Raw genomic sequence first — 72089 nt, 5'->3', positions numbered from 1 at the left:
AGATTGCAATGAGATTTGGTGTGCGCAAAGAGCGCTGTCTATTCTGCAGACAAGCCCTTTAAGGCTTATCCGTAGTTATTTTGGGCAATCTGAGGCCGTTTTAGGCCCCGTTTTAGAGCCGCAAGGTTGCGGACAGCAGTTTCAGGATACACTGTGATTTCGGCTATTTTGACCGAAAGTGGGTGCGCAGGTTACAGATTGCGAATCTGTAATTCTTGAGGTGTTTGCAGGAAGAAAACATAAGGTTTATCTGCAAACAGGTTGCAGATTGCATGTATTGTTGAGCAGACAGTGAAAAAGGCTATCTGGTGTATTGCTGTGCACTACAGGTCGAGGGTTGCAGAAGATTTGCTTGTTCTTTGGTATTAGTTTCGTGATAATGGCAGAGAACAGTGGAAGCCCCATCATTGAGAAGCTCGACAAGAACAACTACCCTTCATGGAAGTTCCGTATCACGAACTTCCTTATTGGAAAAGGCCTCTACAAGTTTATTTCAAGTGAAGAAAAGGAGCCGGAGGTGAGTGATCCTCCAACTGCAGAAGAGACAAAGGCAGGGAAGGAATGGAATGCAAAAGACAAGAAGTTCATGTATTGGCTGTCTGCAGTAATTGACAATAATATGCTGGGACATATTAGAAATGCAGAGAATTCATATGCAGCTTGGACCATACTTGAAAGTATGTTTTTCGTAAATACAAAGGCACGAAAGATTCAACTCAAGCAAGAGTTGAATACATTGAAGAAAGAGAAGATGTCTATCAATAAGTATGCACTGAAGGTAAGGAGCATTGCAGATGCATTGGCAGCGATTGATGTAATGCCCGATGATGATGATTTGGTGTCGTCTACCTTGGGTGGACTTAACAACGAAAAGGCTTGGAAGTCTTTTGTAACTTCCGTATATGTCAGAAAGCCATTTTCAGATTTCGATGAGTTGGTCTCCCTTATGATCACTGAAGAGATCAACATGCAGAGTGAGACATATGAAAGAAGTGGTGAACAGGTCCAAGCTTTCTACTCCAGTTCAAGAAGGGGATGTGGCAGGTTCTCTTCAAGAGGCCGTGGTACAGGACGTGGTAGTGACAACCAGCAAAATAGATTGAATCAGTAATTTGGCGATATGCAAGTTTCAAGAGGTCGTGGTAACTTTAGAGGCAGGGGGAGCTTTAGAGGAAGAGGTGAATGGCAGAACAGAGGCTCTAACAACTCTGGTATTGTCTGTCACTACTGTGGCAAAACAGGTCATATTATAGCCCAATGTTATGCTAAGAAAGATGATATTCACAGTGGTAAGTTGTAGCAAAGAAACTATGCATCGTCTTCACGACAGAATGAAGACAAAAATGAACGTATGTTTGTTATGCAGCATATGCTGAATGCTGTTACAGGAAAGGGAACACATGATGATGTTTGGTATGTTGATTCAGGTGCATCTAATCATATGACCAGCCATGCAGAATGGTTTGGAGAGATGCAGGATTTGCAAAATGCAGGTTATGTGCAGACGGATGATGATTCATGCCACCCAATTTCACACTATTTGAAAAGTTATCTTGTCCTTGCATGATGGTAAGACAAAGAGTCTTTCAGATGTATTACATGTGCTATCTATTATAAAGAACTTGGTGTCAGTCGGTCAAATGGTAGAGCAAGGGCTGCAAGTTAGATTTAATGCAAAGGGCTGCTTTGTAGAAGACTTCAATGACAAGTGCAAGTTGGTAGCAAAGGGAAGTAGAGTTGGACGTATGTTTACTCTGGATGTTGGAATTCCTACTATGAATGTTGCTATGTATGCTAAAGGAAAAGGTGTTGTTACAGATATTAAAATTTGGCACAAACGCATTGAACATGCAAATGTACAAAGGCTGAAATTAATGCAGTACAAAGGGTTGGTTACAGGTTTGCCTACATATAGAGTTGCAGAATTTCATAAGGTATGCGAAGCATGTCAGTTTGGTAACAAGCAGGCAAGACAACCCTTTTCACATGACAGAGATGTAAGCAAAAATATCCTTGATGTTGTGCATACAGACATTTGGGGGCCTACACAAAATGTATTTCTTGGAGGCAATTCATACGTTGTCACATTCATTGATGATTGTTCTAGAAAGTTGTGGGTATATTTTATGAAGGAAAAGAGTGAAGCGTTTGAGCACTTTAGAACTTTCAAGGTTGCAGTTGAAAGAGAAATAGGCTTGAAAGTAAAGTGCTTGAGGTTAGATGGAGGGGGAGAGTACCTCTCGAATGAGTTCAATGATTTTCTTATGTCTCATGGGATAAAGAGACAGTTCACATGCAAGTATACCCCACAGCAAAATGGGGTTGCAGAAAGGAAAAACATGCATATTGCAGAAGTTGCACGTGCCTTGATGGCTGAAAAGAATATGCCTAAGCATTTTTGGCCTGAGGCTGTTCATACTGTTGTTTATATTATGAACAGAACTCCCACAGTTGCAGTTCATGGTATGACTCCTGAAGAATGCTTTACTGGCAAGAAGCCTGATGTTTCACACTTGAAGGTATTTGGCTTTGTTGCATACATTCATGTGCCAAATGAGCTACAGAAGAAGCTTGATCCAAAGGCAGAAAAATGTGTTTTTATTGGACACTCTTTAGAGCAGAAAGGGTATCCTTGTTATAACCCTGTCACATGTAAGTTCAGAGTGAGCAGGGATGTCGTCTTTGATGAAATGAGCAGTTGGTATGCATCTAGTGGTGATGCATTGGATGATGATGATGATCATGACACATGTGCAGGCTTAAAAGCAAGAATCGCGGACTCTTAGTGGACTAGAGACATCATCTAGTAGTCCTTGGTCTGGGAGACTAAGGAGTAGCTCTACATCTTCAAGTGCATCTAGTAGCACTACAGGTAAAGACAAAGGAAAGAATAAAGTGTCAAATGGCATTGATGCAGTTCTTGATGGAGACTCCAGTGGCTCAGAGAGCTTGGATGATGAGCTTGGCATTCCTTTAGTGAGGACTCCAGGTGTGCAGAGAGCACGCATCAATGCAAAGACTCCATTGAGTGATCCAGTGGTACGCAAGTCTAGCAGGGTGAGATGCCATGTTAACAGATTTGGTTTTGAAGGTTATACATCTCACCATTATGCTTATATGGTGAAAGTGATTGAGGATGTTGAGCCCACATGTTTTGAGGAGGCTGTTGATCATGCTCATTGGGATGCAGCAATGGATGAGGAGATGGTTGCATTAGAGGCCAATAAGACTTGGGATCTAGTATCATTGCCGAAGGGCAAGAAAGCTATTGGATGTAAGTGGTTTTATAAGATTAAGCACAATGCAGATGGTTCTATTAGTAGGTACAAAGCTAGGTTGGTTGCAAAAGGCTATGCCCAGACATTTGGCATAGATTATGAAGAAACCTTCAGTCCAGTTGCTAGGATGGCAACTATCAAATGTGTGATTGCTTTGGCAGCAGCCAAAGGTTGGAGGTTGCAGCAAATGGATATGAAGAATGCCTTCTTGCATGGTGATTTGCAGGAAGAAGTGTATATGGATCAACCAACAGGTTATGAAGATTTAGAGCATCCCACGTATGTGTGCAGGTTGATGAAGGCGCTCTATGGGCTCAAGCAAGCACCTAGAGCATGGTCTAACAAGATCAGAGAGTATCTTGTCAATATTGGCTTTTATGTTTCTGATGCTGATCACTCACTTTATGTGAGAAAGGGATATGCAAGTTTGGTCATCATAGTCATCTATGTGGATGACTTGATTATTACAGGTGATAGTGATAGTGGGATTGCTGAAGTCGAGGACTTTCTAAAGAAGAAGTTTGAGATGAAGGATTTAGGTGAGCTAAGGTACTTTCTTGGCATTGAGGTGATCAAATGTGGTGATGGTATATGGATGTCCCAAAGACAGTATGGCTTGGATATGTTGTCCAAATATGGTATGACAGCATGCAAACCACTTTTAGTCCCATTGGAGCAGAATGTAAAGTTGAGTGCTGATGTTGGGGATGAGATAGAAGACCCTACTATGTTCAGGAGGATAGTGGGGAGTTTGATCTACATGACCATTACAAGGCCAGACTTGAGCTACGCTATTGGTCTTGTGAGTCAGTTTATGCAAGTACCTAGAAAGCCACATTTGGATGCAGTCAGACGCATATTGAGATATGTGAAGTCCACATTACATTATGGACTTTTCTATGAGGTAGGTACAGATGTACAGGTGTTTGGATACACAAATGTAGATTGGGCTGGTAGTATGTCTGATAGAAGATTTACCCGCGGATACATGTTCTCTCTTGGTAGTGCAGCAGTTGCTTGGAGCAGCAAAAAGCAATCTACAGTTGCTTTGTCAAGTACAGAGGCTGAGTATAGAGGTGCTGATGTTGCAACATGTGAGGTAGTATGTCTGATAGAAGATTTACCAGCGGATACATGTTCTCTCTTGGTAGTGCAGCAGTTGCTTGGAGCAGCAAAAAGCAATCTACAATTGCTTTGTCAAGTACAGAGGCTGAGTATAGAGGTGCTGCTATTGCAGCATGTGAGGTAGTATGGCTGCAAAAGTTATTGGCTGATTTAGATGTGCAGGTAGAAGGTCAAGTTGTCATTTATTGTGACAACATGAGCAGTATACAGTTGGCTAGAAACCATGTGTTCCATGCTAGGACAAAACATATTGAGGTACGCTACCACTTTCTGAGAGAGAAGGTACTAGCAGGTGAGATTGACTTGGTGTATGTCAGCACACAGGATCAAATAGCTGACATCTTCACGAAAGCATTGGGTACTCAACACATGCGGACATTAATGATGGACCGCCTAGTTAGATGGGTCCACACCTCTACACTTAGCATGTCGGTGGTCATTATGAATCTCACATGGCCACTGACTCATTACTTATTATATTCAGGTTGTTACACCTATTTACAGTTGGCATAGTTATAGCACCAGTTGACTAGTGTAGTCGGTTATGCATTGTTTGACTTAGTAGGCCACTTTCCTTTATGTTGTATCTTATCTATACTTTGTGTACATTGTAAACTGTGTGAAAGAAGAAGAAGAAACTAGCAAGAAAACGTTTTGACCTCCATCTCTCTTCTTGTCTCTTGAGTGAGCTTCTCCTTGTGCATTTTGTGTGTGTTAGGTGCAGCATCTTGAGCAAGTCCCCCCCACTACGCAATTCTTGACACCTTGGCGTCATTTTCCAATCTTCTAAGGGATAGAGAATACCCTCTTTCGGACCTCTCTTCTATGTAATAGGAGTGAGCAATTTTGCTGTAGTTTTGGATGATAGCTTCCCTAAGTTACTAATCTTTGGTTCTCAACTTAAGATCCTTGTCTAGGATTTTAATTGATCCATTGGTAACCATTTTTCTATCTTAGAATTCTATCAGGGTTCTAAGTTCACCATAGGGATTCCTTCCCTCAAGATAGCAGAAACTTGTGTTCACTTCTCTTGCAAGTCAAGCGTAAACTAAATCTATTTACCATTCCGAAATAGTTGCGAGTGTCGAATGTAGCTTGGCGAATAGTCATTCTTCATGTGTGTATGACATTTGAAATTTCTTGTGTTAACTTCGAGATGTATCATATTTGAGAATGATATACCCAATAGCTTTTTGGACCCATCACGGTCCGTTATTGGGATAGAGACCAAAGGGCATGTTGACTCTAAGACAAAATATGGTCGTAAAGACAACTTGACCTATTTGCGACTAAAGTCCTAGTTGAGTTGAACTAAGTCTTGGCTTCACTTATTATGCAATGTTTTATTTATGAAACCGGTCCTTGTAATTAAGCTTATCATTTCACATGCACTTCTTAAATCTACCTTTTTAGATGCATCCCTATTATGTGGTGCAAATGAGGCTATCCATGATGTCGTGCAATCTCTCGATGCAAGTCTACGAAGCCAGATCCCCATTCATAGAAATTCCCATAGTGCATTTTTACAATTCATAAGGCATGGCCTAATTATTCAAATGAGAGTGTACATGTGTTCATTGTAAATTCGAGTTAATTCACTATGATGATCTATGGGAGGCAATTGACCTATACAAAATATTTATGTATCCCAAAAATCTATGATGCATCTGCGAAAGTTTGAACCTAATAATTGACTTAATTTTTGCAATAACCCATACATGCTTAATCTATTCTCGTCAACTCATGGTTATTAAACCCTTTTCAACTACCTTTCAAAATATGCAAGTTACTTGATGTGAGGTATGTCTTCTTCCTTATGATGTCCATGTCTAAATATTAGATTTCAATTTTTGGACATGGTAGTGGTACCTGATTTTGGAGTGTCAAGTTAGTGTTCATGCCTTAATGCATTTGTGTTGATGGTGGCGTCTTTGCTCGATCCTTCTCCTGTAGTTGCGGCTTTTCCAGTTACTTGGGAGAGTTTACACTTTGGGGTCATTTTGGAGCTGGAAAGTGACCTTCCTTTGTCTCAAAGGACTCCTTGATGCCGGCATTCCCTACTCATCTTGAGTTTTGCGATCTCTTGTCCACTTACTGCAAGGATCAAGAACAAGAAGAGGTTTGACGAGTGATATAGACTTCGACCACGAGCTATACAAGAAGGGGACTCGGTGTTGGTTTATGACAGTGCCTTCGAAAATCGGCATAGTGCTAGTCGGAAGATGGCAAAGCAATGATTTGGTTCATATATGGTAAAGTTTGTTTTTAAAAATGCTAGATATGCATTGAATGAGATGAATGGGACAACTCTAAGGATTCCAGTAGCTAGAAAACATATCAAGCTCTTTATACGTAGGGAGTCTTCAACATATGAGTTGAAGGAGCTTGATACTGAGCATGAACATGAGAATATGGAAGAAGAAGAGGTAGAAGATGAAGACATTGACATGGCAGAGGATACTTCTTCTAACACTGCAAATCCATAAGACTTTGGCACATGCCAAAGGATGTGTAGGTTAGGAGGGGGTGGATGTCATGCCGCTACGTGGTCATAGTGTGAAAAAATATAGAGTGTGGATTTCTTATTGATCTAGAGAGCCAATCCCATTTTAGACATTAGTGTCACAATCTGTAGTGTGGATGGTCCAAAAATACTAGATTCTTGGACAAGTTTAGCCAATTTTTGATATTTTGGATATTTTCTCTTGTAAAAATCCAAGAACTGTAGACAACTTCAAGCATAGGATGACATGTAAAATAAAGCATGTAGCTTTTAATCATTTTGGGAGGATTTTATGTAAAAAGAAGGATTGGCAAAATCATGCGACGTACAATCATAGTTTTCAGGCAGTGAATAGCACTCCGAACTAGGAGATGAAGAAAGAGTGATCTAGCAAAATTCTTGGCCAGGTCACCTAGTATTTTACCCCCTTTCAGAGCCAATGGAGGCATTAGATTGGCAGTCTGAGCAACATAGAGGAAGGTATTGTTTTATGCAAGTTTTTGTCTACAAGATATTTATCTTCTCATAATGCAGAATTTTTTTTTATAGGCTTCACCTCTGTGAGTATTTTTCTACATATTCTATTTCTTTCAACCCCTTGTCTTTCGTCTACTCCTCTCCTTGAATCTCCCTTCACCCTACTATCGCTTACCCTTGCAATAGACTTTTGACCCCAAACGCTTCGACAACGTATGATGATAAATAAATCTAACAAACCCCTCTTTAGATCATGATGACTAAACTCATGACATGAAACATATGAAAAGGAAAAGGGAATATCTTACCTTGAAGTGACAATGTCTAATGCCATACAATGACTCTAGAAAAGGAGATACCTAAGTAAGAGAGATACAACATTAGGTAGATCATGACATGGTCTTCTTACAAGCTCAAGGACCTAATGTAAGACATAGTTCAAACCTGCTCAAAACTCCAATAGCAAAACTAATATCTGGCCTAGTGTTGCATAAGGAGACATGTACCTCTCAATGTTTGCTAATGATGATGTATCCTCAACGGATACCTTTGCATTGACCTTCATAGGTGTAGCTATCTCCTGCACTCAGTCATACCAAATTATTTCAACATCTCCCATGTATACTTCTTCTTACACATGAAGATCTTTCCTAGCTCTTGCCAAACTTCAATCCCCAAACAATAGTGCAACAAGCCCAAGTCTATCATTTCAAAATTCAGGGCTCAAAGCCTTTCGATTTTGGTTGATCATATCTTCATAGTCACATGTAATAAGAATGTCATTCACATATAGAACAATAACTACAGACTTTTCACCATCCCTCTAAACATACAAGTTAGCATTTGAGGCACATCTTTTGAAATTTAAGCTTGAAAAGAACTTATCTATCTTCTGGTACCATGCTCTAAGGGCTTGTTATAGCCCATACAATGTGTTCTTAAGCTTACACACTTTGTTCTCAGAATGGGGGGCCTCAAATCCTGGTGGCCGAACCACATACACCTCCTTCTTGAGGTCACCATTCAAGAACATTGATTTAACATCCATTCGGTAAACTGGTCACTTATTGTGGGCAGCCACCACAAGTGCTATGCGAATAGTGGTCATTCTATGAGAGCTAGATTTTGGGATCTGTTTTTGAAGCAAAAAAGTGACCCGGAAGGTCTAAAAGACCAATTTTTCATGGAAAATGAAACAGTTATGGATCGATGAGTTGGAGTTTACCTAGATAGAGTTCGATGCCAAGAACGCAATGCAAGTCTCAATTCGTCAATCAGATTTCGTTTGACCCCCCCATTTAATCCCTACAATGTTTCATGTTATAAAGTAGCTATGTGATCCAAGAGTTGAAAAGTGTGTGACAGAGACCAGTTGATAGATTTTGACATTGTGAAGCTAGCCATCCAGTCTGTTCGCAAAAATCGGAGTTCATTTGGCCCTTCATTCAGTAAACCAATTGCATGTAGTGTGAAAACTCAGGTCCTATGGATATGGCCTCCATTGGGAAGGCCAAGTATTTAATACTGATCATTGAAAACTTCAGCCATTATGTGTGGCCTTACTTTTTGGAATATAAGAGCAAGGCATACTCCAACTTTTGTGATTGGAAGGTATTTGCAAAAACGCAAACATCTTTCAAGGTTCGAGGCATTCGAGCAAACCATGGTGATGAGTTTTGTTCTAACTTTTTTTTGTATGTTTTGCAGGGATAATAGCATTCAAGTGGACTACTCCTATCTGGATACACCATTCGAGAATGGTGTCATGGAGCATGCCAATCAAACTATGTTAGAGAAGGCCGCCGACAATGTTGGAGCCCATAGGGATCTTTCTCACTCCCTTTGGGGTGAGGTAGTGGCTACTGCGGTTCACATCCACAATCAGTCTCCTATCTCCACATTACAAGATATGACTCCCTATGAGGCTTTCTTTGGCAAGAAGCCTTCTATTTCCCACTTTCACATCTTTGAGTGTGATACTTTTGTCCATTTGGACAAGAAGAAGAGAGGGAGAAAATTGGACTCCAAGTTGTAGAAGCTTATCTTCATGCGCTATAGCACAACCACGAAGGGCTATCAAATCTATGACTCGAAGAAAAGAAAGATCTATGTGAGGATGACGTGATCTTTGATGAGGCTTTGGCCTCCAATGATCCTATTGATGGCTATTCTACATGTGATCCTTCCTCTTTGACTAACCCCCCCCCCTCCCCCAGCCATCAGCCCCTCCCCTTCCTTCCATGTTACCTATTTGCATTTCTTCCTTGTATACGACTCCTCCCCCTCCTTCTCCATCTCCTCCCCCCAAAGGGAGCCTTCCTTGTACTCCATCTCTTCCCCCTCCACAATCAGTCTTCTCTCCTATTTTGTCTTCACATATTTCTACTCCATGCCCATCCCCTCTACTTTCATCTAAGGATGTTGAGCTATCAAAAGGGGAGCCTTCCTCTTTGGATGAGGGGGATTTATCTTCATCCTAGTGAGGGGGAAGTCCCTATTCTAGACAGGTGCCTTACAAGTAGCAAAGGCTACTAGGTCATCTTCACGACAGGATATGCATATCACCATTCCATGTTAGTATGGCAGCTTATGCAAGACTCTAGTGTTTCCCACTTTCCTGCTTTCCCTACAGGCCCACGTAGATTAGCTTAATTGCACACCTAGCAGGATAGTTCACTCTACATTAACTATGCCCTTATGTTACATATTCTTCAAGATGGTGAGCCTACTACGATTGATGAGGCTCTTACACAAGATATTTAGTGTCATGCTATGTAGGAGGAGCTTGATTCTATTGACCGAAACCAAACTTGGGATTTGGTTCTATATCCAAGGAAGCGGAAGGCAATCAATGTCAATTGGGTCTATAAGACCAAGTATCTTGTTAATGGATCCTTGGACAAGCACGCAACACAACTTGCTACCAAGGGCTTTGCCCAAAGAGAAGGGGTGGATTATTCAAAGGACCTTGGACCTACTACTCGAATATCTACTATTTGACCTATCTTGGCTCTTACTACTCATCACCACTGGCATGTCTTCCAAAAGTATGCCTTTCTCAATGGCATCTTCGAGGAGGAGATTTGTGTCTCACAACCTCTTGGTTTTCTTATGCAAGGGAAGGAGAACCATGTTTACAAGTTGCAAAAGGCCCTCTATGGCTTGAAGTAAGCCCCTCGAGCTTGATACTAGAGGATTGATCAATTCTTCTTACTGAGTGGCTTCCATCAATCAAATCATCACCCCAACTTTTATTACAAAGTTGTGGGTGATGTGTGTGCTTGTCATCTTGTATGTGAATGACTTGATTATCATAGGAAAGAGGTTTATTGGACTCCAAAGATCTTGAGACAGGAGTTCAACATGACGGATCTAGGGACCCTACACTTCTTCCTTGGCTTGGAGATCTATTGAAAGGTGCCTTGTTGGTTCATTGATCTGGCTTATTCACACTCAGCTAGATATTTCCTTTCCGATGGCATCGCTATCTTCTTTTATGAAGACTCCTACTCATGCTCATTGAAGAGCCAGTTTTCATGTTCTGCACTATTTACACAAGACTCGCTCCTATAGGATCGTGTACAAAGAGGGGGCACTCTTTATGGATGGTGTAACTCAAATTGGATAGGTGATATGGATTCGAGATGAGCCACTACAAATTATTCTTCCTCCCTTGGATTGGGAGCTATCTCGTAGCATAGTAAGAAGTAGACTATTGTGGTTCTTTCTTCTATAGAGGCTAAGTACCATGCCCTTTGTTCCACAACTATGGAGACGGTTTGCCTCCATCGAACATTGGCAGAGATTGGCTTTCTGCAAACAAATCCCACTCAACTGCACATGGATAACCAAAGTGCCTTAGCTCCAATCAAGAACCTCATGTTTCATGCTCGTGCAAAGCACATCAAAGTTCAATATCATTATGTACGAGAATAGATCATGGATTCCAAGTTAGCAATTGTCTAATGTCCTACAATTGACAGTGCAAAAGATATCTTCACACGAAGCCTTTGCCTAAGGCTTCTATGCTTTATCACATGAGATTGTTTGGGCTTCGAACTCTCCTAAGATCTAAAAAAGGGTGTTAGCCTACCCTATTTTTCATGTCTATCATTTCCTAGTTGTGAGCCCTAGTCAAAGTTTGACAATGACATTTGGAGCTCTATCTGTGTTTTCTCCTAATTTCATTTGTTTTTCTAGTACATGTGCTACCCATACAACTGCAACCAATCCCATATGGATGCAAATTACCACATCAATATGTTTTGTGTAGCCGCTAATATGTATTTCTACCATGTCAAGAGTCGCCAACATTTATTGATGCCACATCAACATTTGTGCAAGTCAACTAACATTTTAATTTTTGGCACATTTTATTACTCATCGACCAATTTTTATCATATTTGGCTATTTATAGTTGTACCTAGCTAGCTAGTCATTCATTCTTCTCTGTCTTCAATAAGTGTTCTAGCCGTTATGTGGCTACCCATCTCCACTGTGGATAGCAACCTACACACTCTCCATCTCCATCACCATTGAAGGTGTTGTCATCATTATTCAACTTGATCTGATGCCCACATTGACACCTTGGGGTACGTGTAGGGACTAATCAATCCTCATTGTAACCAAATTTCTTCTTTATTCAATGCAAATCATTCTTCTCTTTCTACTTTCTCTCCTCTCTCTCTGTGTTTGTGATTCTCTTCCATTGTACACTCTCATAGCTTATTGGTTTGCAAATACTACAATGGTTATGGCTTCATCATCTACTTCAAAAAATGCATTGTTTGATATTGAGAAATTAGATAACACATACTTCTCATATTAAAAGGAACATATATATGATGTCTTAGTGCAAAGGAAGCAAGGTTAACCTATCAAATGCAAAGGAATAAAGCGTGAGGGCATACAAAGACATGCATGGGATGAGATGGATGAGCTTTGCACACTCCACCATTATATTGACTCTCTCAAAATCTCCTTATTTTAATGTAAAGGACACTAAGGGCAGTGCGTATAGAGTTTAGAAGAAGTTATGCAATTTGTATGAAATGCAAAGTATTGCATCACAAGTTTATTAGTTAAAGAAGCTCACAGACCTTCATATGGAGGGGCATCCATGTCCAACCATTTAAATGAGCTTAGTACTATCTTTAGCTAGTTTTCTTCTCAAAAGATTGCTCTTGACTATTCAACCAAAGCTATGTTTTTTCTTATGACATTGCCTAAAAGTTGGAATACTTTTAGGGCTACAATAAATAATGCAGCACATGTTGGTGGATTGACTAGCTCTACTATTAAGAGTAGTTTGATTATGGAAGAGGTAAATAGAAAGAATACTATAGTTTCTAATATCTCTAGTGTATTTATGAAGAGCCACGTCAAATGCAGGGGGGAAATTCAATTATAGAGAAAATTCAAGAAGCAAGTCTCGCGCTAAGGATAGATCTGCAATGCTTTTTTGCAATAAGAATGTCACATTAACAAGGATTGGTTTAACTAGAAGAGCTAGAACAAAAGCAAGAAAAAGAGCAATAAACATGGCAAGTGAAGATTAAGGAAGTAAACATCATATGCCAAAACAATGATGATGGTGATGAATTGTATATCTCTACTCTTAGTGATGTGTACCTTGTCATGTTACTCCTCGCAAGGAGTGGTTTGTTACTTAAAATACAAATCGAACAGATGTATCTATTTGGACAATAACGTTGCGTGTAGCATTGTTGGAGTGGGAGATGTACATTTATCATTTGCCAATGGTTCCTCTTTTGCACTTAAGAATATTCATTGTGTATCGAGATTATGGGCTTATCCTATTTGCAAAAAGTGTGATACATTTGATACATTTCAATAATACTTGGATTATATGAAAATTTAATTAAGGAAAAGGCTTAAATGCTTAAGGATAGATAATGGTCGAGAGCATACTTCCCATGTGTTCCAAAACTCTTGTGAGATGCATGATTAAACCAAAGGTTTGTCCACAGCCCTTATTCTTATACTAGGACAATAAAGTCTTGTCTAACCTTACCATGTTGCTTATGTAGGTAAACGTTGATAATGATAAATGTATTGATCAAAGTCAAGGGAGAAAGTTAGATTGAGAATATGTTTAAAACTTTAGCAAATGTAGCTAGCACCTTATAATAAAATTCTATCATTCTACAACCTTTACTCCTTACACTTGTCATCTTCACGTATTGAAAAGTTAATCAAATTGATATTAACATATGCCAACAAACACCCCATTCTATGAACTTCAATGAGTATTTCCTTCCCCTACACATCATAGGATTTCTTTAAAATTTTCATAACAAATCATAGAAAACACAACCATATTCTCTTTTTTCTTCGAAGAACTGCAACACTATTGATAATGTTTCCCTTGATTGATACCTCTAGGCAAAGGCTCTAAGAAGTTGGATCTAATGAAATAGTCATCATTTTCAACTATACTCAAGCCAATCAATATAGTATTTCCAAGGATTTCAAATAAAAATAAGGACATAACCTAATAGAATAAGAACAATCATATATTTTAAAGCGTAGAACTTGTGACAATTTCTAGGACTAGCTACCTTTGAGATGTTATGTGTGTGCAAAGTGAAAACATGCAACTTCCGACTTCAATTAAATTAAGCTACCTAACTTTTTGTCTTATGAAAGGAAGTGCAACACAACAAGAAAAGAAAAAGGGAACCATTGTTAGAACAAGAAATTTAGACAAACAAGTACCGACCTAGAAGACAATGCAAATGCTATTAGTAAGCTATATGACTAAATACAAGTATTTTAAATAGGAAAAAGGATGATCATATTCTCACATATTCTCAACCATTCAATTCTACATACAAATCTTGCATTTGATAATCAACTAGTGTAGCATCAAAAAAAGCATTCCTAACACTAATTGCATTAGCAAGAGGACTTTCTTTTCTTTGCTTCCTTCCAGCCATATCCCTTGAACAATTACCTCTATTTTCATATCCCAAAATTCATTTCAATATCACACCCTAATAATGACTTCTTAAACTTGACATGCTATATAAACGAATCATAGAGTTGTAGAGACAATGGACCATTACCATTGTAAGACTCCCTAATGTGACAATAGACCTTCGCCACTCTAAGGCTCCCTTAACCAAGAGAAACCAACCTGAATTGGAAACTATAACAATTCAAAATATTGATGAGTACACCGACTCCAATATTTTGGCAAGCCCACCAAAGTCCATTGTTGAAGGAGATTGAAGCTTGCCTAGTTACTCCCTTGTTGAAGTAGATCTAGGCTATAATCCACTTGTTTTAGTTCAACTATCCAACTTTATACAAGAGAGCTTGAGTGAGAAGTAAAAGGAAACCATCTTGGATAACACTTTTATTAGCTTTGTGTTTCAAACTCCACCCATTAGATGGGTCTTTACCCTTGAAAGATTTCCAAAAAGCACACATGCTTCCATAACTTAGTACCAACACAAAAGAAACTTCTCCAATGTTGTTTGTGTGTTTAGTTATCCACATAAATGAATTAACATCCTCATGTCTATCAAGAGTATCACTTCTGCCACATCATGAGACTATCAAATTTTTCCATGCTTAGGTTATCGTGACAACCTCCACATATGTGAGATTTGTCAACAACTAACCCAATCATATTTCAATCAACAAACATAAACTATGATATTATTTATTTAGATTTAATCCAATCCCTTCTTTCTAAGTTAAAATTGACTAGGTTGACTGAAATGATAAAATGTGATATATAGCCTAAATCTACATTTAATCCCTACAAATTACTATTGATCACAAATGGAAAAACAAAAAGGTAGAGTTTTTGGCACATTCAAACAAAAGCAAGAATGGGTATTGACAAGGATCTCATATTTACTTGACCCCAATAGCACACAACGATTTCAACTACTTCAAAAGCAATAGCAACAAGACATCTTCATAACTTGATGGTACTTTTAAGTACACGCCCTTAACATTTCAAGAAACAACGTTTCAAATTAGTAGGTTACTTTCCATGCAAACGACCTCCCAACAAGCATCCAAAATAATAACTTTGATCCCTCCTCACAACAAAGACCTAATTTGGGGAGCATTCTTCTTTTGCTCACCAAATTGTTATTTGGATCTTATTCTCAAATTCCTTACAATATCTTCACTATTGGAAATATTAATGCCCAATCTATCATTTGTCTCCTACAAGATTTTGCAACAATTCACTTAGCTAAAATGGAAGCTCTTGCTTAAATGTAAGCTCTTTAAATTCCAACTCTTTTCTCTTTTATCCGTCCTTTTTTTTGGGTTCTCACCTATTTTTCTCACAAGCATGAGATGTACCAAGGGAAGTGAAATCCACCTCATAAATTTCAAAAATCAAAATTTAATACTTCTTAAAGGATTCAAATGAAATATTATCACATAAACAACCTTAGAGAAGCTTCAATAGAATTTTATAGCTCTATCTAAGCCAATCAAGTCATAATAGCTCTAGCCTCTAAAACCACCCTACTTTTTAAATAATGCACATAAAACCACCTTATTACAATAAGGAAGAGCTAGATGCACTCTCCTTCCAAAGCAACTCATTTCCAGCCAAACAAATCTTTCAAGAGCTAAAGCTCTCAAGTCCTTGGCCTTCCTCTCAATCATTCAAAGTACATGCATCCCTTAACAACCAAGCCGTAAAAACTCTAACCTCTAAAATCACCTTAACATCACAATCCACAAGAGTAAAGTGCACTCCCCCCATTCCCAAAAAAAACAGACAAAAATTAAACGAAAGAAAAAGAGAAAATTCATCTCTAGCCAAACAAACCTTTCAAAAATCTAAAGCTCAAGTTGCAGACCTTTCTGGCTTTGTAATTCAAATTGCCTTTATCCCCCAAGAATCTCTACTTTCAACTCATAAATGTGCAAGCCAACTTCCTGCCAAACAACACGAGGTCCGCTAGAAATGTCTCAACTAACTGGTCTTACATTGAAGCATCCCAACAAGCATTCTCTTCAAAATTACATTTAACATAAATTATCAACTTCCATGAATATTCTTTCAAATACACAAAGCCTCACAGATAAGCCATGGAATCTTTCTAGTCTTCAAAATTCTTCAAATAACTCTTCTAAGTCATTTCTAGGCCTTTTCCCAATATGCTGGTCTTTTGAGGTCCCCAGTCCATAAGGAAACATAAAGCCACAACCTCTCCTTTTTTCCCTTGGATGACTCCAAGGACAACGTTTCGCACTCTCTTACAATCAAGATATGGGAGCCATATAAAGTCATTCAAGTTGGGCACTCAAAAAAGTATAAATCAAGTGAAAACTCATTAACTCAAAATGTGGGATTAGGGTTTATCCGAGGCATCTTTCAAATTACAAGCCTCTTACAAAAGGACTACAATGAATGCTAACTTCACCTTGAAAACCACTGCAATGAATTTTAACTTCACCTTCCAAGGCCTTTGATAAACACTTCAAAAACACACGAGCATATCTGAAACACTTTTCACAATCTGGCTTGGCCAAAATTTCAAGCTGAGATGTTCAAATTACTTAAAATCCACCATGTTTTGAGAAATGGGGCAACGGCCCCCAACTATAGGAGGTATTAGTTTGGCCGCACATTTACAAAGTTAGTCCAAATTTCCCAAAATTCCATTCACTTCTTTAAACACTATAATGCTTGCATGTAATACACATGCACCCCTGTTTATACAAGCTTTTCAAACGGAGTGACATGTTTGAAAAATAATTTAGTGCATTACCAAATGCAATCAACAGGGAAAGGCTTAACATTTGCAGGGATATAGACTACACAGATTTGCAATTTGAGTTGCAAGACAGCATAAAAACACAAAGTCAAAAGTCCCATGTCTCAGAGAATCACCATGTGCACCATGACATCATAAAGAAAAGCTCATTCATTGGCTATTGTACAATCCCGTGACACAATGGCCTTTTTCTCAATGCTACACTAGCAAATCCCCTGATCATAAGCAACTCCAGGTGGCATAGCTAATTTCTACACTAAGAATCAGTCTAAAGATCTTCATAGGAAGACCTAGAACAGTAGTGCAGAACTACGACATAAAAAAGTAGTCCTTGCACATGATGAATTGAGCAGAGCCCAGTTTTACCAGTTCCAAGTCTCAGCAATGAGGCGCGCTCCAACTTCACACCAGAGCCAAGCTTCAGTCTTCTCACAACTGGGCAGCAACCCCTGTAATAGGGCACATTCAGGAAGAAAGGCATAAGGAACAAAGCTTTTTCTTATCCCCTACAGAGCTGTTTAATCCTGGTTGCAGGCTAAAAATTATACTCAAGTTTTCTACACCTATCCTCTGCTTAATTACCCATTCTATACCTTCACTATGAGCTAAGCTAGACAGAGTCAATCTGATTCCCTGCACAGATTTTCTTTTCTTTCTTTTCTGAGGCTCACCAGCCTAATCTCTCTAGCTTTCTTCACCCCACTACAGTAGAAGAACATTGATGTTAATTATCCAAAACTGCACTACACAGCTTCTGACCCTAGAATTCCAGTCCAACTTTTTGGTATTGAGAAACAAAATGTGCACATATAAAATTTCATGCTACTTACATCTGAATTCATAACTAAACAAGAGCTGAAAGTTATAAAACCCCAAGTTACTCTTTACTGGACCTGACGAACTCCAAAGAGGCAGCAGCTACACATTTATCACAGGAGACTTACTACAGCTAAAATCCAAGCGGAACACACAACTAAATTGCACAGCCCTAATTGAAAAGATCAGGTAGCACGTTCACCAGCTGCAGGGTATGGCCTAAACCGGGTATCAGGACCACGAGTCTGCCTTCCAGCAACACCATAACCTGCAGCATCACTAGAAGCACCTGCACTCATTCCACCAGCTATAGCACCCATTCCAGTCCCACCAGGAGCCACACCATAATTAGAACCAGGCCCTGCTCCAGATGCAGCTGCAGGAGAGCTATGATTGTCACCAGGCCTCCAACTTGAATCACCATAAGATGCCGAGGCAGAAAAAGAATCTCCATAAGTGATGGGTGCACCTGCACTGCTACGAGCGGGATAATTCCCAGTGTTGGAGTTGTAATTTGTATCACTCGTACTATAACCATATCCAGCAGCATTGTAGCCAGTAGCGAGACCAGTTGTCTGCGCACCAGCACCACCAGTTGTCCAGCTTGGTGCACCATAGCCAGTCATTGCAGTTGTTCCACCTACCCCATAAGCAGCAGGACTTGCACTGCCACCAAAACCAGTTCCGGCACTTCCCCAAGGACTTGGAGGCCCCACTGGAGCATTGGCATATCCTGTAGAGGGAGCTGCTGGTGCAGCATAGCCAGCTCCACCTCCATATCCTCCTGGAGGGGCACTGCCATAACCGCCAGCAAATCCACCAGCAGCAGGGTATCCAGGAGCTCCAGCATATGGAGCTGCTGTATATCCTCCATTCATAGCAACTCCATAGCCAGGACCTGCTCCATAACTTGGAGGCCCATAAGCAGAAGGTCCGTATGATGGAAAGCTGCCCCGGCCAGCTGAAGGTGGAGCATACCGAGGACCTCCAAATGCATTGCCAGGACTTGTACTGTTAGTTTGTCCATATGGAGCATTGTATGGTGGTGCCCCACGACCAGTCCCATATCCTTGACTAAAACCCTGATTTGCACGCCCACCACTGCCATTGGAAAGTTCCTTTGGTATAGCCTTCTTCACTTCTACTGTCTTATCATGAAGCTCATGGAAGGGCTCTTGTACAACTTTCTCTACTGCATCTTCTGAATCAAAAGTGATGAATCCAAAGCCCCTTGGCCTTTGTGTGTTATGATCATACATCACGACAACATCAGTGATATTGCCAAACTGAGTAAAGTAGTTTCTAAAATCTTCCTCTGTTACAGTAGATGCCAATCCACCTACAAAAATCTTCTTGGTCCTAGCAAGGCCCCCTGTTGCAGAAGTTGCATTGCTGTTTCTGGGAAAGTTTTGCTGCTCTTCTCTGGGGACAGCCTTCTTACATTCAACCTACATAAGTTGCAGAAAACAAACCAGGTTACAAGATCCACGGGTATGTACGATTTGTGCAAACCAAAGCTGCCAAAAAATGCAAACAATGACTTGAAACAAAGGCCCTGTTTGCGCAGAGCCATTCTCTTAAGCACCAGAGCAACCAATACTCTTGCACTGCTCAACTCCGAGATATAATGCACCAACTGTGATATGCACAGAGGCTCCACTTCTCATTTCGTCCTGAGTCAAAGTTCCATTTGTACTACAAGGCCCCTCCCGATTCATCCGAGAATCAAACCAGTAACATGATCCACGAAAGTGCAGAACACGAAATGCCACATAGGGCATGGCGATCCATCATAAGCATAAGCTGAATTGGAAGACAATCTGCAGTTGGCCGTGATCCAACAAGAGTGAGCACTTACCACGCGTCCATCGATCGTATGCTTCTCTTGAAGAACTCTGTCAACGACAGCCGGATCTGCAAAGGCCACGAATCCAAAGCCTCTAGCCCTGCCTGTAACCCTATCTTTCATGATGACAGCCTCCGCAACCTCGCCATAATTCTTGAAGTGGTCCTTGATCTTCTCCTCTGTGGTTTCCCAGGAGATACCCCCGACAAAGATCTTGCCTTGGTCGGAATCCATAGATAGATACAGAGACCTATGTTTCTGCGAGATCGTGAACCTCAAGGGGAGTGGACAGAGCTACCTTGAACAACTGACTGACACAGACAGAGAGAGAGAGAGAGAGAGAGAGAGAGAGAAGCACAGTAGGAGGGCGGCTTCCCGGAACCCTAATCCAGCAAAAAAGGGAAAAAATGTAAAACCCTAAGATTACATAAGGAGAAGCTGTGGGGGGTAAAAACAACGTCTTGTCATGTTTGCTCTTCCGTTGTTACTTCCTTCATTGTTTGCTTGTTTTTGTCACATTTGCTCACATTAAGCCTACCTTCATCTTATCTTACTACTACATTCTTTTGGTTGGACGTTAAGGAAGCCCCAACTTTCCTTCGGAGGACTTCCCAAACTTACCCTCTTTTCCAAACTTCCCTTTTTTTAAATTAAAACCCCTTCCCCTCTCTCTCACTTGTAATCTCTCCTTGTCTTTTCCCTCTCCCTTCTTTAACCCCCTTTTCCCCCCCTTCTCTCTCTCTCTCTCTCTCTCTCTCTTTTATACTAAAACCCCCTCCTCTCTCTCTCATTTATAATCTCTCCCTTTCTGTTCTCCCTCCCCATTTTAATTAAATCCATCCCCTCTCTCTCTCTCTCTTATGTGTAGGACCTAGGTTCTCTCTCTCTCTCTCTCTCATCAAAGCATTAGAGCAAACTTTTTTAATCAAATATTTTTTAAAATATTTGATTAAAATTTTTATTAAATATTTTTTAAAAATTAATTTAAAGTTTTTGGGCATAGCTTTTCACACACTTTGAGAAGAAGATAGGAGGATAAGAGAGAGAAGGAAAAGAAAGTAGGGGGAAGAGAAGAAAGTGGGGAGAGAAGAAATGGAGATAGAGAGAGAGAAGAAAAAGAAGAAGAGATAATATGACCATAAAGAGAGAGAAGGAAAGATAAAATTAGAGAGAGAGCGAAAAGAAACAAATTTAAAGAGAGAATAAGAAAAAAAAGGGAAAAAAGAAGCGAGAGAAGGAAAAGAGAGTGTTTACCGCAGCACAGAGGAGCGGGAAATGGAAAAAAGGAAATAGCAAAAGGCGCAGGACAAAAGGAAGAAAAAGGTGCCTTAACCGGTAACCAGACCCTGAAAAAATTAAAAGCACGGGCATGACCCTCAGGAAGTCTTAGAGTCGCCCAAGGAAAGTAAAAGAGTAAAAAGTACACCATTAAGTGTGAAAGCGCTCCCGAATCCTTGTAAAAGAGTACCAGGCTCACTCCTGTGTAAATTGTATGCATTAGTTGGGAATAGGATAGATTAGAACGGTGGGAAATGAGAAATAGCCCTAGGCTAATGGCCGGCCATGTAAAAAAGAGGATGACCGCCCATGAAAAGTAGGGCATGTATGTAAAGTTCAAAAAGTGAATGAGAAGATCATTCTTGTGTGTGGCCAAAGCTTCTTCTTCTTCTTCTCTTGTTTCTTGCCTTCTTACTTGTGCTTGAGAGAGGGATTGAGAGAGTGTAAGGGAGTGAGGGAGTGATTGTGTGAGAGTGAGGGATCTTGGAGAAGAAGCTCTCCATCTTCTCTCTTCATCTTCCCCTCCTCTCTTCTCTTCTCTTGTCTCACACGTGGCTATGGAGGATAAAGCTCATGGGAGAGGGATTGAGGTTGCTTGAGCTTGCCTCAAGGATCGTGGAGCTATCGGTATGCAAGAAAGAGGAGGGTACTCAATTGAGCATCAAGGTAAGCTCACTATACTCGTAAGGTAGGCATTGCGCGTCGGCTATGTGATAGGTAGCCATGGCCGCTCAGTTCGAAACACTTAAGCAATAAGTGGTCCGTAGGTCTCGGGGTAGAGCTTGTAGCTCCCCTTCATTTTGGTTCCGTTGCCAGGACCGACGGAATCGAGCCTTGAGCGCCGTGCGCATCAAATCGAGCATAGAAGTAGGGTTTGCAGCCCGAACTGATGCTTGAGATAGCTAGGAGATTTAGGAGGTTTTAATTCGTGAAACAAGTGTTTTGGTTTGTTGGAAGCATTAGTGTAGAACTACCATTCTACATCTCTGTTTTGCATTTTGGTTGTACTAGATTAAGGTTAGATTAGCTTAAGAAAAGAGAAAACAGAAGGTTTTGGCTGTTGCTGGAAATAGGGAAACAAGGGACCAGATTCAAATTTCTGGGTAAAACAGGGAAAAGGGAACTGGCTTTAAGGTTTTGCAGTGCTAGGAAAGGACCTTGAGAGGCTTGGGAGGCCAGGGCAAATCTCATTTCACTGGTTAGCTTTGTGAGAGAGAGAGAGAGAGAGAGAGCTTCTGGTTGCGAGGAAGAGGGAGCACTATCACGATTCTGGGTGCCATCGATTTGTGCTACTCCAAGTGAGTCTGGTGCTTCTTAGTAGTGCCCTAATCATATCTGGAAAGTCTCTTGTGATTGTGTGTAGCAGGCGTCAAGTGGGATCGAAACGCGTCGAAATCGCGCCTGCCGCCAGACACAGTCGGATCAGGTCTCAATGGTCCGATTCCTAGAATCGGACCACCCGAGTCCTGGAGTCGAACCGTCCGATTCCAAGAATCAGACCGTCCAACTGAGGGAGTCAGACTGCGTGCTAGTCACACCATCCGACTACTAGAGTCGGACCAGCCCTATTCGACTGTAAGAATCGGACCAGCCCTGTTCGACTGCAAGAATCGGACCGTCTGACTGCTAGAGTCGGACCAGCCCTATCCGATTCCCAGAATCGGACAGTCCGACTGCTAGAGTTGGACCATCCCTCTCCGATTCCCAGAATCGGACCATCCTACCAAAAGGAAAAATAAGGATCTTTAGTTGATCCTGCCACAGACCTGACCCCCAGGACACAACCCTGAACACCCCCAAGACCCAGTTTGACCATTAGAACCTCAAAAACCAATCGAACTTAGAGTAGAATAGAAAACGCAGCACGGACCTTCAGAAAGACCATAGAATATCCGAGAACCGACCTTAGAATTCAAATCAGGCTAAGAATGTGGAGAGAAACAGAGTGGAGTTCGCATAAAACGCTTTCTGCATGAGCACTTCACTCTTGTGTCCCGCTAAGTTTGCACTGCAAGAAAAGAGAAAAGCCTGTTTTCACACCAAGCACCACGAAAGCACTAAGCATAACGTGTGAATAAGGATTGCAACTGCTTTCAAATAACAAGGAACACATCAGGATATCTAATAACATTAAGGAACCCACTAGTAGGAGAAGACCCCAAGACTTAGACAGGTGCTTGAGTGCCCTACTAGTAGGACCTGGAGAAGACACGAAGACACGGAAAACAACAATATAGAGGATTGGACGCTGCCGGAGCTGCTTGGATTTATTGACAACCTCGTGGAGCTGGAAGCAGAAACAATGTCGGGATCAAGAGGCGAACGAGGAGAGGACCAATTAGACTTAGGAGAATTTCCAACCTCAGTCCAGGAACTGATCCACAACTACGATCTACTCACTAGGACCGTGATCCAGGGCAGACCTGTAGAGGAAGTGGTAGCAAACCTGGAAGAAGAGAGAAGAGTAATCAAGAGAGTACTAGAAGGCATAATTGCCTACAACCATAAGCAAAGAGCTAGAAGGCTACAGCAAGACGTAGATATGTACGAGGCTAGACGAGTGCTAGACCTAGCTGGAGCAACCAAATCTGGACCGAATGTAGAGAGGGAACGGGCAGCAAAGGCTGACATGACATTGAGTGAACTAGTCGCAAAGCGACTCTTGGACAATACATCCGTTGAACAGAGCGCTACTGCCCTAGCCACCGCGCTACTATCGGGATTGGTAGTCACGCAAGGGGCTAAAGGGCAGGCTAGAATCCCCATCGTAGCAAAACAACTAGCTAGATATGAACCTAGGAGTGACCCGTACAGCTTCATGGAGCAGTTCGAGCAAGTATGTGAGGCAAACGGTCTTACTGACCCTGCGCAGCGAGCTCAAGCTTTTGGCCTGTGCTTAGGCGATAAGGGGAGGACCTAGTATTCTAGTCTAGATGACGCAGAACGTACAAACTTTGTTCGCCTTAAGGGCCTCTTCATCAAGAGGTTTTCGGAGGCAGGGTATTTGGATAACCTCATCGTTAGGTTGATGAATATTAGTCAAAGGGAGAAGGAAGACGTTAGGGATTACGTCACTCAGGTGCGTAGCCTCTACAAGAGAATCCTTGCCAATGAGTGACCTACCGAGAGGGCAGTGTCTACAGTGTTCATGAACAGGATTCGGAGTGAGGAGCTCTACAAGGCTTTGGCCAGTAACTCCACCTTGCAATGAGACGTGCTAGCTAGAGTTTTCGAGGAGGCAATACGCGTAGATGATCAACTCAGGGAACACGGCATGAGGACTACCAATCGAGAGAGTGCAAGCCAGAGGGACCCTGAGAGATCAACTACTTCGGGGGAAAAAGCAACTGCTAGTGTGCAGGATAAGGGAAAGAGTGTAGACCATGACCAGGGGATGACAGAAATGAGAATGGAGATTGCACGGTTTCAAGAGCTGGTAAGGAAGCCTGTGAGATCACTGTACAATGTATATACTACGGCAGTAATCACCTTCCAGTTGAGTGCTAAGATCCTAGATCTCACCCATGCTCTAATTGCGGTAGATTCGGGCATGATGCAATGCATTGCAGAATGCTGAGGAGATTCCCATACGTGCAGCAGTACAACCCTCCATACTTAGGTAATAGGCCACCCAATTCCTTTGGGAGCGGAGCCCAGTTAGCTCTCCCAACACCGACTGACTCAAGACCTTCCGTACCTAGGCTGGAGATGAACCCAACTGGTATACCCAGACCATCAGGGCCTTTTGTAACCCACCCATCTAGCGATGCTCCTGTTCACTTTGTGGAGGAGTCTAATGAGGAAGAAACATATGTCAACCCGTACATATCCTATGACGAGGAGGGCAACCCAGTCCTGATGGACTATCGGCCGGTGCCGGTGATGGCTTTAGGAAGAGGAAGAGGCATAGGCTTTGGAGGGCCAAGCCAAGATCCAGTCACATGCTGGACTTGCGGCCACCCAGGCCACATTTCATCACGCTGCCTAGAACGAGAACAAGCTAACAAGGACAAAGTGGATCTCCGATGCACAGAGTGTGGAATCACACATCTGTTTCTTGACTGTCCTAGGCGGAAGCCATCAACCAGCTCTGCCAACATGCCATCGGTGCCTTTGGGGCTTTTTGGAGTGGAAACCTTTGACATTGAGGATACACCCATCCCACTACATGTTATGATGCGAGCTCAAACAAAACAAGCAGGCATCTCTTTGCCAGGGCCAAGTAACCTTGACGCAACCTCAATAGGAAAGAAAAGCTGGAGGAGACGGAAAAAGAGAACCGATGCAAAGACAACTCTTAAAACCGAGGAAGCGACTATGTTAGTAACGGGAAAGAGGGTCACAGACGCAGAGGCGGAGACCTCAGCTCCTAAGACAGTCGAGCTAGGGAGTGCCAAGGTAGGGGAATATCCCCATCCCAAACGGCAACTCGAGGCTATAGCTAAGGTCAATGAGTGGGTCAAGGACGCCCAAAAGCACCTTAAGGATGCTGAACCCATATTAGAAGATCCTATTGACAATTTCTCCAGCGTGAGCACACCAATCTCACCTTCAAAACCACAAGCTGCGAGCATACGTGCACCACTAGGGGCAACTCAGCAGCAAGGCCAAGGGGAAACTTGCCAGGGCAGACAGAACGCATGGCTTAGAAATACTAGCCTCAGGGGAAGACAAGAGCCCAGTAGCCTCCTCACAACCTTGTTGTCTACTCCAGTAACTCTAAGCTTGGAAGACCTGCTTAGGCAGAATCATTCCTCATGGCAGGAGTTAAAAGACTTGATGGAGGGACACACATGACTTGCGGGTGCTAATCCGCAAGATCATGATGCAGTTACACAGATCCCAAGTCTAACTCTACACTCAACTCCTAAGTCTTTGCATATCAATGCTTTTTGGGAAGGCACTGAAATGCATGCAGTTTTACCCCTCCTAGCCTTAGGAGATATGACGGGAAAAGGAATTGTAGACACAGGCGCAGGTGTTAGTGTAGTAAGCCATGCAGTCTTAGAGGTATGGAAAAACCCTCCTGTAGAGATTGTCAGGTTTAATGTCACGTTAGCAAATGGAATGAAGGTAAGACCATTCGGGGTCTTAAAGAATTGGCTAGTAAAGATTGCCGGTGTGCAGTTTTCCGTAAACTTCATTGTCTTGAAGGGAGTGGATTACGACATACTATTAGGCCGACCTTGGATGAGAAATGCGCGTGTCATTGAGGACTGGGGCAATGGTTTGATTTTCCTAGGGAACAGAACTAGTGCAGTAAGGGTAGAGATGGACACTTGGAAGACGACCCCTATTGACCTAGATGCCATCTCAGCTATACTGAAAGGCGATACTCAAACGACCGAACCCTATGGATCACTCACTAAATATATTCCTTGCCCTGAGGATGAGAGGGATTGGATGTACGTTTTGGCAACCATTTACCTACCATTCTCGGATGAGGAAGAACTATATCGGCAGGCTGCTAAAGCCGCAACCATGCCAATTGAGGAGCCAATTATGCCACTCTGCATGATGGCAGGAAGCTCACTCAACCTAGGCAAACCAGCCTCATTCCATATCCCCAACAACAAATTAGACAGGAAATCGTAGAGTATCTGACCAATAAACTGGAAGGCAACTTGGCTGCTAACTTAAAACCTCTACGTGATCTATTAGCTAAGCCAGAATGGAAATGGACCAAGGTCCACGACCTGAATTTGTTATATAACTGGGCTTTAGTTACTGATGACAAGGAGACTGGAGAGGAAAGCTTAGGTGATGATGAGCAGCCAAAAGGATAGGACTCTGATGACGACGAGTATGAGGACTGTCGCTCTACGAGAGAGGAGAGTGAAGAAGAGATAAATACAATAGAGTACGACACGGAAGGAAAAGCGATAGAACAAATCAGGGCAGACTCGAGGCCTAGGAGAGGAAGGACTAGTCAGAATGAAAAAGGAGTCATGCGAATGGAGTGTGACAGATCCTAGCTAGAACACATAGGAGCCGTGGATTACGAGCAAGCCGGAGTGGCACAACCATGGGTAATCCCAGTGCTCAAGTCGGATGCACCTACTGAACTACGACCCCATGGGGAAACACTTTCCTCAAGTGAGGGATGCGAGTTTAACTCAGAGTCGGAAGTCAGCACTGAGAGTGATCCTAAGATACCACAACCTTCTAAAGTCAAACGCACCAAGGGAGACTTGCCAGTCCACCTAAGGTGCAGGAGGCTAAAGGAGGAGGCCAGGAAGCAAGCAAAGGACTCAGAAGCAGAAAGGCAAAAGAAACCACAGGATCTACCCAAACGGTTTACAAAATTTAAAGGGTGACAGAGTGGTGATTCTACTAGGTGCAAAAAGACAAGGCCAAACTAGTGAACCAATCGAGGGACCCGCCAAAGTCAAGGAAGTTAACTTGGCTTGGGAAGGTGAAAAGCCAAGACCTGTATTCATTGCAGATGACTTGACGGAGGATGAGAAGACCAAACTTGTTGCACTCTTGCAAGAGTACATTGACGTATTTGCCTGGACATTGGACTCAAGGGAGTCAACCCTAGGGTTGTGACTCATAATATCCCAATGGTCCCTGATGCAGTGCCAATGAAACAACGACCTTATCCCATGAATCCCAAACACGCCCATGCAGTAAAAGAGGAGATTGATAAACTCATGAGGGCAGGATTCATATATGAGATCGAGCACACGGACTAGGTATCACCTATCGTGATTGTCATGAAGAAAAATGGAAAAATCCGAGTATGCGTGAACTACAAGAAAGTGAATGCCGCTACAAAGAGGGATAACTATCCTTTACCTTACACCGAGCACATGCTTGAGAGGGTACCAGGTAAAGAAGCCTACAGTTTTCTGGATGGTTTCTCAGGCTATAATCAAGTGCAAGTGCACCCCGACGACAGGCACAAGACTGCCTTTGCCACGGAATGGGGTGTATTCGCCTACATTGTCATGCCTTTTGGGCTGATGAACGCACCTGCGACTTTTCAACGCCTAATGTGCACTATCTTTAAGGACATGCTTAGGCGCGAACTGGAAGTGTTTTTAATGACTTATGCATACACTCTAGTTGGGCCGAACACTTAGAGAAATTGAGAGCTGTCTTTGAAAGGTGTAGGCTATACCACCTCTCGTTGAACCCCTTAAAGTGCCAGTTCTGGGTGAAACACGGATGCATCTTAGGGCACGTAGTGTCAAGGAACGGCATTGCCACTAACTTTTCTAAAGTCAGAGTCATTGTTGACTTACTGCCACCCGATAACTACAAGGGAGTTCAGTGCTTCTTAGGACACATTGGATATTATTGACTCTTTGTACTAAATTACGCACTAATTGCTAGACCATTGCACAAGCTGTTGATAGTGTTCGAGTGGACTGAGGAATGCCAGCGCGCATATGAGGAGTTGAAAAAGGCTCTTACTACTGCACCAATCTTACGAGCCCCAAACTAGAACATAACGTTTCATGTACACATAGACGCCTCTAAGTTCACTATTGGAGTCGTGCTATGCCAGCCTGGTGAACATAACTTAGATTACTCGGTGAGTTTTGCCAGCAGGCAGCTCACAGAGACTGAGATGAACTATTCCACGACAGAAAGAGAGGGGTTGGCCATGGTATTTGCGGTAAATAAATTTAGGCATTACCTGTTGGCCACTCTCTTTGTCTTCTTTGTTGACCATCAAGCCTTGCTATATCTTGTGAACAAGCCTTGCGCTACGGGACGCATAGCTAGATGGTTACTCCTTCTACTGGAGTTTGACTTCTCTGTGATTGTACGCAAAGGAAAGCAGCATTACATGGCTGACCACATGTCCCCCATACCCGCAGGAGAAGCCGCTGGACAAGGCATACCTGACGATTTACTGGATGCTCATCTCTTTAACCTGTCTAGTGAGAGAGAATTGTTTAAAGCTGATCTGATGCCGTATTGGGCCGATGACATAGTGCAAGTGCTAGAGAGCGGACTACCTGAGAGACCCATTGAGAAGGCCAGGCTGAGAAGACTTATCCTGAAAATTCAGCCATACCAACTGATAGCCGGCCAACTCTATAGGTTGGGACAAGACGGTTTATTGCGCAGATGCGTATGTGAGCACGAGATGCATGATGCATTGAAAGAAGCACATGGCGGAATCGCTGGAGGACACTTTAGCGGGGACACAACAGTCCGAAAGGTGCTACAATCCCAACTATGGTGGCCCACCCTTTTCTGCGATGCAGCTAAATTCGTAAAGCACTGCAATGAGTGCCAAAGGACCAAAGTGCCTGTGCGGAAAGACAAGATGGAGTTGACCCCTGTCATAGCCCGACAACCCTTTGAAAAATGGGGCATCGATTTTATTGGACCTATTAGTCCTGCGGCACAATATTCCCAAGCTCGCTACATCATAGTGGCAACAACTGATTATCTAACGAAATGGGCAGAGGCACAAGCCACGAAGAAGAATGATGCTAGAACCACTGCAAAGTTCTTGTGGGAGCAGGTCATTTCACGGTTTGGCTGTCCAATCGAACTTGTAAGCGACCAAGGCATGCACTTCATTAATGAGGTGATTTCCCACCTGCTCTCTACCTTCCTAATAATTCATCGGAAGTCCTCTCCCTATTACCCTCAGGCTAATGGCCAAGCCGAATCCACGAATAAAATCTTAGTCAACGTGCTTACAAAGGTAGTGTCTACTTCAAGAAGTGACTGGGACAACAAGCTAATGGCGGCCTTGTGGGCCTATCGCATAGCTTATAAAACGGCTGTAGGACAGACGCCTTTTAGGCTGACGTACGGAACTGAAGCCATTTTACCCTTAGAATTCTTCATCCCTAGCTTAAGGATAGCAGTCCAGGAGCGTTGGGAGGGAAGAGAGGCTTGGACCAATCGCTTAGTGGAGTTAGAGCGCCTAACGAAGACCCGACTCCTCGCCACTCACTCTCTGATTTGTGAGAAATCTCGACAAAAAATGTGGTTTGACAAGCATGTCAAACAGGGAGACCTTGAACAAGGGGACCTTATTCTGCTATACTCTGTAAAAGGACATAAACAGAAGATGAAGTTTCGGGGGCTAGGGCCTTTCAGAGTACGCATGATTGGTAGAACAGGGAATGTTGAGTTAGAGACACTTGAAGGCAAAGGAATGGGCTTTTTTAATGGCATCCGCATAAAGAAGTACTATCCTCCTTTCCATCCATTACATGAGCCACCCATGCTAGAATCCCCAATGAACGTCTGCATGGCTACTATAACCGACCTTATAGATCAGGATGAAGAAGTAGTGGCACCGGCGTATCTACGAATCACAGTCACAGCAGGAGCGACGTATTCTTTCGATGCCTTGATTGATGAAGGTGCCGACTACAACATCTTGATGCATGACCATTGGACATGCATTGGTCAATTGAAACTACAGCCCACTAATGCCAAACTCACCCCGTTTAGGGGTAATGCTTATTCACTCCTAGGGAAGTGCAAGGTAGTCGTTTCTATCGAGTCTGAAAGTTTACCAGCTTTCTTCCATGTGTTGCCTGACACTGAAGGAGCCGGTAATATGTCACTATTAGGTCGTACTTTCAAGAAGCAAACGAACTGTAATGTGGATTACAACCTAAACCGCATTCATCTTGCTATAGGCAATGTGCGTATAGTGATGACTTTCAGCAAGGACTGTCCTGACTCCTCCACCATTACAAAGCCACCGGTAGAAACCCCTACGACCACGCTTCAGCCCAAGTCCAAACAGAAGAAAACTAAGGCCTCATGCTTGCCAGGCTCTCGACCCTAGGCCCAAACCCACCAAAAGTGCTCACAAGGCCAAGGAGTCCAAGCTTATATGGGTGCCAAAATGACAAAGACCACATCCAGGTAGACCACCCAAACGTGATTCTAAACGCCAAAATAATAAACCATCACGGCCTAAGAGGCAGTCTAGACGCTATCGACGTAGACACACAACCACGCCGCGATGGATCCCCAAAGATCTCTTGCGAGTACAAGGATACTACGATGGCAACCCCTAGATTTGGGTGCCTAAAAATGGCAAGTTTAAAGGCTCATCTACAAGCAATCCCACCCCAGTGAGGGAGGCTTGCACACATGGTTCCCAGGGCATAGTCAGCAAACCATTGCCCGCTGTGGCTAGCAAGCCCCAGCTCATATATCGACCAAAGCAAATGCCACAAGCCTTAGACTTACCTAATCCAGAGAACTTAAATACCCCCATGACTGCTCACTCAGAACCCAGCACAACTCCCATGCCCCCAGAGCTTCCTACAGCACCTCAAAGTGCTTCGGAGTGCAAAGCCACACCTGTGACACCAATGATGGAGTCACCACTATCCAGTCCATTTGCACCATTCCCACCAGCAGGTCTTAAACCTTCCTATGCGGTATGACCTTTCCTTTCCTTGGCTAAAGACCTCGCCGCGACTTCTGGGGATGACTTAGTAACTTGCATCAAGATGTTGGACAAAACTTTCACTACATTCGCTAGAAGTTATGAGAGGCTAGACCTAGGTCTTCTTGACAAAACACTTGCTTTGGATATTCGTGTATTACCATGCACTTGGGAAGAATACGAACTTATGACCTGTAAATTCCCCACAATTGCTGCTGAGCTGATAGCAAACGACGAAATCTCAAAGGAGCAAGCTGCCCTCATAAGACTAATCACTTCATATCATAAGCCTCCTCGTTCTGTTCCTGAGCACGAGTTGCAAGAGCTCACGCAGATGGCAAGCTCGCCTTCCACGTTCTTGCAGCAGTGGTTTGCTCTGAGAATCCAATGGGAGAAAAAAGGTTGCCGGATAATGACCAATGCTGAGCAACACAGGGCAGTTAAAACCATCGAATATGACCCTACTTATGTGGCACCTATCTCGTTTAGGGTTTTGGCCATCACCCGCAACCAGCATTTGCCACACTCTAGTACAATCCTGAGTTCTACAATTGGTTTTTATCCTCACGAAGTGACATGGATTTATAAATGTGTATATAAATAAACAATGCTTTTTGTGACTATGTATAGATAATACCAAAAAAAAAAGTAAAGCCAGCACACACACAAGCAATGATAATCAAGCGCAGGTGATATGCATCCAAGTCAACACTATGGGGTTCAAATAAGTGGTGTCTTTTTGAGTTGCACCTGCTCATTATGATTGAAGCATATGACTTGCGTGTACTCTTATGAGTTGCGAAGTGAATGCAAGATGACACATGTCTCTATACAAAAGCATTCAATGTCTAAGTCACCACAAGACTACCAACCCCACAAATAACTATTATGGAGAAAGCAACAAAAGTAGCAAGAACAAAGAGCCATGATGGAAGCCCCGCTTGCTAGAAGAGAAAATCACCCCTGCAGAAAGCACACATTGCATTTGAGCATGGCCCAAAGCATAGTCATTGGCTACTCTCTCTTTCTTGGCCAAACTCTATATCTGGGGCAAGATTAAGGGGCAAGCTCATGTTCACAGTGGAAGAATAAACAAAGTACGGCTTGATGATAGAAACGGGGGGTTTTAGCCAGTTTACTTTCAAGCTTACATTACACCTAAAAGATGTCATCATGGAGGAGCCAGTCGCCATAAAACAACTCTTGGACTAGTGCTTCTACAGAAGTATGTAGAGAAGGTCGGGCAAGCTATCAATTACAGCAAATGCACAAAATTTTCGAGGAGCTTCAATGTTGAAAGAAATTATGGTATGGTGACGGTAAGAAGAGGATAAGAAGCTCATCAAGTAGAGGTGGAGTGGAGCCTTGCGAAGATGGAGAAGGCTCTGGGTTTTAGCCATAGTAGCAGGACTGAGAAATGCCCAAGGAGGGATGTGCGTAACATGCTGGGGGTGAGCCGTTACCAATCCGAGAACAAGAGGGAGACAAAGTCCACAAGGAACAACAGGACAACATGGAGAGAGTTACTAATAAAAAGAAGAATGAGCAACCATCTCAACAACAAGAGAGCAAGAGGACAATTCATGAGCAGCAAGGCTCAAGAAGTTAAGCAAAAAGGGAAGATCACACTCTCAAAATCCCCATAAGAAGAACTTGATCCACCTCCAAAGAAAATAGAGCATTGCAAAGGGTGGCGGAGAAATTGAAGAGATTAGAAGAAGAGCGCAAGCAAATGCCAAATGAGGAGGAAGAACAACTAAGGCAAAAGGGAGGAGAAGATTACTCTAATGAAGATTGAATCAAAGATTTAGCCTACAAGCTGGCACATCACTCTGCAACATGGACTCCATGCCATGACACCTAAGCCTGAGAGTGGCTTAAGAGTGGAGGAGGAATATGCTCCCTTAATCTCAACTGGCTGAACCTCACAGGAACGCTCCTTGCTAGGGGTTTGGGGAGCCAAAACAGCAAATGCAATCGACTCAACATGAGCCACTGGAGGTGGTCCACGAAGAAGGACATAACTCTAAATCAAATCAATGAAAGAATGAATGAGTGCAGGAACCAAGGCCCCTCCATGGGGCTACAACAAGTATAGTCAGAAGAGAAAAGGGCGCTATGCCAAGCCATGCATTCCATGGTAAATCTCTTAGTCCCCCTAGGAATGTAACTATTGTAGAGCATCAGGATGATGTCAATCCTGTGGTGTTATCCCACACTTGAGGACCCAGTTTGAGTATAAGAGAGGTGTTGTGGATGTCACTTAGGGAGACAAATCTAACCATAGGCAAGCACAAACTCCCTAGGTGTGCCTTGCCCTTGATGTGCCCTAAGTGTAAAGTGGGGGGGACAGGAAGGGCTAGGGGGTTACGAAGCCAACTGACCAAGGCCACCGGACATGCCTAACTTGAGGACCCCTAGGTGTAGTGTTTGTGGCACTCTGATATACATCGAAAAGCTCATTGTTCATTTACTTTTTCTTTGTGGGGGTCTTTGTTTGTTTTCTCTCTCTCTCTCTCTCTCTCTCTCTCTCTCTCTCTTTTTGTTTTTTGTTTTGGGAGATGCATTGGGACACGTCCCCAAGTAGTACACTCCCTTTTTTTGTTCTCAGGTATATTCAACAATGGTGATCAACCACCGACATTGAAGGCCCCCACTACCCGATCAAATCTAATCTCGGCCTCCGCAATCTAATCTCGATGTCAATGAGCTCAGTTATACTACATCGTGTTGTCAAAATCCCAAATGATATCTCAAGAAGCCTTCAAGTGTATTCTCCTCAACAACGACAAATTTTTCCACCCCATTAAACCCTTGCTTCATCCACGCACTACTACGAGGAACCAGACCAACAGTTTTCTACCTACGTAACATATAAGTATGCTCGTGCACTCACATAATATCTGCACCACAATCTATACACAATTTGAGTCCTCAAGTGCAGGACAATACTCTCAACTTTCTTATAGTTCGACCTGTCTCCCAAACTAATCAAACTATGTCTTGTGCACGATACTAGCACTACCCCCAGTGAGAGACCACATATGAGAGGTTTTCAATTGTAGGTATTGAAGACTCCAACGAAAGTGTTGTGAGCCTTTCATCAACTCTCAACTCTGAATGCTTATCCTATGCAAGCCCACCAAAGAATCGTCACACGCAGAATCCCTAGAATACCAACACCTGTGCTAGCCATCAGTGCAATTTCCAACAAAGAACGGCCCTATCACCAACTCCAACAACCCTACCACAAGCCAACCATGACAACAACGTGCCCCCAACAACCTTCATCTGCACCACCACCACCAAACCTCCTCCACGGCAAACCACAGATGTCCCTACCACCCATGTCTTTGGTGCATGCCAAAGCCTGCTACCTACGATGGTGAGTGCCATGGAATTGGCACTCGTGTAGGAGGGGGGTAATGTTAACCCTCAGATGAACAAGGTGGAACATCAGGAAACTCTAAAGTGGAGGACAAGGCCAAGGCAAAAGTGAAACGAAAGATGAAGCGCGCTAAGAAAAATATGGAAACACAAGAAGTGCAAAAAAGTCCTAAATCAAGAAGAAATGCGCACAAGAAAAAGTGCAAGTCAATACTTTTGTAAAAAAGTGCGAGGCGCACCATGATTTATTTTAAGAGTGTCGGGTTCCCACCCATGCAAATTTTAAAGGTAGCTCTCTTCTTCTTCTTCTTCTTCTTCTTCTTCTTCTTCTTCTTCTTTCTTGAGCTTGTGCTTGAGAGAGGGAGTGTGAGAGTATGAGGGAGTGAGCATGTGAGGGTGAGGGACAGTGGTGGAGAAGCTCTCCATCTTCTCCTCTATTTTTCTCTTCTCTTCTCTTGCTCACAACAATGGAGCTTGGAGCACGGAGCTTGAGGATGGAGCCCGCTTGAAGCTTGCACTTGGATCATGGAGCTACTAAAGTGCTCAGGAGAGGAGGCAACTTGATCGGGCATGGAGGTAAGCTCACTATACTCGTAGAGATGGATAGTGTGTCGACTATGTGGGAGGTAGCCATTAGTGCTCGGCTTGGAACGCTTGAGCAATGAGCGGTCCATGGATCTTGGCAGTTGATCGCCTCTACAGCAAGATACAAGAAAAGACAAGGAGAAGGTAGTAGAAGCCAAAAGTAAGAAGGACAAGAAGAAGAACAAGAAACACAACCATAGAGAAGAGGAAGATAGTGACAGCTTAGAAGACAACTACGGAAAATTCAAGATGCCCCAACTCACCAAGTACAAAGGAGAGAGAGACGAGTCGGTTTCTAAAGAAGTGGATTGTAGAGGTGGACATATACTTGAAATATGCCATAATCATCGAAGATGGGAAGGCAGAGGTGGCAGCCATCTATTTGGAGGACGATGCTGCTAGTTGGCACCTGCTAGAACAAGATGGGAAGGCAGAGGTGGCAGCCATCTATTTGGAGGAGGATGCTGCTAGTTGGCACCTTCTGGAACAAGAGCATGGACACACCATCTTTTCATGGGAAGAACTCCAAGAGGAACTCAAAGATTACTTCATTCTAAAGATGGAAAAATACAAAGTCAGAGATGAATGGATAAACCTCAAGCTACAGCTAGCCAATATGGACACTAACACCAAATTGCATGGATTCTTATTTGGGATGCAAGAATGGGCCAGAAGAGACGTAGAGAGGGAAGAGCCAACTAATTTAGTCGAGGCCATGAGAATGGCTAAAAGACTAGTGGACTTGGAAGGTGGGAGAATGACCAAGGGGAACCAAAATAGATTCAATACCAACCTCAACAACAATTCATGGACCCCGAGACCCAATGCTCCTAGAGGCCTGTTCATGAAGATGCAAAGCCATACCTCTAGCATAACACCAGCCGCATCACAATTCGCATTAGTACCAAGAGGAGCAATTGACACATGGGAGAACAATCAATACAGGCTATGTCATATGGTCCCACGGGATCAAACACATCATGGTGGAGACCCCCAGGCCCAACCACAGGGATTACAATTTTCAAATGTAGGGACCACACTATCAAAATAGATGCCCCATGGAAGACACAAACTCATCAAGTGGGCCGAGGGTGAATGCCACTAGTGTGTATGGAGGAGAGGAACTGCAACCCCTATGCATCCAAGAAATCCCAATTGGCAGCGATGAAAGCATGGACCACCCAAGAGTAGGGATAGTCGCTGTGTGACCCCAATGCATGGTGGCCCGGGTAGCAGCAGTCCACCACCTATACATCAAAGGTAGAGTGAGCAAAGGGAATCAAGTGATTATGGTGGACATAGGGGATACTCACAACTTTATCACACCGGAGTGTGCAACCAAATGTGGATTGAAATTGTCTAAGGCCCCAGAAGGATTAACAATAACATTCGCGCAAGGAGAGGCCAAAGAAGTGAAATAGGTCTTTGCAATTCAAATAGAAGCCGAGAAATGGAAAGCAAAGCTTAACTTCTTAGTAATCCCCATGGATGATTTTGAAGTTGTCCTAGGCTTGGAATTCTATGATAAATATGTCATTGTAATGTTTGGAAGGGGAGTTAATGAGATGATGGTAGATATGCAAGGAGAAGGCATCAAAGTACCCTATGAAAGAATGCAATTGATAGGCAGGACACCAATCAAAGTGAAAATGAAGGAGAACAAGCATAGAGTTTCTTGCCAAACAATGAAGTCAAGCCCAAACCAACCAAGAGTGCCAACCCAAGCAACGCCGTGTCAAGAGAACCTTATTAAGCCACGCATCATGATGTGTAATGCCAAGCAAGTGGAGAAATCAGTTAAGCAAGGAGACATGGTCTACCTATGTATGATTTGACCCATTGAGCAAGAGGTCACCAAGAAGCCCAAACCCCAAACCAGTAGCACAGAAGTGGAAAAAATACTTGAGGAGTTCAAAGATGTAATGCTAGTAGGTGAGCTACCCAAGGGACTACCACACCCAGAAGGGATGTGGACCACAAAATCAAACTCATCCCAAGATCTGCCCCACCGGCCAAAGCCCTTATGGCATGAATCACACAGAACTCATGGAATTGAAGAAGCAGCTGCAAGAATTAGAAGAACAATGTTTCACCCACCCCAGTAAATCTCCCTTTGGTGCCCCAATGTTGTTTGTTAAGAATAAGGATGGGGGGCTTAGATTATGTGTAGATTATAGGTCCCTTAATAAAATCACCATAAAAAACAAATATCCCATGCCCCTAGTGGAGGACCTCTTAGATAGGCTACACAAAGCCAAGTACTTTAGCCGCATAGACCTTAGGTCAAGATACCACCAGATTTGCATAGCAGAAGAAGATATCCCCAAAACAACTCTCTGTACCCTATATGGTAGTTTTGAATGGTTAGACTTAGGATTCGGACTAAGCAATGGGCCCGGCACATTTTGTGGCCTCATGGATGGAGTCTTTAGACCTGATATAGATGCCTTTGTCATTATCTACATCGATGATCTACTAGTCTATAGAAAAACCCTAGAAGAACACAATCAGTACTTACGCTTAGTTTTTGAGAAGTTGTGGCAACATAAGCTATATGCCAAACTAGAAAAATGTGAGTTTGTAGTAAAAGAGTTAGAATTCCTAGGCTTCATTGTAGGAGCAGCCGGTATCAAAGTGGACCCCAAGAAAGTAGAAGCTATCCAAAAATGGCATGTACTAAAGACTGTAAGAGAAGTGTGGAAGTTCCTCGGCTTCACGGTATTTTGTAAAAGATTCACCAAGGATTACAACCTCATCACCACACCACTATCCCAACTCACCAAAGAAGATAACACCTTTACATGGGGTAGCAAGCAACAGGATGCTTTTGAACAGATGAAGAAATGCATGAGTCAAACCCCTATCTTGAAAGTACCTAACTTCACCAAACCCTTTGAGATCTCCACAGATGCTTCTGACTATGGCATTGGGGGCATATTGGTGCAAGAAGGCCACCCCATAGCTTATGAATCCAAGAAGTTCACATATGTTGAAACCAAGTGGAGCACACATGAGAAGGAAATGCTTGCAGTCATCCACTACCTCAAAAATGTTCAAGACAAACACACAATAGTCTTCATCGACAACATCTCCCTCAAATACTTCCAATCCCAACCCAAGCTATCAGCCAAAGAAGCTTGCTAGCTAGACTTCCTAGCCAAATTTGACTTGGAGATAAAACACAAGCCAGGCTCCACCAATAAGATAGTAGATGCCTTGAGCCGTAAAGCTGATTTGAAAGCCGTTAGTGTGGCTAGTATAGCAACTTCATGGAATTTGTGAAGGAAGCCTTGGAATAGGACCAAGACATGCACAAAAATATACAAGATGTGGAAGCTGACAAGACACCACATGGAATGTATACCCTCGAGGAGGGAATCCTATTTGTAGGAAAGAGATCGTATATCCCGAACAATGTGGAGTTGAAGAAACTCATCTTACATGAAATACATGATGGAAAACTAGGAGGACACAAACGATGGAGCAAATCGCTAGAGGCCCTTATTAGGAAGCAGTTCTTTTGGCCCAACATGAAAGAAGAAGGCATTGACTACATCAAGACATGTCCTACTTTCCAGCTTATGAACGCACCATGCTCTAAGCTAGCATGCTTGCTTCAACCTATGCCCATACCTAGCTGCCCATGGGATGTAATCGGCATGGATTTCATTGTGGACCTCCCCGAATCCTATGGATACACCATCATCTTTGTAGTGGTGGACTATTTCTCCAAGCAAGCCCACTTCATCCTTGCCAAACCACCATTGAATGCCAAAGAGGTAGCCCGCCTCTTCTTTACATGTGTTCAAGATACATGGTCTACCCTTAGCCATGGTGCCAGATAGAGATGGAAGATTCATGAGTGACATGTGGAAGGAACTCTTCAAGACCACTGGAAACACAGTTGTGATTCCCATCATCCTTCCACCCTGAGATAGATGGGTAGATAGAATGAGTCAACCAAGACATTGAAGATTATCTCACAAGTTATGCCCAGGTGGACCAAAAGGATTGGGCCGTGTCCCTTAATGTGTTGGAAAGAGAAAGGCCGTACTTTTCACTAAAGGCAACATGGTCCTAGTCAGCTCTAAGAATATGTCACTCCTAAAGAATATGAGCCCCAAGTTCAATCACCACTACTATGGACCCTACCACATCACTCAAGTGCTGAATGAAGTCACCTACAAACTCGTCGACCTGCCAAAAAGTATCTATGTTCATAATGCTTTTCATGCTCATCTTCTGCACAGGTTCTATCCTGATAACCAATGGGGGTGGCACGTACCAATGCTCCATTCCAATGGCCCCTTCAAAGTAGAAGCATTCCTCCGACATTGAGAACAAAGAGGATACCCTGAGTATCTCACCAAGTGGTGCGAGCATGATCTCAAGGAAGCCACTTGGATTTCGAAAGTGGAGGCGTGCAAATGTGGCAAAGATGCCTTCACCATCTGGCTCAAGGAGAATCCCACCAATCCTTCCAATGCCCCTTGAGCCTTCCCAAACAAACGGTCCTCAATCATATGCCCAGTAATGCCTCCACTCCTCAAATGTACTTGAGTTGAGGGTGGACTTGCATGGTAATCCAAAAAATAAACCCAAAGAGCCCCTAACAAGTCTAGATGGGCAAACACTGACCAACTTGCTAGAAAAAGCTGCGTTAAGATCCCCAAGCCCTAGTGCGACAGACACTGACTAGTATGATAATATAGACTGTGTTAAGACCCAAGTGCTAGACCGGCACATTGGCCGCACATTGGCCAGCTTGTTAGCAAAAGATGTGTCTGTACCATGTTGAGTGAGTAATGAATGCAAGTGCATCACACCCCCCCCGGCCCCTTTTCAAAAGCAACAAGCTTTCTTTTTAAGGGGGTGGGTATAAGCTTCCCTTCACTTGAAACTCCCTTTGTCAAGGGTGGGGCCCTTCTCTTTCATGCAACCCTCTTATCCCAAGGGCCAAATCCCTCTATTCACACACTATGATTTCTCTCCATTCACCTGGTGATTTTCCTCTTCAAGGTGCCTCTTGATATATATGCACGTGCAGTTAGTGTGTGCATTTGTGCCTAAAGCTCCCAACTAGGTCCTTGCCCCTTTTCATGCTACACAGTGCTACAACCTTTGTATATGCAAACACATTAATTAATATATTTATTTGAGGAACTCTCTCTCTTTTCTTTTATGTCACATACTTTTGCATGACTACAGAGAGTGTTACATACACATTGTCTTAAAATTTTTAAAATATAAAAGTAAAATTAAAAAATAGGAAGATTTCTAAGAAAAAAACATGCATTTCAATGCATCCCTCGCTAAGCAAACTAAATTTCGCTTGTCATTCCCGGTGCGATAGAAGACTTGTTGAGGCTTGCTCCAACCCTTCCCTTGGCCCTAGACATCATTGCCTTGGGCTCCATTGTGGGTAGCAAAGGCAGCATCTATAGCAACAACATCCATGTGTTTGTGCATGTTTATACAGTCCTCCCCTCTGTCTGATTTGACAACTCTCCCACCTCCCGTGTGTGGCCTTTGGCACTTGGGCAATCATCCTTGACACTCTCCGGTATTGGTTACTTGAGACTTGGAGCTCCCAACCTCCATTCCTTACTATTATCAATAGCAAACCTACTATTATACATGTTTAAACAAAGTTTTCTCAAACATTGGAGCTTGTATATCCTTCCCAGGATGTCTGTATGCTTATGTATTAATTTTGAATACTTGGGGGTGATGTGGCATTGATGTGAGATGGCATTAGACTAATTTGAACACTCTTTTGCTCAATTTTATAGAGGATTTTCATTGTTGTTTATAACATGGCTGAATGCTATTTTATCAGTGAAAGCTTATGCCTATTGCACATGAGTGCTTACCAATTATTCCGAGTGATATACCAATGCTTATGGTTCACGTTATATACTTGGTTATGCTTCCAAATTGCATTTGAGCTGAGATTGGAGCTTTCAATCTTGACATTGATTTTCATTCACTATTATGTATGTTGTGAGTCTTTGCCACTACGGTCATTATTCCCTTTACCATCACATCTACCTCTAGTTGTAAGTGCATGAGAAGTATGGGCTACCTCAATGTTCTTCCCATTCACTTCTTCTGTAAGCAAGGCTTCCTATACACTGGAGTATTGAAAGTCATATTAGGGGGGAATGGGCACTCATATATAGCATGGAAGATATCCCAAGACTCAGGTATGTGACAAGCAAGAATAAAGATTTAATGTTATCCTTAAATTGAATGCCTTGCAAGATAAGTTGGCTAAAAATGGAGTGAAACTCATTCAAGTGAGTGGACATAGGAGTGCCCTCCTTCATATGAAGATCCACAAGTTTCTTGAGCCAATATAATTGTGAAGTAGGACTATCTTATAATAAAAATCACACATCTTTTTCTATACATCATAAGCACTACCTTCAAACACAATAACATTGAAGTAAACTTGCTTAGACAAAGACAAGATAATGGTGGACTTGCATACCTCATCAAACTCATCCCAATCATCTCTGTGCAAATATTTTGACTATATTCCCTTGATTTTAAATAGCCTAAGTTGTTTCTTTTGCACCAATACCTGCCAAATCTAGGTCTTCCAATAATGAAAGTTATTGCCATACAACTTCTCTTATTAAAGTTAGCACTATCATTGGAAGCATTCTACCAACCAAAGAGATTCTGGGATGCTCTAATGATAGTAAACCAATCATAAAATTGAGCTAAAAAACACATAACATGAGAAAGATTGAGCCAATACACTGCTATCCACAAGCAAGAAGCACTAGAGTGCTAAATACAAGTGTTTTCTCTCAAAGAAACTACTTAAATTGGAATTTCAATATGGTTGTCCATAAAACTATAGTAAGTGAGTGTGTAATTGCAGACAAAAGACCAAAATAGAAATCTCCCATTGCTAAGGATATGAGGATATCAACCAAGATATACAATGTAGCTAGCACTGGAAGAAAAGGCATAAAGCGCCAAGGTACCAAATGTTGTTAGAGACCCAAAGATGTCAAGTATATAAATACAATCTCAAGCAAAAGAGTAGCATGTACATAAGCCAACTATGCATAAGAGATCTCCAAAATCAATAGAGATCCACAATCTGTAACTAACTCACTGCATATGAACAATGAAGCTCAAGTACCTCACCAAGAATGCATCCAAAGTTGACAAACCCAGCTAACAAGAGGAAGTACGGGGTATACAAACCAAATCTAAATCAGCCCACAATCATCAATATCTACAATGATAGTGTACACCAAAACCAATTAAGCATATATACATAAGAGACTCCCATTGTCTCAAATAAACCAATCTGTGCAATGAAAAATATCAAAACTGCTCCTATGGAATCAAATCCAAAATGTCTAAGAGCAAAAGCAAAGCTCACTACATGTTTCTCAGAACATTCGGGTGCCCAAAGGCATGAATCAATACATTTGAGAGTATATTATCTACAATAGGCCTTTAAGCCATCAATGCAAAACCACTGAAGCAAATAGCCACTACAATTATGTATCCAACAAAGCTCAAATCCAAAGTTTTGAACTCAACATAAGCATATGCATGCATAATAATCAATGGCAAGAATCAATACATCCATATAGTATCCACAAAGCACATATAGGCATTCAATAGATAAGCCTTCAACTTGTAAGCTTGTTATCCATAGGATATAAAAGTAAATAACCCTTCAATGATGGAGCTATTCGAGCTCTAATAGATCCAAATACCCTTCACAAGTATCAAATCATCAATTAGGCATTAAAATAGCATCACTAAAGCAATAGGCATTTAAATACATGTAGCATAAAGAGTATGCATGAGGTCTATCATGAATAGTAGGTCAATGGCTGATCTCAACCACTTAAAATTTTTCCAAATGGAATCCTTCCATGCTGGAGAGGATGGCAAATAAGCGCCCAATGATCCTAAGCTCTATAGAAAGAGGTGATTTAGTCAAAGACATGGGGCATCCAAATAGGTGCAAATCATTGTTGGCTATTGTTGCTCTTGTTGAATACATCATAGTCCTCACGGAAATCCTAAGAAGGTCTTGATCAATGATAGAATGTGTGGAGTTGATCTAGGGAGAGATGGAACTAATGCATACCTCACTAAGTGGTTGCCATGAAAGCTGAAAATGAAGCTCTCTTCCCAGGTTGAAGTGAATGTTGATGAAGCTCATCAAATACCATACCAATTGAAAGGTGGAGCAAGAGTGAGAGCACAAGAAAAAGCAAGAGGAAACAAGAGCTATGAAGGTTCAACCAAGAGAGAAAGCAAGACAGTATGTGGGAACTCCAACAATCACAATGTGTGACCTACCTTCCCTTATTATATTGTCATAGAAAGAATAAAGAATAAAGTGTCACTGATGGGTGGCATGTACCTATAGTGTATAGGTGCGTGAGCACTGTGTACAAAGTAAATGTAGGCCTTTAATCCCCAATAGAGTGGAGATAGAGTAGCTGGTCATGGTAAATCTCAAGCTAATTTGTATTGTCATCACCTTGAGTGATCTATCGTGGGATCACCTCAAGTGGATATAACAAATTACCACCTTGAGTAGCTGGTCATGGTCAAAATCTCAAGCTAATTTGTTTTGTCACTTTGAGTGACTTATGCATGGTCATACCTTGAGCAAGGAGATTTACACCTTGAATTGGCAATTGAGTAGACTTACTTAGAACTAGAATTGTGGTTCATCACCTCAAGTTGGAGGATTGGATCCCACCTTGAGCAACAAGGGGCAAGCATGCATTAAAAAGCTTAATGCTTCTTACTACCTCGAGCAAGTGAAACACCTCAAGATGCAGGCAACCCCGTGCTGAGTAGCTCACTTTCAAGTCTACAATCTAATGTTCACCTTAATCCAATTTTATACCTCAAGTGTTGATGACTTGGACCACCTTGAGCAACAATGTCACATTACCCTCAAGCAAGGTGTATGGAAAAATCATTGGTGATGATGATGCTTTCCGATTCAATACACTCGTGATGGTTGAAATGGTGATGTTGGTGCCTTAAACCCACATAGAGTTGAAATCCAAGAGGGAGAGGAAGCAGCAAGATGAGAAAAATGGGGGTGGTTTCATGAGTGTACTAAGTCATGTAAAGAAGTGTGTGATGGGAGGATCACAAACTGATGGAGAAGATGATATTGAGGATGAATGACTCTATCATGTTGACCTAGAAGAAGAGGACCAAGTTGATCATCATGATGATAGCTGTGAGGAAATTCTCAAGATGAAGGTGATTTGGTATCCAAAAGTGTGCTCGCTGGGGTATTTTCTATGAGGAGGAGAAGGCAAATCAAAAGAATGGCCCTTTCTCACTATATCCTCCCCAATGCACATACCATGGGGAAGCTCAAGATACAACCTCTAACTCTATGAAGAAAGTGCAAGCTATGACCAAGATGAGTATCTCTATCATTGTGGGGTAAAAAGGACATGATGCATGACTCAATGTGGTTTTTGGCAAGCATCTCAAAGTAGTTGAAATGCCCACTAGATGGCATTTGACTAGTGTCCTTCATGTTTAGGTCCATTAGTCGACTCCATAATGGTGGCAAGTTCCCTCGTTTTGTACCCAAAAAGTTTCAAAAAATGAGCTTAGAAATTTTAAGTTTACAACAATAAATTAATGAGCTACAAATTTCCACATTCAAGCATTGAAGAAGTAAGGCGGTGAACTAAACTAGGACTAGGAAGCCACTACTGAGCACTCTATCTTGTCTATCCTGATCAATGAGTGTAGGAAGTCCATAGCTAGTTCAAAACCTACAATTTTCAGTCTTAAACTTACAATGTATGATTCAAAGTACTCCTAGATTGATGGGAAACCCAAACATGATCAAACTATGTGCTATCGGGGTCCCAAACTAGCTCATCAATGTCCCAAAGAACCCCAAATATGCATGTAGTTACATTAAATCCCTAAATTTCCCACTCCAAGCCTCAAATCCATAATTTTTAGAGAAAAAACTAAAATAAGGATGCTTTCAACTCCTCTCATCAATGGGTCCAATTCAAACTATCCAAAACTATGTCCATTTGTAGGTCCAATGAAACTAGTCGTGTCCTACCAAAGGCACTCGTGTTGGCTAAAAGTCCATCGTGACCTCATGATAAAAAAAAATCAAAATAAATTAGTATAATATATTTTTAACCTATTTTTTAGCAAAGTATTATGAGAATTAAAATCCCACACAATAAGACAATTGGCAATTTGATTTCACTAGCCAATTATACCTCCCATTAGCTAGTTTAGTACTAAACTTGTCCAATACTCGTGCTTATGTTATAACACCACCACAAAATTTGGTCAAACCCCCTATCAAGAGCCTTACCATATCACTTTGGGTTTACTCTTCAAGCACAAGGTATGCTACATTATTGCTTCTCAATTATGATAACTCTAGCAAGTGGGGGAACAAGTTCTTAGGAGGGATGTCAATGTAAAGGGTAAAAGGGATGGGTTATCTTAGTGAAGATGGAAATGGATTACACCTAGGGGTTGAGTGAGTGTATAAATAGGTCTAGCATGGTCAAATATCATGTTAAAAGATTTGGTCTTGAAGGTTATGTAGCTCACCATTATGCTTATATGGTGAAGGTAGTTGAGGATGTTGAGCCCCCTTGTTTTGAGAATGCTATTGATCATGCTCATTAGGATACAATAATGGATGAGGAGATAGCTGCATTAGAAGCCAATAAGACTTAGGATTTAGTACCCCTACCTTAGGGCAATAAAGCTATCGGTTGTAAGTGGTTTTACAAAGTCAAGCATAATATTGGACATGTGGGCGCGTCGGTCTCCTCATCATCTCTTGTAGTCTTGCTAGCTCCCTCATTATCTCTACTAGCTCTTGGTTCTTATTAGTACTCTTTCCCTTATCATGGCTACTTGGGACTAACCGTTCGCTGGACGTGGTTACCCTTTTTGAGGTTCTAGAGCTAGCCTAGTCTCAGTTCAAATTCCTGGAGCTCCTCTCCTTGAACTGGTCATCCACTTGAATGGCCTCTTCAAAGACCCTAGTCAGTGCATCTCGCTACAAGCTTGAGTTGCCTACCAAAGCCTTGTAGAGTTCCTCACTTTGTATTCCATTGATAAAGACCATGTACACCTCTCTTTCCGTGGGTCACTTGGTTGTCGGAATTCTCTTAAAGAGAGACTTTGCACGTGGGTAACGTAGTCTCGTATGTCCTCCTTGTCTTTTTGCTTTACATTCATCAACCACACTATCAGATTGTTCGAGTACCCAACCTGTGAGAATCTCTTAATAAAGAGATTCTCGAGGTATTGAAATCATTGCGCTTTGCAGCATCTAAGCTCGTGTACCAGGTCCTACCCTTATTGCCTAGGCACAAACCAAAAGCTTGCGAGAGCTGAGTGAGATCAATGAAGCCATTCACCTTGCAGACCTACTCAAATTGCTCTATGAAGCTGTAGGGATTGTCGTTTGGCTAGTACTTGTCTAACTACTTAGCAACAACAGGGATCTAGCAATGAAAGCACAAGAGAAAGAAGCAAGAATGAGAGAACAAGTATTGTGCCAAATGAGGGAGAGATGGAAATGAAGTGTGAGAGGAGAAGATAAAGGAAGAGAGAGGGTGTAACAATCTCAACCTCCCACCTCTTCAAATCACCCGACAAGCCTCCTCCTTTTCTTTTCTTGATATTATAAAATTGGGTTGCATACATTTTGGCTAAGGTCTAAAGACCCTTCAATTTTAGCATAAGACAAAAATGTTTGACCATCCCTTTTTCTTTCAACATTTTTTTAATGTGAGCCTTTTGGACTACACATTTTACATTGCTTCATATTTGATTTTTTTACAAAAGACTACAAAAGTAAAGTGTCAATTTCACAAAAGATGTTCCCATGTGGAGAACATTCTTTATGCCTATTTTTTCACTAATTTCCCGGTCATCGATGAGTTGTTTGCTAGCAAAGCTCATAGGATAGTCTAAGTTGTGTTCACCAGGCTGGCATAACACTGCTCCTACAGCGAACTTAGAAACGTTAGTGTGAACATAAAAAGTGATTGTCCAATTTGGGGCTCATAGAATCAGTGCAGTGGTTAGAGCCTTTTTCAACTCCTCATACATGCATTGGCATTCATCGGTCCATTCAAATATAATCAACTTGTATAGAGGTCTAGCAAAAAATGCGTAATTCAACACAAACCGCTGATAATACCCGGTATGGCCTAGGAAGCATTGAACTCCCTTGTAATCAGATGGTGGTGGAAGATTGATGATAATCCTGACTTTTGAGAAGTTAGTGGCAATGTTTTTCTTTGACACCACATGCCCTAGGATGCATTCGTGCTTCACCCAGAACTGGCACTTTAAGGGGTTCAATGAGAGATAATATAATCAACACCATTCAAAGACAGCTCGGAGTTTGTCTACATGCCCCTTCCAAGTGGAGTGAACACACAGATCATTGATGAAAACCTCTAACTCCTTCCTAAGCATATCCTTGAATATAGTACACACGATCCTCTGGAAGGTAGCTAGCGCATTAGTCAACTCGAAGGGCATGACTATGTAGGCAAAGACTCCCTATTCAGTGGTAAATGCGATCTTGTGCCTATCTTCAAGGTGCACTTGTACCTAATTGTACCCCGACAATCCATCCATGAAACTATAGGCCTCTTTACTATCCACTCTCTCGAGCATGTGCTCAATGTACGGTAATGGATAATTATCTCTCTTCATAACAGTGTTTACCTTTTTGTAGTTAGTACGATGACTATGGGTGAAACCCAATCTGTGTGCTCAATCTTGTAGATGAATCCTGCTCTCATTAGCTTATCAATTTCTTCCTTGACAACGTGAGCATGCTTTGGATTCATGGGATACGGTCGCTGCTTGACTGGCCTTGCGTCAGGTGTCATGGGTATATTGTGAGTCACTACACTCGAATCTACCCCTTTGAGTTCCTCCAAGGTCCAAGAAAAGATGTCTATATACTCTCACAAGAGAGCAATGAGACTTGCTTCCTCTTTCTCGGTCAGGTCATCGGCTATAAAGACAGGTCGGGGTGTCTCCTCTTCCTTGGCTAAATTGACCTCCTTGACCTTGGCGGGTCCTTCTATTGGTTCACTTGCTTGCCCTTGGCATTTGGCTCCTAGTAAGATACTACCCTATTTCCTTTCTTGAACTTAGTGAATCTCCTTGGTAGGTCTTGTAGTTTTCTTTGCTCCTTTGCTTGCGCATCCTTAGGTTGTTTCCTTCTTTCCTCCTTTAGCCTTCGATGCCTGAGGTGGACGGGTAAGTCCCCTTTGGTACGTCTAGTCTTAGAAGGCCGAGGTATTTCAGGATCACTATCTAATCTTACTTCCGATTTGAAATCGAACCTTTTGTCTTGGCTAGAAGAGGGAGTTTCTCCTGATGGGTCGTAGCTTTGATAGTGAATCTGTTCTAAGCAATGGCGTGTCACTTGGTTGGGCTAGGCCTGCTTGCCCAAAGTCTATTGCCCAAATTCTATCGCACATATGTGCTCCAACTAGGTGTGATCACAATCTATGTGCATGACTCCTCTTTCAATTCTAAATGCATTTCCCTTGCGTGGTTTGGAGTCTACTTGTATTTGCTCTATGACTCATCCCTCAGTGTCATATTCTATCATGTCAATTTTCCCTTCACTCTCATCTCACTGAAGGAACAATAATCCTCATATTCGTCATTAGAGCTATCTTTATCCGACTACTTGTTATCTCCTAAGTCTTAATATGTCTCGTCCTTCTCGTCACTGGCTAAGACCCAATTGTACATCAAGTTTAAGTTGTGCACTTTGGTCCATCGCCACTTAGGTTCGTTCAAGATATATTCGAGTGGTTTAAGGTTTGCTGATGGATTACCAACTAACTTGTCAATCACGTGCTCTAAGATCTCATGGAGCTCTCACTTGTTATTTGGTACTTGGAATATGACAGGATTGGGTCTTCTCTGTACGCTCCTAGCCATCGTGCAAATTGGCACTGAGGGCTTTCCTTGGGTCTTGCCAACTACCTTAGTAGCGTGCTTGCATTCTTCATTGTTCGAGAACAGCATGTCGATTGTAGCAAGGACATGCATCCAGTCCCGCTCATCCTCAGGACAAGGGATATACTTAGTCAATGGCCCATAAGATTTTCTATTCTAGCCGTCACCCTTCAGCATAGTGGAGATGGCATCTAGGTTGATTGGTGTGGTCTTCTAGGTGTCCATCTCTACTCTTACAGCTTCCATTCTCGATTGCCTAGGAAGATCAAACCATTTCCCTAGTCTTCTATGACTCTCGCATGGCACATATAGGGTCAACCTAACAGGATGTCATAGTCCACTCCCTTCATGACTATAAAGTCAACTGAGAATTGGACTCTTGTGATCTTTATCGGCCAATTCTTTAATACACCAAATGGCTTCACTTTCATCCCCTTAGCCAATGTGACATTGAACCTAGCCGTCTCAACCAATGGGTTACCTCAAGTCTGGAGCATTGCATGGCTCAGCACACTGACTCCCACTCCCGTGTCGACAATTCCTTTCCTTGTGGTATCACCTAGAGGTTAGATCTGCAAGACAGCATGCATTTCAGTGCCCTCCCAAAAAGTATTGAAGTGTAAGGATTTTGGCACCAAGTATAGCGTCAGACTCAGTATCTACGTCTCCGTATCATGTTGGTGCGAGCCGACGGCAACTTGCTCCATTGACCCTTCAACCCACTATTTCAGCTCTTGGCACAATGGCAGATGCTGCCTAACTAGGCTTAGCATCATGGGGGTGGTCACTAGTGTGGTGAGGAGATTGGTAGTTGCTTGCTGCTCTCTTGTCCTCACTGCATTTCTTGACCAATGGCCTTGGCTGATTCGTTGGCCCATAGCATTTAGGCTTTGTCTATGTAGCACTCCTTGTGGTATAGTCGCATCTCTCGATTTTGGTCATGGAGGCAACACTAGTGTGCTCATGCTTGAGAGATCATCGATCTTGTCTTCCAATATGGGCTCAGTGACTTTTAGGTGTTCTTGGGCTTCTTTCACCCACTCCTTCACCTTTTCGATGGCTTGGAGTTGGCACTTTGGGTTGGGGTACTCCCAGACCTTCGTACTTCCCTTCTCAACTATCCTTGGAGAAGCTAACATTTCTAATTCTGCGTCTGTCACTTTCTTTCCAATAGGCAGCATTGTAGTGCTCTATGTTTTTAGCATGACCTTTGCGTATGGTTTCTTCTTTCTTCTCCTATAGCTCTTCTTTCCAATTAAGGCTACATCTAAGTTGTTGGGCCCTAGCAGTGATATGCCGACCTGCTTTGTCTATGCGCAGGTCATGACATAAACGAGATAGGCATGGCCTCCCCGTCGAGTGTCTCAATACCGAACAACCCCAATGGCTTAATTGCCGAATTAGAAGATGGCTTCCATCTAGGGCAATCAACAAAGAGATGTGCGATTCCACACTCAGTGCATCTCAGATCAACCTTGTCTCAATTTGCTTGCTCCCTTTTAGGGCAGCGCGAAGAGATATGTCCTGAGTGACCACAAGTACCACAAGTCCAACACGTGATTGGCTCTTGGGTCTATCCTCCTAAGCCTCTACCTAACGCCATCATTGGTGGTACTGGTTGGTAGTTCATAAGGATTGCATTTCGCTCTTCGTCATACAAGATGTAATGGTGCATGTAAGGCTCTTTGTCATTCGGCTCCTCCACATAGTGGACTGGAGCATCACTCGAGGGATGGGTCACGTAGGATCCATGTGGTCTTGGGATGCCCATAAGGTTTATCTCCATCCTAGAAATGGTTGGCTTGGTGTCATTGGGTTTCAGGAGAGCCAATGGGGAGCCCCTTCTAAAGAAGTCTGACAGCCTATTTGCTAGGTAAGGTTGATTGTATAGTTGCAGGTATAAGAGTCTCCTCGGGAATCTGCAATGCATGGTATCATCGCCAAACCTACCACAATTAGCACAAGGTCGGGACTAGGGTCCTGACACTAAACTGGTAGGTGGTTTTCGCCACAATATACACATTGGATGTGAGGGGATGTTGGTTGTCTCGTCATCTCTTGTAATCTAGCTAGCTTCATCTTCATCTCTGCTAGCTCCTGGCTTGAGTCAGTGCCCTTTCCTTTATCCTAAGTACTTGGACCTGATCTTTTGCTTGTCGTCGAAACTCTCTCGGAATTCCTAGAGGTAGTCTCCTCTCGATTCAAGCTCCTAGAGTTTCTCCCTTGAGCTAGTCATCCACTCTAATGGCCTCTTCAAAGACCCTAGCCAATGCATCTCGTTGTAAGCTCAAGTTGCCTACCAAGGCCTTGTAGAACTCTTCGTTTTGTATTCCATTAATGAATACTGTGGACAATGTTCTATCGGTTGGTCACTCACCCATTGGGATAGAGACCCCTCACATGGGTCACGTAATCTCGAATATCTTCCTTGTCCCTCTGCTTGACATTCATCAACCGCACTAGCAGGTTATCAGAGTACCCTAGCTCAAAGAATCTCTTAATGAAGAGATTTTTAAGGCTATCGAAGTTGGCTCGCTCACAGATCTAGACTTGTGTACCAAGTCCTTCCCTCATCACCTAAGCATAGACTGAACGCTTGCGAGCATTGAGTAGGGTCAGTGAGGCCGTTGGGCTCTCAAACCTGCTCAAACTGCTCCACGAAGCTATATGGGCATCATTCGACTAGTATGTATCCAGTTGTTTTGCAACAATGGGGATTCTTTATTGCCTTTTGGAGCCCTAGTTAGCTCCTAGTCTTGCGAGTAGTGACGTTGCTAGTGCCGCATCACTAGGCTTTGTTGCCATGTTATCTAGCAATCGCTTTGTCAGAAGCTCGCTCAACGTGAGGTCTTCTTCTAGCGCTTTCTCTCTCTCTCTCTCTCTGTCTGGTCCTGTCTAATTTCTACTTGCTAGGGCTCATTGGATCGCTCACATTTCCATGTTTTGGTGTAAGCTCCTAGTCTGTTGATCTTGGTTATAAGTCACTATGCCCTGTAAAGCCTTACATGCTAGCTTTCTTTCCTCTTTGAGATGGTCTAGTCGAGTTTGAGCATCATATTCATTCACCATTTGTGCTGGGATCTTCTCTAGCAAACCTCCCAGATCAAGCTCCTCATTACATCTGTCATCTGAGCTAGTCTCTGCCATATCTATGGTCTCGCGCTCCACTAGGTTGTCGATGAGATTGATTAGGTCAGGTAGATCCACTTCTCTAATGGAGACTATCCCTACTGCATCGCCTGGCTTCTTTGTTGTGTTTCCAGCTTGGTCTTGCGCTTGGGGTTTTAATCACCCAACTACGCCTCAAGGTCTTCTCCCACTGGTGGTTCCTTCAGGATATTACGTTTGAGTGAGTTCCTTGTTAATTATAAGTAATTTTCAATTTACAGTCACTCAGTGTATGTGTGTGTGTGTGTGTATGTGTAACTTTTTCACCACTGTGCGCAATCAGGCTTTCAGCTTTTATTAAGTATACTTCAAGTGCTGGTGGAAAACAATAGGAGTGCAAAGACAATATGACTATTTAGCTCTTGCACTCCCATTTGTGTTCATGGCCTGATGGGGCTCTAAGCTCAGTTCCTGGTCTTTTTTGCTACTTATAGGGTATGCCCCATGTTGTTCAGTTCATTCAGGGTCATTTGAGGTCTATTGGTCAACCTATGGCTCTAAGCATGTCGAATTTGCTGCTAAGTATGTTAGCATTATTCTCGATGGTTCAACTACGATTTCTAGGTTTGGATCTGTCTATAAGTCGTTCAGTGAATTCTTCTGGTGCGAGTTGCACTCTATGTCATCCAGGGTATGTCAGATTTCCAAATTTGTCTGTCAATGTGTGTTCGATTGTGCAGGTTGTAATTCTGGAAATCGAACGTCCAATTTACTAGTGCTCTAGATTCAACTATGTCCGATTTAGGTTTGTCCGATTGTCAAAATCGGCCAGATTGTGTCCAATTGGATGGGGTGGTTGGTTCGATTTGGATGTGTCCAATTTCTGGGATCAAATAGGTTGAGTGTCCAATCAGCGAAGCAGTGTTGAACAGTAGTAAGAAGCATTCCGATTCAGCCAGCCGAAACACACTTTCGATTATGATTTGATCCAAATCTAGCTATCTGAGCTATGAGAGCTGGGAAGACTTTCCAGGAATCAAATATGAGTGTAGGGCAAGTGTCTCATATACTTGAATCTCGCAAAAAACTCTGGCATGCTCTGATTGATCCAATGTAAGCTTATGGCCTGCAAACTCTCTCTCTCTCTCTCTCTCTCTCAAAGCTAAGATTGCAAATGAGGCTTTCCCTTGCCTCCTAGGGTCTTAATTGCCTAGCCACAACCTGAATCTTTCCGATCACTCCCCTTGCGATTCTAAGTCAAAAACTATATCAAAAAATGTTTAATTAAGAAAACTATTCTCTTTCCTCTTTCCCCTCTCCCTCTTTTTCTCTTTCTTCTTCTTCTCTCTCTCTCTTCTTTTCATCTCTCCCCAATTTTATTCTCTTTCTCTCTCTCTCTCTTCATTCTCTCTTTAATTTTTATATTCTCTCTCTCTCTCTCTCTCTCTCTCTTTCTCTCTCTCATTTATCTTTCATTCTCTCTATAATTCTCTCTCTGTGTTCATATTATCTCTTCTTCTTTTTATTCTCTCTCTCTCTCTCTCCACTTTTCCTCTCTCTCTCTCTCTCTCTCCCTCTCTCCCCTCTTTTTTTATTTTTTCTTCTTTCTCTCGCTGCACTCTCCCTTTAAATTTTTTCCTTCCTCTCTCTATAATTCTCTCTTTTGTGTTCAAATTCTGTCTCTTGTTCTTCTTCTTCTTTCTCTCTCATTTTCTTCTCTCCTCACTTTTCTTCTCTTTGTCTCTCCCCCCTTTTCTTCTCCCCCTCTCTCCTCTCTTTTTCTTTTTTCTTTTCCTCTCTCTCTCTCTCTCTCTCTAATTTTATATTTCCACTCTCTATAAGTGTCTTTCTCTATGTTCCCCTCTCTCTCCTTTTCTTTCTTTTTTGCTCTCTTTGTATCTTTCTCTCAGTTTTTTGTGCTCTCTCTCTCTCTCTCTCTCTCTCTCTCTCTCTCTCTCTCCTTTTCTTTCTTTTTTGCTCTCTTTGTATCTTTCTCTCAGTTTTTTTTTCTCTCTCTCTCTCTCTCATTTTTTTCTCTTTCTCTTTTAAGGTTTTTTATCGCTCTCTTTTTTCTCTATATATTTTTCTTTCATCTCTTCCCCTTTCTCTCCCCCTATTTTCTCTCTTTCAAATTATATATTTCATGTTTCTCTCTCTCTCTCTCTCTCTCTAAGTCAAAAACTATATAAAAAATGTTTAATTTAAAAAAGACTATTCTCTTTCCTCTTTCTCCCCTTTCTCCCTCTTTTTCTCTTTCTTCTTCTCTCTCTCTTCTCTCTTTTCATTATTTTGCCTCTTTTTTCCTTTTTTTCTTTTTCTCTCTCATTTTCTCTTGATTTTTTTCTTTTCGCTCTCTCTCTCTAATTTTATCTTTCCTACTCTGCATAATTCTCTCTCTTTGTGTTCATATTATCTCTTCTTTTTCTTCTTCTTCTTCTTCTTCTTCTTCTTCTTCTTCTTCTTCTTCTTCTTCTCTCTCTCTCTCTCTCTCCACTTTTCCTCTCTTTTGATTCTTTTTCTTTTCTATCTTCCTCTCAAAGTGTGTGAAAAACTATCCCCAAAAAACTTTAAATTAAAAGAAAACTTTAACAATGTTTAATAAAAGTGACAATTTTAATTAAACATTTCAAAAAACTTTTGATTTGAAAAGAAGTTTGATTTGATTAAAGTAGAGAGAGAGAGAGAGAGAGAGAGAGAGAGAGAGAGAGAGACGCGGAGAGAGAGGAAATGAGAAGCGATGGCGGACCTGCGGACGTGTTTACCTACCAACAGACGTGCTTCCTCTGACCAGCGGATGGGCGTTTCTACCTCGCGCGCTGCCTGAGCTCTTTTATCTGACCTGTGCAGGGTCCGTTCTGCTCTGCTCGAGCCCTGCCCTGCCTGCGAACAGGAGTCGACCTGCACTGCGAACAACCATTGACCTGCTCTGCGACCTGACACGCGTCCTTCCTTCCTGCGGTGCCCTACTCTGCAACTAATCTGCATAAGGTCAACGGGTCCCTGTCAGGGTGCGCCAGAGAGAGAGAGTGTTACGCTGCCTCTGCCTGGCCCGTTCCAGCCTTCCGCGAGCCCTGCCCCTGCACGCCTGTCATCTGTTGCTACCATTTCTGCTCTGCAATCAGAGTTTCGCCCAGATCTCCTCCTCATTCACAGTCCGAGTGAGGTGAAGGGTCAGCTCTGCCCCGCCTTGCGTGGCATGCCTTCACGCTTCCAGGCAGTACGCGACCTGCAGTCCTGTTGTCTGCTGCACGCCCTCTGAGCGCCCTTATCCTGAGCCTGCGGACCAGACATCTGGTACGAGTGCAAGCTGCCCTTGTGCACTGATAACGAGAGCAGACCTGACCCTGTATAGTGAAAGAGTGTGCAAGAGAGAGTGCGAGAGAGAGAGAGAGAGAGAGAGAAAGAATTCTGTGTTCACAGACGTGCACCTCTGCCTCACGAGAGAGAGAGAGAGAGAGAGAGAGAGAGAGATCGCTCACCTCTTGTCAACCAGAGAGCTCGCCCTCTGTGTGAAGACAGCAGTATGGCTGGCCTGGATTTGGATTTTCTTGACCGGACGGTGGCAGCCCTTGGCCCTGATTCCGATGCAGAGGAGCCGGAAGATATGGTGCCATGCACGGAGGAGTTGCCGCCGAGTTCTGAACAGCCGCCTGCCGGCAAACGCTCCAAGCATACGCCCGATGCGCCAATGAGTCCTCCGGAACGCTCCTACGCGCAAGTGGCCTCTGATCCTGTGGATTCGCAGGAAATTGACTGGGAGCATTTGCTGGACTTCGCCAATACTCTGCTCGGCGATTATGTCCAGCATAATACCGAATCTTTTTCTGTTGCAGGAACGGATGATGTGCTGGAAGCCACGGTGGACCCCAAATCAGTCTTGCGATCCTTCTCCGTGTTCTATGACCGTGCAGTTATACTTTTCTTCACTGGCAGGATCCCAGTGCTTTCGCATATTCGCCAGTGGCTGCACCATCTATTGCAAGGGGAGTCTGTTGAGGAGATCTTCCTTGGACCTCGCGGGTTTTATGAGGTCCTGCTGAAATCGGAAACGCATCGCGCTGAGCTCCTGTCCAAGTTGCCGCTATTCTTTGATCGCCGCTTGGTTCATGTTTTACCATGGCGCCCCATGGCCGACTTCCAGCGTCTGCTTCAACGCGAATGCCCGGTGTGGGTGGAAGTGGAAAACTGTTCGGCGGTCTATTGGCCCATGTTGAAGGATGCGATGGCAGTTGTGGGAACAGTGCTGGTTCCCCCAAGCCTCAGGGCGATGAACCGCAACCGTTTATGCATGCTATGGGACACGGCCAGGAAAAGGCCCGCGTGGCTTCGCCTCAATTGTTCGGGCATGCATCCTTTGTATTTTCGCTTAAAATGGGGCAACTTTGCGGGCCACTGCTTTTCATGTGGTCAATTGGGGCATTTCATGGCCGAATGCCCTGAAAAGCAATCGTCCTCGGAGGATGCGCAGGTTGTGCTGCCCAAGGACGACATGGTGCTTGATGCCACACCCCAGGAAGCCCTTCAGTCTCCTCATGTCATGGATAAAGGCAAACAACAGGTCCTGAGTGTGGAGTCCCATCGCACTGACTGGATTGAGGCACGTCCTAAAAAAGGTAAAAAGTTGGATACAGGCCTGGCAGATCCTGGGCCTCCCGCTTTCCAAGATTCCGTGCGCACGTATACGCGCCGGAAAGAAATGGCCACTTCACAGCAGGCTGCGCGTCCTACGGCCCCGTCGGGCCCCCGCAATCAGTCTCCAAGGAGAGCCTATACCGACGGCCCCAGAGGCCCACCTGCCAAGCTGGCGTTCGATGCCAAAGGAAATGTTATTACACCCTGGGATCGGGGTTATCCCCGCCCCTCTCCCAAGGCAGTGGATTTCCCTTCTACCTCCAAAGCAGGTCGCCAGAATTCTTTTGCAGTATTGGCTGATTTTCTGGATGAGGGTGTCCTGGATGCTCTCGCGGAAAAGGTCAAATCGAGGCAGCAGGTGCCTCGTTCCTGACTTCCTTCTTTGAGGATACATGAAGATAGCCACGTGGAATGTGCGAGGCATTTGCTCTCGCCATAAGCAACATGCCATGTGGACCGTCTTGCACGAGAACCAGTGGGATGTATTGTGTGCAGTTGAGCACAAAAGTCACAGTGAAGCAGGAAAAGTGATGTATTGTCATGGATTCCGTCTGTTTTATGCAGGGACCCATGCTACGCACTATTCGGGCGTGCTGATGATTGTCCATGAGAAATATCAGCCTGTCCTTGTTAAAAATGATGTGCAGGGCCGCTTTCTGGTGATCGAAGTCTTATTCGAAGGAGAGATTTTATGGCTGTTGGGCCTCTATGCTCCGAACGATCCCGCATCCCGACGGGATCTTTGGTCCACTTTGCAGGGCTCCATGTCACTCGGCCGAAGGGGGTTCTTGATGGGAGATTTCAATATGTGTGTTGACTCTTCTCAGTCCACTTCAGGGCATTCGGTAATGGATACGCCGGAAAGCCGGGTATGGAGTTCCTTTGCTTTGCACGTGCTCAAGCAAGATCTTTGGTCGTGGCTTCACCCTTCTTTTTCAGGGTTTACTTTTCATTCCGCACAATATGCAACTACCTGGTCGCGACTGGACAGAATGTATATCATGCAGGGCGATGATTTTCTTCCCGAGATGCTGGAAATGAAGGTCTTGCAGCAATATGCATTGTCGGACCATTTCCCCCTCCAGCTTGAGATGCGAGCACACTCTATTGCACCTTTTGCGCAATTCTTGGATAGGCTCCCGTTACGTTTCAACTCCTCTTATTTGAAGCATTCAATTTTCCAGGGCTATATGCAGCAGCTGATTGAGAGGTTCTTATTGGACTTCGCCTCTGAGGGCTGGCCTTCATTTGCACGGCTGCTCTCTAATGTGCAGCGGGTTGCTCGCCAGTATGGGATCCATCATGCCTCGCTTTGCCGTCGACGTCGACATGCAGCAGAAGACTTACTGGCCTTGGTCCGTTCCTTGCTCCTGGATTCCCCTGATGATGATTTTCTACTGTCTCTGGAGAGGCGGTTGGCCCATCTTATTCAAGTGTTTCAGTTGAAATCTTATCAATAGGCCAAGCTGCTCAACTTGACGGACACAATGCAAGATAGCGCCTGCCAGTCTCATAAGTTCTTTCGCGCCTTGCATGCGTCTCCGGCTCGCGAAAATATGACCAGACTCCAGGATTCGGAAGGTCGCATGGTCACGGATCCGCAGACCATTGTCACTATGTGCAGAAACTATTTTATGGAACTTCTTGGTTCCTCTTCCTCGCCTTCTAGCCAGGTTACGCATGCCCACTCAGTCTTCTATCATCTGGTCCGCCAGCAGGTTCCAGTTGATATGCAAGCCGCTTTGGAGACGGATATTTGCGAGGACGAGGTTATGGACGTTTTGTTGCACCTGCCGAATGATAAAAGTCCTGGCTGGGATGGTCTCACTAATGAATTCTTTCAGACCTCGGCCACGCAGTTGGTGAAGCCATTGGTGGCCATGTTTCAGCAGGTGTGGGAAACGGGGGTCATGCCCTCCTCATGGAAAGAAGGCCTTATCAAACTAATTCCAAAGGTCCCTTCGCCGTCAAAGTTGCAACACTGGAGACCAATCTCTTTGATGGGCTCCATGTATAAAATCTACTCCAAAGTGCTGGCGAATCGGCTCCACAAGCACCTTCCAGCTATTGTGCATCCTCTCCAATATGGTTTCATTAAGGGCCGCAACATTCTGCATAATATCTTAAATGTGCAGATGGCTATTGACTATGCGCGGCACTCCGGTCAGGAAGTGGTATTGATCCAATTGGACTTGGAAAAGGCGTTTGATTATGTGGACTGGTCTTTCATTGCAGACCTCATGTCGGCTATGGGCTTTGGTACACGAATGTCCCGATTGATCTACACCATTAGTGCTGAGGCTTCCTCCAGAGTTATGCTTAATGGTGGAGTTACAAAGCCATTTGTCCTTGCACGCTCGGTCAGACAGGGTTGTCCTTTGAGCCCTCTCTTCTTTGCCCTGGCGACTCACCCGGTCCTTTCAATGTTATCCTCCATGGCAGCCTCTGCTCAGCTGGCCGGGCTGTCTCTTCCGTTGGGTCAGCACTTCGTTAGCCAATCTTTGGCTGATGACACCTTTATGATTTTGCAGGCGGACAGGGACAACATTCGAAGGGCATTAGATGTTTGGACACTCTTTGGTCAGGCCTCTGGGCTTCGCATCAATGCCCTTAAGTCAGCCATTCTCAGTTGTACGGAGCCTGATTTGCAGTCCTTAGGCTGGCAAGGCCAGGTGGTTTCCCGTGGCTCCATTGTCAGGCATCTTGGATACCCATTGGGGGTGGATGTACGGCCAAAAGCCCTGCTGGAGTGGATTTCACAAAAATTAGCGGCGAAGTTTATGTATTGGAAGTCGCAAGCGTGGCCATTCCATGTCCGCCTCAAAGTGGCCCAGACAATCATGCTTCCAATGCTAACGTATTTCCTGCCTTTGTTGCCATGGACGCCTACTACTTTGAAGGCCCTCACCCATCCCATCCGTTTCATGCTATGGAAGAAGGATTCACTGCAGGCCGGCATTTCCTGGATTTCATGGTCCCACGCATGTAGCCCTAAGCGCATGGGTGGAGGAGCTATTTTGGATGCACACACTCATATGTTAGCTCTCCGTTGGTCCCTTTTTCGTGCCATGTGTGTGGATCATCACCCATGGACCATCATAGCCCGTTATTTTCTTGAGGACAGCGGGCTCCGCCATGGCAACACACGGCTTCGGGCCTCTTGGTGGCATGTCCTTAATGCTGACTCTCGTGTTTCCAGTCCCTCTTCCTCTTTGTTACTGCACTTGGTCGGCTCTTGGAAAGTGGTGCTCCAAAAGGCCCGTTGGCACCCAGTAGGGGACCGCTTGCAAACCAACTCCTTTCAGCTGGAATTGTTGGCAGTATCGAGACTCCTTTCATGGGAAGATAAACATCAACTCAGACCAAGATTTAATGGCATGGCCCAGTTAGGTGTGACGTCGGTTGCGGATGCTACCCTTGCCACTCGCAATGTCCTCGTATCATTTCGGACTGCTCGGCGACTCTTTAAGATCCCGCGTGGATACCGTGATTTATGGGAGCAGCTTTCGTCGAAGCTTCAGGGTCGGCAACCCTTTCCTGCCTTGATTGTGGATCGCCCTTGGCAGGACTGGGACCTTGCAGGCCGCCTGAGTCTGGAAAAGGCCTCTACTAATCAGGTGTATCATCTTCTTGTTCAAGATCACCAATGGCTGGGAGAGAAAGCTAACACTGTTTGGGACCTGCGGAAATCGCTGTCATGGTGGCAGAAAACGCTGATGGAGGGCTGGCTAAATAAGACACCTTTCAAATGCAAGGTTTTTCTTTGGCGGGTGATGATTGGTGGTCTTCCTCTGGCCTCGGCCCTTGCCAAGGGTCGCATCTCGAATGGCAATTGTTTCTTCTGTACCACACCGGCGGAATCGGCCCGACATCGTTTTCTCTCTTGCCCGCTCGCCAAGAATATCTGGTCACTCTTGTCGCACATTTGGCGCGCGGTGGTGGGATCCTCGCTATCTCCTTTCGACTGGGTTTTTGTGCGCCCGAAGTATCCCGCACCGCCACAGTTGCATGAGAAGATCTTATTTCACTTTTTTAGATATTGGGGATGCTGGCACATTTGGACCACGCGCAATGCTTTTCTCTTTGATTCGGCCTCTAATGTACCCCGACATATTGCCAGGCTTAAAGGGCTCTTGCATTGGTAGCTAGATATCATCCGACACTCCGACTTGCTCCCTCGGGAGGATTTGCATCCGTGGCATATGGCAATTGCCTCTGGGTCGTTGCCATGATTGGTGTAACCTTTTCAGTACATTACTACGGGGCTTCCCCACACGTTGGCCTAGGGCCCTCGTATATCTTGTAATCAGAAAAAACAGAGAGAGAGAGAAAGAGAAAACCTCTTCACATGATGGCTTTGTGTCATCATGTATCTTGTAATCCAGTAATCTTGTATTTTTTTTCGTAATTAATATAATTACCTTTTACGAAAAAAAGAGAGAGAGAGAGAGGGGGGGGAGGGGGAAGGGGGAGGAATTTAATTAAAAAGGGGAGGGGCAAGAGAAAGGGAGAGATTATAAGAGAGAGAGAGAGAGAGAGAGAGAGAGAGAGAGAGAGAGAGAGAGAGAGGAGGGTGAAAAGGGAGGTTAAAAAGGGGAGGGGGAAGAGAAAAGAAGAGATTACAAGTGAGAGAGAGGGGATGAGGTTTTAATTTTTTTAAAATGAGGTTTGGAAAAGCTAGAGGTAGGTTCAGGAAGTCCTTTGGAGGTTCGGGGCTTCCCTAACCAAAAGAATATAGTAGCAAGATTTTATTCTCTTTATAATTCTCTATGTGTGTTCATATTATCTCTTTTTCTTCTCTCTCTCTCTCTCTCTCTCTCTCTTTCTCTCTCTTTCTCTCTTTTAAATTTTATCTTTCCTCTCTATAATTCTCTCTCTCTCTCTATTCAAATTCTATCGCTTCTTCTTCTTCTTCCACTACAACAAAAAGGCTCCATAGACGCACTTGTAGATACAATATTTGAACTGTGTTAAAAAATGTCGGACACATTTATTACCGCATCTACTACCGTGTCTAAAATTTCGCATCTAAAAGCATGCTTATAGTAAAACCTACACGCGCATATAAACGTGCCTATTGATGCGCTTCGTAAATATATAATCATATTTATAAAAATATAGATATATTCATATTCTACATCTATACACGCGTGTAAATGCGTGTCTACAAGGGCATGTACTTTGCAAATTTTTGACGATGTTTAGATGCGTATTTTTCTAGCAATTTAGATGTGCTGATAGACGCGCAAAACAGAGGTATGAAAAAAAAACCAGAGAGCATGTGGCTTTGCAAGCCACATGCTCTCTAGTTCCCCCCCCCCCCCCCCCCCCCCCCCCCCCCCCCCCGCCCCAATCAAATTGTATGCTTAGGGAAAACAGAGAAAGATTATTTTGAAGATTTTTGTACTGAAAACAAAACAATGTATGTAGAACACAAAATTTCATATATATAGATGAAACGTTTTTACATGATGAGTTCTAGTGCTTGTGACCTCAAGCATGGTCATGGTCGCAAGCACTAGCTGAAAGTAATATTTATCAAAAATGAAAACTACAAGCCAAGGGGAGGCATGCATGCATGGGGCTCCTCTACATCTTCTCAGAAGAGGTATCATCATCGCTACCACCACCATTGTCATTGCCACTGCCGTTGCCGCCACCGCTACTACTGGTCCCCCCTTCACTATCCTCAACTGCATCAGGGTTCGCCTACACAAAGGATTAATATATATAAATACCATTACAAACAATAAATTAGAGTTACCTATACTTTTCATGTAAAAAATAAAACATACCTCTTCTGGTTGTGGAATCCTCATGGCACAATTATATTGCTCCTTCGTGATGAGTTCCTCCTTGTAGAAATGCTGCCAAAGTGGATGCCCGGTTATGACTTCGATGGTAGCCTACCTCTCTAGGAGTAGGCATCCTACCAACGATATGATACTACAAAACAATTTGAACATACAACACATTAGAACACACTACATAATGAATTAAAACAAATTACAAATTTTAATTTTAAAAAATAAATCAAATAATACTTACAAACTCAACCTTCCATGACTCCCTGCCACCCGATCCATAATGCGATGATCCCATGGTTGCCATCTGGATACGTCGCGCCTCTACATGCTGGCGACTTGTCCTTTTCTCTGTTGCTCTCTTCTTGGCCTCTCTCCACTCCCTGCGGTGGCAATTGGGTGGTTGGCCATATCCAGGGCGCCCATGCACTCCTTGGCGCGTGTCATAAGGTGAGACTTCTTGTTGTGAAGCGCGTCTCTCACCTTTGACTGTCCCCAATCATCTGAGAATCATGAATTCTCGAGATTAAGGTACCTTCTATGTACTGCCCGTAGCACCTCTTGCCACAAACCATTTTTTTGGTGCTTGAAGGGAATCATACAATCTTTGTATGTGGCATGCACGACACTCCTCAAGTAGGCTATCACTTCCCTCCTCTCAGGGTTATTCAAGATACCACCAATATCAGTGACAGAGTAGTATATTTGTGGAGGTTCACCTCTCTCATTTCCCGGTGAGGGTGATTGAGAGCCACCTCCTAGGCAACCCCCACAAAGCCCTCGACCTCCTCGTCCCCCTGCACGACTCTCCCTCCTCCCTCGACGGACACTACCCTCTACCTCACTCGATGCACCTGCTTCTATAAATGCACATGCTTTGGCCGATCCATGTACTTTAGCTAATCCCTGTGCATCAGCTGATCTGTGTGTATGCATAGTGTGTGGAGTACCTGTTAGTAGAGGTGTACCAAGGTTTGGTGTGCCAAGGTTTGGTGTTTGTGCGGCAGTGCTAGGCAAAGATGTGATAGGTGTCCCAGACATGACACTTAAAACCTCCCCTTCCATTGGAGGGCAACCAAGATAACAGGTCATCTCCCCCATGAATTGCTCCTTGTTCGGAAAACCTCCAAAAAAGTTACTAACACCTCTAGAAAACTCCGCTAAGGTGTTATTCATGCGTTCCAACTCAGGATCAGTGCTGGAAGATCCAGGATTCCACATCTACACAAGCAAAAATCCATTACTACCCTATGCAAATAAAACATATTACATGTTGCGTCTATACCTGCGTCTGTCAGCGCGTCTATTCCTGCATCTATACCTGCGTCTACACTGTCATCTAGACGCGCTGACAGACGCGTATAGTCGGACCATACTTTGCAAACTGTTATAAAAAACGCGCAAAAAAACCTCCATAGATGACAATCTATAGCATGTAGAGAGAGAGAGAGAGAGAGAGAGAGAGAGAGAGAGAGAGAGAGAGAGAGAGAGAGAGAACGAGAGAGAGAGAGAGAAACAGACAGAGAAAGCAAACAAGATTGAGAGAGAGAAGAAGAACTCACCTTCTTTGCTTATTCCGACGAGTGGTGGCTAGGTTGCAAGCTCCTTGTGCTCCTTCTCCATTCCCTTGGTAGGTTGCTTGAATCTTCTTCTCTTTCTTGATGTTTGGCTCTTATTCTTTACTCTTTGGCTCTTCCTTCCTCCTATCCTCTTTTTACTCTTATTTCCTTCCCTCATTGTCTTCATGAAGTGATAGATAGAGTGATGTCGAGCTCGAACAGCAGAAAACGCACAAAAAACGTAGGAAAGTACTGGTTTGAAAAGAAAGCCACAACTTTTTTTAAATTTTTTTATATTTGCATGGCGCATCTGTAAGAATGTGTAATTGCGCATGTATATGCGCAGATAAGACATATTACACGCGCTGATAGACGCGCAGTTACAATTAAACTGATTAGATGCTAGCTTTTGGTTGTTTTTGGATCAGCATGACTTTCCTAGTCTTTCAATATCAAAATGTTTGCCTCCATGTTGTAAGTATCAATGCATTTAGGGAATATGACATATATACCAAATGAAATCATATATGTCCTTATGATTCAGGTGTAATTATGTCGTCATCTTCTACTAGTATGGGACATGCTGAGTCAAGAAACAGTACATCCTCCAGTGAGGATGAGACATTGTGTCTTCACAATAGAGACGCTTGGCTACGACAGAAAATCAAATGTATGTGTGATCATTGTCGAGGATGTTTTTTTCGAGCACGTCGAATCACAATGTCACACCTCAGCATCTACGGAGAGTGGAACCAAGAAAAAGACTCAGTAATTTTTATTGCTTTAATTGCACAAATATTATTGGTCTATGTTGCGTCTTCACCATTAAACTAAACCTCCTTTCTTTTATTGAGTAGGACGTGGTACCACATCCTCAAATGGTCCCTCTAGGGCGTCGAGAGGCTGTAAAGCGTCGACGCGAGGAGGCAGAGTCCTCAAGAAGAGTAGAGATTGATGACGACGATAGCAGCTCTCTTCAAATGCCCCATCAAGTTTTGGAGGAAGAGATTTTGGACAACATGGTGCACGATTTATTTTCCCATGAGGTTCGGGGGAAGGACGCCACTAGAGAGACAGATGACCCGCTACACATAGCGTCGAAAACTCCATTGTACGAAGGTTGCACCTACTCCGTTTTACGTACATCTCTCGAGATACTGGACTTACAAACCATTTATGGATGGAGTAATGCTAGCTTGAATGCATTATTGAAGTATGTATCATTTGATATTAATTTATAAATGCTTCTAGACAATATTTGCGGTTTGTTAACTCTGTTTGCACAATATATGTAGGTTATTGTCACAAATGCTTCCAAATGGAAATAAATTACCAACTAGAAGGGAGCAATCAAGGCGTTTCTTGACATCTCTTGGAGGTCTCGATTACGTTAAAATCCATGCATGTGTCAATGATTGCATCTTGTTTTGTGGGAATCATGCATTTGTACGATAGTGTCCTATTTGTGGTGAACCAAGATACAACAAGGAGATGAAATCAATGGATGTGCCTCATAAGGTTTTGCGACATTTTCCTATTATTCCACGTATTCAACTTATGTTTAAGTGCGAATCTATTGCGAGACTCATGTCATGGTATGCTAGTTAACATTCAAGTTGTTGGGGATAAAGGCGCCTCTGCCTAGCCGCCCATGTATTACTACACTGATAGTCACCACCACTGCACACTGCAGGTGGCGGGTGCCCGTCCCGTCACTTTATTCTTTATTCTTTTAGTGATAGTTTGAACAAAGGAAGGCCCGGTCACACATTGTGACTGTTGGAGTTCCCATTTCTAGTCTCTCCCTTTCTTGCTCTTGCTCTCCTGCCATAGCTCTCGAGTCCAACCTTTGATCCATCACTCCCTTTCAAGTGGTATCAGAGCTTTGCTTTCCGACTCTTGAGCTTGGTTCGTGGCATTCTCAGCATCCCATCGACTCCCTACTTGCATTGGGTCTCCTTTTCGGCAGCCATAGCTCATTCTCTTGAGCTCTCGCCACTCCCCGGCTTCCCGAACTTCTTCCCGGCCTATTGAGGCACCATCAGGGCATTGACATTGAGGTATTGCTTCATTATTCAGAGTTTTACTTCAGTTCTCAGGTCTCACAAGCTGTAAACAAGTTGTGGGCAGCCATAGCTCACACCTCTTGGAGCTTCCTTCACCTGGATCTTGCTTCCAGTCTATCAAGGCTTGCTGAGGCTTAGTGTAGGCCTTCTTTGGCCCTCATTTGTGCCCCCTTTGGGCCCCATTGTTGACACATGGGACAGTAGACCCCCCCAGCCAGCTCACATTTTTTTTGCGCATGTTTCAAAATCTGGCCCAGAAATCACTCTTTTTATCATATCTCGAGCATTCGAAACCCGATTCAGGCAAGGTAAGAGTCTAAGTTGGGATTTTGGCATGCTTCGAACGCGATGGTGATGCCGGATTTGTCAAATTCTGATGACAGAATCTTTTGCAACAGATTTCAGGTCTGAGACAACATGTATTTGTATGCCTATGCTTGTTTCGGGCATGACTACATAACTGGTTTGATGCCTATTATATCCCGATTGATTGGGGGATTGAAGCTACATGTAATGCTATGATTTTGGCCTGATTTTTGGGCTGGAAATACAGAGGTTATAACAGTAAATGCATGCCAAATACTCTTGGGTTGAAGCTATCTTTCATGCTTTGACATATGCCTATTGGTTCCGGATGTATGTCTTGGGTTATGCTATGATGTATTGATCATCGAGGGATGACTTTGAGCTTGTCATTGAATCCGGATGCTTTTGGAAGCTTGAGCTTATTTCAGCCCGCACTTATTGACATTGGTATATGCTTTGACAGTGATGCTTCTTGGGTTTATGCATACCCGTTGCCTATGGCTTGATGCTCATGTCATGGTTGATTACCCTATGCATATGTTGAGCTTGAGTACTCATTGAAGCTCCACCTTGCATGCATTTTGGATTATCTGGAGTAGTCTTAGATGTTACTTGGCTTGTCAGAGTTTGGATTGGGATGTATTTGATGTCTTACATGCTTACGGATGCTACATACAGATGCTCTACCGCCTACATGTTCGGGATGTACTATTGATGTATTGTCTTGGACTTATGTCATTGGCACTGTGTCTTGCCTTGGCTTGATCTCTTGAGCTCGTACATATGACTTTTGTGCCAGTGGGAGCATTCTTGAATGCTTATCAGACATTGAGCAGGCGATACTTTTATGCATTGAGCCGTTACATGCCATTGAGCAGTTACAGACACTTGAGACTTTGGGAATTCTTACTTTTTGGGATGATACATCATATGTCTTGGTTCACTGTATGCTTATGAGCTAAGTCTCAGTTTTGGATCTGTATCTTTGTGAACTGACACCTACTTGTGTCAAGTTTTGGTAGTGGCAGGAACACTTTGCCCCGTTGACTGGGGAATGTGCCTACTCACTGGCAGATGTTTGTATGACATACTTGGGTGCTGGATTCATGCTTATCGACCGTCATATGCTTATGCTATGCCCGCATGATGTTGGCTTTGGTCTTGGCAATATCTAATTGCCTTGGGATACGATTTTGGCAATGTTAGCTCTCTTTTACTGAAATCTGAAATTTATTACAACAAGCATATATGTATGGACTAACATGGATTTTTCATGCTGAAACACTCTGAAATGATGTACTTTCACTAGTTCTTGGTGGATAAGAGCTTTGGTTCCACTTTCCTCGCCATTTTCCCTCGATTTTGGTGATTTTTTGGTCATTTTCTGCAGTAAACAGCAAGCAGTTTTGAACTGTCTACAGTCTTTCAGCCTGCATTATGGTGAGTTCGTCCATTGATCATGCTATTTTCAATATCATAAGCTTGATGGTACGAATTACTCTTATTGGAAGAGCTAGATTTGGCAGGTATTGGTGCAGAAATCACAGATCAAAACCTTTGAGGTTAAGCGGGCATTCGCCTGCAACTATGCCAGATGAGGAATGGCTTGAGCTTGATGAGTTATGCAAGTCCACTATTGTATTGTCTCTCACAGAACAGATTCACTACAATGTATTTGAGGAAGAACAGAGTGCATGGCAGTTGTCGGATAAAATCAAGAATATCTATGACAAGAAAAGTCCAGCGAGTCAAATGTATTGGCTGAAGCAGCTTATGGATCTGCGCCGCATGAAGGAGAATGTGACTATGTCTGCTCACTTGAGCCAGTTCCATGCCATACTCAAGAACTTGACTTTGGAGGACATCGCTTTTGCAGAGGATGTCACTCCTCTTTTCTTGCTTGGTACTCTTAATGAGTCATGGGATGTATTCCGCACTGCATTATGTGCCTCTACTGCTACCTTGAAATTATCTGATGTTGAGAGTGCTGAAGAGGTTAACCGTAAGAATTTGGATGCCTCTCACGTGTCGCATGCTATGACAGTTAGAGGTAGGAATGATGGATATGAAAAGCATGGCAGTGGCTGTGGCTGTGGATGGGATTCTCAAAAATCTTGGTCCAAGTCTCGTGGGAAGTCAGGTAGCAAATCCCCTGGCAGGAATGCAGGTGTTACTTGTCACCATTGTGGAAAAAAAGGCCATATTAGACCACAATGCCATGAATTGCGCAATGAAAGGCGCAAAGATAAGGGGAAAGACAAAGTGTAGGATAAGTCTTCTGATCGCAGCATAGTGCCTACAAAGTCCAGTGTTAAAATTGAAGAGATCAATGTTATGCAACCTGAGGATGTTGATGATGATGATTATATCCTTGCAGCTTCTTCTAGTGCTTCGCAGATGATAGAGATACACTCTATGTATGCACAGTGTTGGCTCTTGGACTCAGGTGCATCCTTTCATGTGACACCTTGCCAAGAGTGGTTTCATTCATACCGTATTGTTTCGGGTACTGTGCGCTTGGGTGATGACAGCTCTCTTGATATTGTGGGCATTGGTGATGTTAGGATGTAGTTTTCTTCTGGCAGTAGTTTTGTTATGCAGGATGTACGTCATGTACCTAGTTTGACATGTAGTCTCATGTCAGCTGGATAGCTTGATGACGTAGGTTATCATGTATCTTTTGGAGACTCTACATGGAAGATCACTCGTGGCAGACTTGTGATTGCGAGAGGTGCCAAGGCTGGCAGTCTCTACCCCTTGATTGTATCAGCTTCTTCCCTTGATCATGTTTTGTCTGTGGGTTCTATCCCACATGTATCTCTTTGGCATGTTTGTTTGGGCCATAGGTCTTTGAAGGGAATGAAAATGCTTTCTGGTTTGTAGTACTTACCACCCTTTGATTATGCATGTTTTGATTCATGTGAGCATTGTCTTTATGACAGGCAGACTAGGACTATGTATAAGAAGTCTGGTAGGCCATGCATGAGTGAGCCCTTGGCATTGGTATATTTAGATGTCTGTGGGCCCATGCCTTGTCAGTCTATGGGTGGTGCAAAGTATTTTGTTACATTCATAGATGATTTTTCACAGAAAGTTTGGGCTTATCCCATTAAGCTAAAATCCGATGTCTTGGCTGTGTTTCAGAGATGGCTTGCATTGGTTGAGAACTAGTCTGGGTATAGGCTAAAATGCCTAAGGATAGATAATGGGGGTGAGTATGTCTCACGTGCTTTTGAGCAGTTATGTGATGAGAGGGATATTAAGCGTCAGTTGACCGCCCCCTACATCCCCCCAGAATGGTTTGGCTGAGTAGATGAATAGAACCATCCAAGAGCGTGTACACAGTATGCTTAGCCATGCAGGCCTACCACAGAGCTTTTGGGTTGAGGTAGTTAGTACAACTGTGCATGTCATAAACAAATCACCCTCTAGTGGTTTGGATTTCCAGGTTGCAAAGGAGATATGGATTGGAAAACCTCCCTCTTATGTGCATCTCCATGTCTTTGGATGTGAGGCATTTTGCCATGTGCCCAGGGACAAGAGAAGTAAGCTGGATTCCAAGAGTGTCAAATGCATTTTCCTTGGTTATGGGGATGCAGGCGAGATGGGTTACCATCTCTAGGATCTGCAGGCACGGAAAGTCATCGCAGTCATGATGTAGTCTTCCCTGAAGACAAAATACATAGGCAGCCCGAGAGAGTTGTTGAGATCCACAGGGTCATATTTCAGGAGGAGCCGAGAGCTCCTGCACAGCCAGTTGGACAGCCTATAGCTGCAGCAGATGCTCATGGTCATAGTGTTGGACAGGCAATTGGATAGGCAGTAGAGCCTGCCATGAGATGGTCTACTAGAGATAGACGTCCACCTGATAGATTTCAGCCCTCGATGCATTATGTCTTGGTTACAGATGCAGGAGAGCCTTTCACCTATGATGAGGCTATGCACAGGGGTGACAGTCACTCCTGGGAGAGGGCTATGCAATCTGAGATAGACTCCCTGCATAAATATGACAACTGGGATTTGGTTTCCTTGCCTACGGGCAAGAAGGCTTTGCCATGCAAGTGGGTGTACAAGCTAAAAAGTACCCCTGGACACCCCAAGCTGACATACAAGGCTAGATTGGTAGCAAAGGGTTTTAAGCAGGAGCATGGTGTGGATTTTGATGAGATCTTTTCTCCTATAGTTAAGATGACCACCCTGCGCTTAGTCTTGGCTTTGGTTGCTCAACTTGACTTGGATTTATACCAGATGGATGTCAAGACGACTTTCTTACATGGGGACTTGCATGATGAGATTTATATGGAGCAGCCTAAGGGCTTTGCAGAACCTGGCAGGGAGCACCTAGTGTGCAAATTGAAGAAAAGTCTTTATGGCTTAAAACAGGCACCTAGGGAGTGGTATCATAAGTTTGATGCCTTTATGTAGTCATAGGGCTACAGCCGGAGTGCTATGGATTCATGTCTGTACAGAAGAAAACTCATGATGGTTCTTTATTGATTTTGGTACTCTATGTGGATGATATGTTGATAGCAAGGAAAGCTCATGATGAGCTAGATGCTCTTAAGGCTCAACTCAAGAAGAGCTTTGAGATGAAATATCTAGGACAGGCCGCTCACATACTTCGTATACGCATTACAGGCATCAGGGACTCCTCTACTTGTCACAGAGGGAGTACATTCATAAAGTCCTTGAGCGCTTCCGCATGCAGGATGTAAAGCCTATTGGCTATCCATTGCCTTCTTATGTGAAGGTATCATAGGCTGATTGTTTGCAGAGACAGAAGAGCAGAAGGCCGAGATGGCTAAGATTCCCTATGCATCCGTAATGGGCAGTCTTATGTATGCCATGATAGCCACTCGTCCAGATATTGCCTTTGCAGTTGGTGTTGTGGCACGCTATATGGCTACACCTGGCAACAAGCATTGGGATGCCGTGAAGGGTATCATGAGGTACCTGAAGGGCACTGCAGATATGTACGTATGCTATGGCAGCCAGAATACAGGAGTCGTGGGGTACACTGACTCTGATTATGCAGGACATGTAGATAGTAGGAAGTCCACTTCCAGATATGTATTCACCTATGCTGGGGGTGCTGTTTCTTGGACGTCCAGGGTGCAGAAATACATGGCCCTTT

At 43.4% G+C, this 72089-nt stretch overlaps 1 protein-coding gene across 2 annotated transcripts; it reads right to left on the bottom strand.

The window, feature by feature from the left end:
- Positions 1-17294: 17294 nt before the first annotated feature.
- LOC148022526 (heterogeneous nuclear ribonucleoprotein 1-like) lies at positions 17295-20303 on the bottom strand. Of its 2 annotated transcripts, XM_087695474.1 has the most exons (3): positions 19837-20301; positions 18181-19426; positions 17295-17611 (listed from the first exon to the last, which is right to left on the bottom strand). In XM_087695474.1, exons 1-3 carry the CDS (start codon positions 20056-20058, stop codon positions 17592-17594), a joined length of 1488 nt encoding a protein of 495 aa, XP_087551600.1. In that variant the 5' UTR covers positions 20059-20301; the 3' UTR covers positions 17295-17591. The 2 variants fall into 2 exon arrangements, with proteins under 2 accessions (XP_087551600.1, XP_087551601.1); XM_087695475.1 differs by lacking the exon at positions 17295-17611 and having other exon boundaries at positions 17965-19426; positions 19837-20303.
- Positions 20304-72089: the final 51786 nt, after the last annotated feature.

The sequence above is a fragment of the Lygodium microphyllum genome, chromosome 16 (assembly GCF_053477565.2).
Source record: "Lygodium microphyllum isolate KBCC chromosome 16, Lygodium_microphyllum_v1.1.10, whole genome shotgun sequence".
In the NCBI taxonomy this organism is placed as follows: Eukaryota; Viridiplantae; Streptophyta; class Polypodiopsida; order Schizaeales; family Lygodiaceae; genus Lygodium; species Lygodium microphyllum.
This window is presented reverse-complemented; position numbering and strand designations above follow the sequence as displayed.

Bases quoted from the DNA above. Each gene is read 5' to 3' on its own strand.
- LOC148022526 (XM_087695474.1), bottom strand. From the start codon at position 20,058: ATGGATTCCGACCAAGGCAAGATCTTTGTCGGGGGTATCTCCTGGGAA. The intron at 19,427-19,836 runs GTAAGTGCTCAC...CAACTTATGTAG, and splicing joins ATACGATCGATGGACGCGTG to GTTGAATGTAAGAAGGCTGT. The intron at 17,612-18,180 runs GTGAACGTGCTA...GCCCTATTACAG, and splicing joins TAGGCCATACCCTGCAGCTG to GGGTTGCTGCCCAGTTGTGA.